Genomic DNA, 72089 nt, shown 5'->3' with positions numbered 1-72089 from the left:
ACTCGGGAGAAATTGCTTTACAAATTTTGCGGTGCTTTTTCTCCTTTAGTCCTTGTGGAAATGAGAAAAAAAATCGCTAAACCTACATTTTCTTTGAAGAAATGTTGATTTTAATTTTCACGGCCTACTTCCAATAATTTCTGTAAAAAACCTGTGCGGTGAAAATGCTCACTACACCCCTAGATAATTTCCTTGAGGTGTCTAGTTTCCCAGATGGGGTCACTTTTGGGGGATTTTGACTGTTTTGGCACCGCAAGAGCCCTTCAAACCTGACATGGTGCCTAAAATATATTCTAACAAAAATAAGGCCCCAAAATCCACTAGGTGCTCCTTTGCTTCTGAGGCCGGTGTTTCAGTCCAGTAGCACGCTACGGCCACATGTGGGATATTTCCTAAAACTGCAAAAACTGGGCAACAAATATTGAGTTGCATTTCTCTGGTAAAACCTTCTGTGTTATAAAAAAAATTGTATTAAAAATGTATTTCTGCCGAAAAATATGAAATTTGTAAATTTCACCTCTACTTTGCTTTAATTCCTGTGAAATGTTTAAAGGGTTAAGACATTTTCTAAATGCTGTTTTGAATACTTTGAGGGGTGAAGTTTTTAAAATGGGGTGACTTTTTTGGGGTTTCTAATATATAAGGCCCTCAAAACCACTTCACAACTGAACTGGCCCCTGTAAAAATAGCCTTTTGAAATTTTCTTGAAAATGTGAGAAATTGCTGCTAAAGTTCTAAGCCTTGTGAGGTCATAGAAAAATAAAAGGATGTTCAAAAAACGATGCCAATCTAAAGTAGACATATGGGGGATGTTAATTAGCAACAATTTTGTGTATTATAACTGCCTGTCTTACAAGCAGATACATTTAAATTGAGAAAAATGCTAATTTTTGCAATTTTTCGCTAAATTTTGGTGTTTTTCACAATTAAATACTGAACATATCGAGCAAATTTTGCCAGTAACATAAAGTCCAATGTGTCACGAGAAAACAATCTCAGAATCGCTTGGATAGGTGAAAGCATTCCGAAGTTATTACCACATAAAGTGACACATGTCAGATTTGAAAAATGAGGCTCTGTCAGGAAGGTCAAAAGTGGCTAAAGAGGGAAGGGGTTAAGATATGTATGACTAGGGTCTAAAAATGTGTCCATATTTAGCCGTAACTCGTAAGAGAAGCTTAAACACATCAGATAGTGATATTACATGGACAGCTACACTTAGATTTTTTTTATAAGGGGTATCATAAATACCATAAATACTTGATATATCTCAGCAAGTTGACATTACATTTAAGCCAAACCTAATAATGGCCCAAAGCATTTTACAGCTTATATACAGTTTACATTTCAATTTGAGTAACTATTTATATGCATTACATTACTGATCTTGCACGGATCACAAGTTACTTCCTGTATACTCCAGAGCTTTATTTACAATTCTGCTAGTTGTTATTGGAAACAGTTATCAAGAGTGTAGTCTGATAACAGCTAGGTGTAGCTTTTATAAGGATTTAGGTTTAGTCTGTTACCCCTTATGGTACAGAGCCTGGTGTAAGTATCACAACTCCCAGAATACAAGTCACCAGGGCCAGCTCTTAGTAGGCACTGAATAAGCAAGGAGTTCAGCTCTGACATTTGCATATATGTGAATGCAGCTGAGTTACAGCCTGTATTACAGTCCAGAGCTGTATTCACTATTCTGCTAATTGCTTTGATCCATTTATACAGTGAGACAGTTCATTTTTCAGACTACTATACGATGCCCGGTGTAAAAACTATACTTCCCAGAACTCAAATGACCATGGCAAGCTCTGTGCAAAAGATAATGAACTCGCAGGGGATATTGCAAGATTTCAGCTGTGAAGCCTGTAGAATTGTGAATGTAGCTCCGGGGTATAATATAGTCTTTGCATTATTTATCTTGTACTGATCCTAATTTAATGTATATACAAAGTTACTCAACTTTTTATGTGGATTCATTCTATAAGTGAGAAATGATATATACAATGACCATGCAGAGTAAACTTGCCAAATGGAAGTCCGAGATACTACAATGACATAGTACAGTAGGTAGAAGTGCGGATTATCTCTAGTTTTGTACCCCCATAAAAGCAGTTCTCAGAGGTTCCTACCAATATCGTCACTTGGTGACTTAGCAACACAAACCATCTCAGCAGGCATCTCTTATGTGTATGTTTAAGCTATGAGTGATGTCATCAGAGGAAACGTGGGAGTTTGGGTTGTCAGAGTGTTGGTGTCTGCCAGATTTTCTAATGTTTACCCTGTATTTGACAGTGGGTAGGGTGCGGACAGTGGGCCTCCTGGTTGCTTTAGAACTGAGGCACCACCAAAGAGAGCAGGAGAGTTTGGTAATTGATGGTTTTTATACTTTTCATCGTCCTTTATGTCATATTGTTTAAAGAACCAAATCCATAAGGAAGATATATTGTACCTTCTGTGTGTCTCAGCTACATAACTTCTTCTACCGTTGTTTTATTCCATATACCTTTGAAGTCATCTACTGAATCTTTTAGGGATTTATTTCATAAAGGAAACCTCCACATTTCTGTAAGAAGTTTTCCAATGTATACATCTGGATGGGGTTGTTTAAAACCTCAAAATGTGTGGTAGTACTCCAGTTAACCCCTTTATCTTCACTTCTACGCTCTGCTACATCACACTCACAGAAGTCTAGGTAGAAGAGATATGGCTTTGTTTCTTAGTGGGGTCTTCGCACTATACAACTGGTAGCCACTGGTGATTATCTTCCGTTGACAAACAAAATACAGGGAAACTTCTCGAAAAGACCACCTCTCTGAAAAGACCACCTTTTATCCAGACCAGATTCCCTGTCAGAGATTTCAGTTCTATAATATATTATGCATACTAGCCATCTTCTTTGAGAGGACCACCCCTCTAGAAGATCATTTTTCAATGGAATTTTAGGTGGTCAACTCATAGGGGTGTCAATGTAAAATTGAATGGATTTTTGGGGATTCTGTAAGGTAAACATACCCGCCCGGGATGTTCATGCCGGGTTATTGCTCAGAAAGTTCCATCTTCGGTTCCCCAACAAGCCAGGTCCACCTAGGAAGGGTCCAGTGGCCCCTCATAAAATGGGGGGTACTGTAATGGATTTGCCTGACACATCTTCTTTGTCGACGCCCGTGGTTAATCAGCCTGCATCTGTGCCTAGGTCTGTTAGAGTGGAAATATATAAACCCAGCACACACAACAAAAGTTGGTAAAGTTGAGGTAGTAAGCGACTTGGTAAGACGTTTCGGCCGAACCTCGGCCTTTGTCACTGTCGCTGTTCGTAGAAATCACTGGTAATATTGTGGGATTCTCGTCCCTACCTTACTAGCACCACACTAATAGATTGAGGAGTGCATCCCAATATCTATTTTTGATTAGGTCTGTTAGAGTGACTCGATCTGCTACCACTCAGGTTGGGAGGCTGAGGAGTGGGAGAACCTATCACAGCCTGGCAAGACGGAGCTAGCTCCTGCCCTCTGTCTATTTATACCTTAATTTCCTGCTCCTCCTTTGCCTGTGATTCTGTCTGGATTCCTGGCTCTGCTGCTCCTGCTAATACTATTGACCTCTGCTTCATTTTGACCCTGGCTTTACTGACTACTCTACTGCTCTGCGTTTGGTGCCTCGTACACTCCTGGTTTGACTCGGCTCGTTCACTACTCTTGTTGCTCACGGTGTTGCCGTGGGCAACTGCCCCATTTCCCTTAGCTTCTATGTCCCTTGTCTGTTGGTCTGTCGTGCACTTATAGAGCATAGGGACCGTCACCCAGTTGTACGCCGTCGCCTAGGACGGGCCGTGCAAGTAGGCAGGGACTGAGTGGCGGGTAGATTAGGGCTCACCTGTCTGTCTCCCTACCCCGTCATTACAGTAGGTTAGAGAAAAACCTAACGAGTGACCAGCAGCTCTTCATTGTGAGGCCCCTGTCACGTCTAAGCTGGCTATACTTCTGTGATTGTGACATGGTGAGGAATATTATGGTTTACTATTGTTACACATTTTTTTCCCTTCTGACCAAATTTAGAGTCTAAAAATGATCAGGAACAAATTTTAAAAAATTAAAAAATTTACTTGGAGTTTCGGAACAATTAGTGGTTATGTTGTTTTGGTCCAACTTGATCCCTGAGTAGTAATTTCAGGGAACATGGATCTTAGACATGTATATTGTGTCCATAGCAGACTATACTGAAATACTGTTCATATAAACACTGACCCTTCCAGGAGCTGCGGTCCCTGAGATGAGCTTTGAGGAACCAAATTGTATATAAGATTATTGAAGATATGGTCGTTGTGTGTTATGATTATAGTAGACATTATGATGGATTTAAAGGATGCCATAACTTTACGGTGGGCCCTCATAATAATTTATTCTAGTGGGCCCAAAGTTCCTCAGTCCAAAATTGATGCAATTTTGGAATCCAAAAATTTCACATATGGGCTAGGTATAGGTATTTCCCTGAATGCCAGCAGATGCACACATAAATATATATAGATACATAATAATGGCTTATAAATTACTTCTAGTGCATATTTCCCTTTAAATCGCCTGTAATAGAAAGTGGAGAGGTTCCCTCCAGTCTAGCACATGGGACAGCAGTTTGTTTCCAGCTTACATATGAGGGATTTAACTGCCCCGGCTAACAAAGTCTCCATTCACTTCACTTGCTGAGCAGCTTTAGGAGCCTGTGGGGTTTTCTGCAAATCTTTCCAAGTTTTCCATTTATGATGAGATGACCAGTGTGAAGTCAGTCCTAACATCTGGGCAACACTGACTAATTATCCGGCACTCTTGTGCAGAGACGTTATAATCAGCCAAATCGGCAAAACTGCTTTTCCATCACATTACACATCTGCCGTTAATTCTTCAACAACTTTGTACAGATGAAAGAAAGATTTGTGACGTAACAATGACTGCAATGTCCTTCACGATCATAAAATCCACCATCAAAAATGGCTGCCAACGTCAATGCTTCCATGACTCAATCGTTTCAGCAACCATTAGTGGTTTCTAAGAGGAAATAAGAAATACAATGTATTCTGTTCCTTGGTTAAGTAACACAGAGTTTATTTGTAAGCAGAGAAATCTCCAGAAAGTTGTCATCTGAAGACCATGTAATACTAGGGTGGCCTGGCCTGGTTCCCACACTGTCCCTTGGGCCTTCACAATAACATAAGAACTTCCTGTTTTGTAAAGTCAGAGGTCACCGTCATGTGTTAAGCTTGGCAGACACCATCTGGAACACTTCAACGAATACCAGTTGTGTATTTAACCCTTTATTATAAGTATAATTTACATCCAAATGAAAACCATCTTAGGCCTAGAGTGTGTGTATGTCTTAAATCAGGCCCATAGGTTAAAGGATTTGTTAAAAAAAAAAAAAAAAAAATACCCTTTATAAGATGACCTAGTGGTTTTTATGACCCTTTAGCTGAAATGTGAGCATTTTTCAAGCTAGTGTTACAAAATAAGAAAATTCTGTTAAATTGGTGCAATTATGGTTTCGGACATCATTATAAATTGTAGGATCTTTCACATGGAAGTAATGAGTCCCTTTGTAATTGTGATACTCCCTAAATAAATATATTTAGGACATTCTAAATCCATGATGTCTAGCGGTTTAATGCCTTAATCTTTGGTGTTGAATGATTTGTTACATAGTTACATAGTTTGTACGGTTGAAAAAAGACACATGTCCATCAAGTTCAACCAAGGGATGGGAAAGGGGAAGTGGGATGGGAAAGGGGAAGTAAAAAATTTCTACACATAGGAGCTAATATTTTTTTGTTCTAGGAAATTATCTAACCCTTTTTTAAAGCCATCTACTGTCCCTGCTGTGACGGCTCCTGCGGTGACTATTCCATAGATTCACAGTTCTCACAGTAAAGAAGGCTTATCGCCTCTGCAGGTTGAACCTTTTTTTCTCCAGACGGAGGGAGTGCCCCCTTGTTTTTTGAGGGGGTTTTACATTGAACAGGATTTCACCATATTTTTTGTATGTGCCATTAATATATTTATATAAATTAATCATGTCCCCCCTTAGTCGTCTTTTTTCAAGGCTAAATAGGTTTAATTATTTTAATCTTTCCTCATAACTTAGATTCTCCATGCCCCTAATTAGCTTCGTTGCTCTTCTTTGTATTTTTTCCAACTCCAGGGCATCCTTTCTATGAACTGGAGCCCAGAACTGAACTGCATATTCTAGATGAGGCCTCACTAATGCTTTGTAAAGTGGTAATATTACATCTCTGTCCTGCGAGTCCATGCCTCTTTTAACGCACGACGATATCTTGCTGGCCTTTGAAGCAGCTTATTGACATTGCATGCTGTTATTTAGTTTATGATTTACAAGTACACCCAGATCCTTCTCAACAAGTGACTCCCCCAGTGTAGCTCCCCCTAGGACATTTGATGCATGCAGGATGTTCGTACCCAGATGCATAACTTTTCATTTATCTACATTAAACTTCATTTGCCAAGTGGACGCCCAAGCACTCAGTTTGTTTAAATCCGCTTGCAATTCATGAACATCTTCCATAGTCTGAACTATATTACATCGCTTGGTGTCATCTGCAAAAATAGAAATAATGCTATTAATCCCATCCTCTATATCATTAATAAATAAGTTGAATAATAGTGGTCCCAGCACGAAATCCTGGGGTCACCACTTATAACCGGGGACCAACTCTCTGGATACGGTCCTTGAGCCAATTCTCAATCCAATTACAAACTATACTTTCTAAACCTATAGTCCTTAATTTACCCATTAGACGTCTATGAGGGACAGTGTCAAATGCCTTTGCAAAGTCCAAAAACACTATATCCACAGCGGCCCCTCTGTCTAGGCTTCTGCTCACCTCTTCATAAAAACAAATCAGGTTAGTTTGACAGCTTCTGTCCTTAGTAAATCCGTGCTGGCTGTCACTTATAATACTATTTATTGTCACATAATTCTGTATATAGTCCCTCAATAGCCCCTCAAACATTTTCCCCACAATTGATGTTAAGCTTACTGGTCTTTAGTGGTTCATTCTCTGGTGTTTAGCGGTTTGATGGCTCAGATCCTGATGCCCACTTGTGTAATGCCATAAACAACCATGCTATTTCCTTGTTTGGTGGCTCAACCTTTTGTGCTCAATAGTTTGGGGAACTAAACCAGTGGACACCAGGAACTAAGCCACCGGAACACTGAAAATCAAAGGCTGGTGGCCAAGTTCCTGGTGTCAAGTGGTTTAGTTCCCCAAACTATTGAGCATAAAAGGCTGAGCCATCAAACAATGAAATAGCATGATTGTTTAGGGCATTACACAAGTGGGCATCAGGATCTGAGCCATCAAACCACTAAACACCATAGAATGAACCACCAAACCATTGAACACCAAGGATTAAGCTTAAGCCTTAGCCACCGGAACACTGTATATCAAAGGCTGGTGGCCAAGGCTTAATCTTTGGTGTCCAGTGACTTAATTGCCCAATCCCAGGTACTCATGGGTGTAGTTAGCCAGTCTATGATAACCAATATTTTGGTAGCCCAATTCCTGTAGTCCATTGTATAAGTGCCCCTGTTCTTGGTGTATAATGGATTAATGCCTAAGTCCTAGATGTTCTGCATTTTGGTGGTGCAGTTGTAGAATGCCGAGTTCCTAGTGTTCTGGAATGAAATGCCCCTGTCCTTGTACACACTAAAGACTAATAGGTTATTTGTAAAACACACAAACCAAAAGAATGAAGAACCATTCCAGCAAGTGACCTGCTTCTCTGGCAGCTGCAGCCAGGCTCTTCCAATGCTGGCCTTGTGGGCCCTATTGTGGATGCCCACTGTTGTCAACGATGTCCGAACCTGCATCCAATTAAAGTTCCTCAAGTCCTCTGATTGGCCAGTCTAATCCTGCCCCCTAATTTAGAGAAGTTGAACTCGTTAATTGTTCCTCTATACTTTGACCCTTTTGACAACCTCACTTTGTTCTGGGGTATAATATAAGTACAGATCCAGACAGGGTCAGACTGCACTACCTTGAGCCTAATAGAGAAGATGAGACTCACCATCCAGCTACATAGAACATGTGCCTGTCCCTTCAATTGCATTGTCAACTCTGTTAGACCTCATTGACCCATTATCATGTCAGGGCCTGAGCCTATCGGAGGATCCTCCTGTCAACTGTAGGCCAGACCAACGCTGGCAATGTTGCAGGACATGCTAGACCTTGTAGACCAGTAACAGCTAAAAAGTCTGTATAACGCAAAGTTATACAATTCTTCTCTTTTGGACCCTGTAGGACCATCTGTGCTTTTTGGCTTTCTTGTAACACAGCTTGAATACCCCAGAGTAAATCCGCTACTACCTTTATACGATGCAGTAAATGTAATAAAATGCAAGAGCCATCACATATATTAAGGAGGAATGTAACTGACAGGTTAGGTTAGATGTACTTGGGTTGAAATACAGCAAGTCTTTTCTTTGTGCGTCTTCCAATTTTGGCCTGGGAATAATAGGGAATGGTAACAGATGTAGTAAATGTAGAAAATACTTGTGTGTGTAATCACGCTTTGTGCATGAAGAGCCGGACAATATGTCTCTCTGTAAAACAAACACACACAAAGAAAGTGTCCTTTGGGGGTGGGGATGAGGAGGTTGAAATAAAGTCCATATGCTGTTTTACTCTGCAATTTGTCTAATGAGACCAGTTCTGGGGCCAAGAAAGGTTCACGCTCACATCCACCAGTTATCTTGAAGCTGGTTGGGGGGGGGGGGGGGCTTAACCAAGACAAGTTATGCTGAGTTAACCATTTTCCATCCAGGAGAACTGGCCTAGTGCCAAGAACATCTGCAGTCAGAGCACAGTGACAGGAAAGTCAGAAAATACGGGCAGCTGGAAACTTGTGGAACAAATCCAGAGAGCTTTAGCTGTCAAATTGTCATAAAATAGAAATAAAAAGATGTAATGCCAAAAAACTCTACCTCTTCTATTAAATATAGATCTTCATCATCTTACATTTTTCGGAGCATGTTACAAGAAATGTGCATAGGTCTAATCCCCCCCATGAAGCTTCCAATGCAGTTTTCCCACAGACTATGAAGAATTTCTGGAGTGGTCTACCGAATCTCCTCGTTCTTTACCTCTAGAACCCCCTCAAGTTGGTCTGAACTTATCCGGTAAGATTCCAAAGTTGCAGTCCCTAGAGTAGTCACCGATTGGCGGCAGATGTGTTGTAGGAATAGCTGACACATAGTCAGGAACGCAGTCAGACGGCGGTAATGGGGAAGCAGTAGAAGGTACAACAAAACAAAGCAGAAGACAAGGACATAACCAGGAGACGGGCCAGGTATCGATACCAGGGGGTCGAACGAGAAGTACCAGGTGAAAGGTCTGAAGAAGCAGAACAAGACAAAATCCAGATGCAAGGTCAGAGTCAGTATAATACAAGTAATTAGAAATACAGAAAATATCTTATCCGCAGGCAAGGATACTGACGCTTGAGTGATGTCATCAGAGCAAGCTAGTTGTCAAGGAGACCCGAACATAGAGTCAGGGCTGCAAGCAGGATAGCGGCTCTGGATCAGGATGAAATGAGTAACAGATTTACCAACTCTTTACATCCTGGTTATGTTTGAACCTCAACTTCAAGTTAGATCTTCAGTTTAAACATTCGGCAAATCGACTATGTACCACCATGATATATATAAGCCTGTAAAAACTCCTTAATTTAATGTTCCCACTTGCACTACTATAGATCTCTTCTACAGTGGAGCCATACTATAAAGGGAGTGTTTTGGCGCGCCTCATGGTCAGTGTGTCTAGTATCATTGGAGAGCTTAGGCTGTGTTCACATCAGCTTTGGTTTCCGTTCATTGGTTCCGTTAGGCCTTTCTGTCAGAGGAACCCATGAACGGAAAGCCAAATGGAAACCAAAGCTTCCGTTTGCATTACCATTGATTTCAATGGTAATGCTTCCGTTGCAAAACAGCTGCAACGGAACCCATGAACGGAAACCAACGCTGATGTGAACAGGTCTGTCAGGTGAATTAATGCAGAGGACTGATAGCGTGGCAGAGAACCGGAGGATGTATGTGACGAGTATACCGAGGATGGACCTTCACTCCTGCTGCAAGTGTGACCAAGAACTAGAGACTAACCGCCAAACTAAGTGCCCTTCAGAGACTATAACCGCCAAGCTGTGCGCTTCAGAGACTATAACCGCCAAGCTGTGCCCTTCAGAGACTGTAACCTTCATGCTATGTGACCTTCAGAGACTATAACCGCCAAGCTGTGCCCTTCAGAGACTGTAACCGTCATGCTAAGTGACCTTCAGAGACTGTAATGGCCAAGCTGTGTGCCAACCCTGTAGGCGCTATGATAAATGCCACTTTGCAACTCTAACGCATTATGCCACAGCCGGAGTAAAAGTCTTGTTTCATTGAACTGTACTGTGTCTGCCTCTATTACTATGTCCTCCTGGGATGGGGTCTTGTGTCAGTGTCAAGGGCTACACTCACAGAAAACTGACCCTCTTGCACGCAATCAATTAAATGAGCATTTAGTAGCACTGAGGTCTATTGGTGGGCCGCAATATCTTCTCCATGTAGACATAGTGTTTATGTTGGACATATTTGCGTATTGGAATTATTACTAGAAAGCAAACTTATAGGCATAGCATATGCTATCTCATGGAAATAGCTTTTGGATAAACCTCTACAGTGCGTTGTAAATAAGCTCACAAATAGCAAAAGACCACTCAATATCAGTCTGGTGCCTGTATAGCAGTAGGGACAAATCAGAGTCCCTGAGGAACCGTTAGCTTGGCAACCGTAGCAGTCCCGATTGGGTCTATACACCAGGGAGGAGTATAGGTTACATAAAAGGACTGCAGCACTATATGTGGGTACAGTAACGTATGCATGTTATACAGCAGTATCTCACTAAGAGATATAATCACATAGGGAAGAAAGTTGTTGTTTTTTAAAGAGGCTCTGTCACCACATTATAAGTGCCCTATCTCCTACATAAGGAGATGGGCGCTATAATGTAGGTGACAGCAGTGCTTTTTATTTAAAAAAACGATCTATTTTTACCACTTTATTAGCGGTTTTAGATTTATGCTAATGAGTTGCTTAATGCCCAACTGGGCGTATTTTTACTTTAGACCAAGTGGGCGTTGTACAGGGGAGTGTATGACGCTGACCAATCAGCGTCATGCACTCCTCTCCATTAATTTACTCAGCGCATAGGGATCCTGCTAGATCCTTATGTGCTGTCTTATACTAACACATTAACAATACTGAAGTGTTTAGACAGTGAATAGACATTCCACAGGATGTCTGTTCACAATCCCTGCACTTCGTTACTCTGTCTGTGGTAGTTACAGCAGAGGAAGCGTGATCTCGCGAGATCTCGCTGTAAATGACAGGTTACAACGAGATCACGCTTTCTCTGCTGTAACTACCATAGAAACAGTAACGATGTGCAGAGATTGTGAATAGACATCCCGTGGAACGTCTATTCACTGTCTAAACACTTCAGTATTGATAATGTGTTAGTATAAGACAGCACATAAGGATCTAGCAGGATCCCTATGCGCTGAGAAAATGAATAGAGAGGAGTGCATGACGCTGATTGGTCAGCGTCATACACTCCTCTGTACAACGCCCACTTGGGCTAAAGTAAAAATACGCCCACTTGGGCATTAAGCAACTCATTAGCATAAATTTAAAATCGCTAATAAAGTGGTGAAAACAGATCGTTTTATTAAATAAAAAGCATAACGGTCATTTACATTATAGCGCCCATCTCCTTATGTAGGAGATACGGCACTTATAATGTGGTGACAGAACCTCTTTAAGTGGCGGGTCCAGGTATTTTTTAGCTCTGTCCCAGGGCCCAAGATCCTCAATCTAGACCTCTGCTTAAAATGTTCTTCACCATCAAAAACATCAAATTCAGGACCACAATTCAATTCAGAAAAAATGGCACCAAATTGAGAATTCTCAAAGAAGTGTCTTCACTCAAAGAAAATGAAATATTAACCCTTATAGGCTACACAAAATCGTCATCTATTAGAGGTGTCACTTTTTCACAACTTATTTTGGGCTAAAGGAACACTACTGAGTAAAACATATAAACAGTGTTATGCTTAGTGCAGGGCCTGAGGGGGTGGAGCATGACACAACAAAGTCCCTACCATAGGCATAACATAGTGTATTCGTTTGATTGCAATTCTAGGTACAAATCGAATGGGTCTATCGAATACCCTCTATTGCCCATGGGAAGTACCAATGACCTCTAAATAACCAAAAAATAAATCCTCCTCCAAAAGTGAGACTGAGCCAGAATACAATTTCTTCACATGTGTTTTGTATTTAAACTTCCAAGTACACAGTGCCCTAGATTTATCAAAGGGAAAACAAATGGACGATTTTGGATCACGGTCGTTACATGTGACAGCATCATTTAGCTCATATCTTGCCTGACATGTGAGCAAATTTTTCAGTCATACATTAGTTGTGTGAATGGAGTCAGAATTTCCATTTTGCTTCAGTCTGTTGGAAGTTTTAATGTTAATGACAAGTAACGTGATTAGTAGTAAATCTACAGGGGTTCCATTGGTTTTAATATAAATAGGACCCAAATAAAACATGTAGTGCTAGGTATATGTACTATATTGAAATTTGGTCAAAGAGAACAGATTTTGGGGACCTCAGAGGGTGGAGGTTGTCAATTCCATGTCACTCATCAGTACAGCCAGGTGGCTCTATGGACAAGATATTTAAGAGGTCCATAGATAGTTATCAACATATCTGATCCATAGACCTACTCAAATGCGTGGCATGTATAAATGTAGCAGAGCTTAATCTGTGCACTGTCTTAAAATAATGTAGTAGGTTTACCTGCAGACCTATGGAAAACCACACCAGGCAAATCCTATCACAATACAGTTTAAGATTGAGATACCTTGGGTCTACCAGAAGTGAAGGTTCTGAGGTCCCACCATCCATCTAGCTTGTGCACGTCTCCTTTAAATTTAATGCTAAATTCTGCTGTTATTATTGGGCTCACATACATATTATTAATTAGGACTAATAAGTTATCTGTGAAACAAACCCAAAAAGTCATAAACCCAAGAAGAACGTGACCCACTCTCATGTCAGCCATAGATGGGGTTGTCCACTCCTAGACCTCATGTGCACTGTTGTGGCTGAGCCTTATTACCCTATTGGAGGCTGGGACCACTGGAGGTTTCATGGGTCTTCTTATGGGCTAGTCTGACGGTTTATTGGCGAAATGAATCTCCCCTGCTTAAAAAGTAAAACTCAGTAGCTGGAGTTGAAGTTGGTTCTGCTACATCTGCAGTTTCGAAAGCCTCATGTTATACTCTTCCCACTTGTATAAAAATTGGCAATTTTTTTTTAACACATCATGTCTTGATATCTCAAATACCCAAAAGGGACTTAAATTGTAAGATGTAAGAACTGCTGATTGAAGAGACTACGAAGCGTCATTGGAAATCGAGATCCAACTCTTTGACCCTCCCGGAAAACCTCATCACTCATCAGCCAAATTCCTCCTGCTCGAGAGGTTTGTCATTAGAACTGAAGTCATGGAAAGCAGCAGAACTGTACATCAATAGATCAGGGACAGGAGGAGAGTTGTCTGTCTTGGTAAACCCTCCCTCTGCTCCTCCTGGGAATATATCTCAGGGCTTCCTGCCACCAGCCATGTCTTACTTAATTGGCTGCGGTTTTAGACCGTTTAAACTCCTGGGTGGATTCACCTGCTGTAAATATGATCAGGATTTTCCATAAACAGATCACACAGTATTGTAACAACTGCAAAATGCATCCCAGGTGTCAGGACCCAGTTATATTATTATCTCCGACCATTCTTGGAAGAGGATTCAAAGAGACAGCACCAAGTGTTCGTCTGAAGATATTTTATTATCTACGGGGGAATGGGGCATTTAAAACCGCATCAAAAAACACATTCCTTCTGAAATACTGCACCACATTGTGTTATTCGGGTGGAATTTCCACTGCTTTCGGTAGAAGCAGCGGTAGAAAAAAAAACAAAAAACATTCATATTTTCCCTGGCCGTTGTCATGGTGACACGTCCCACCTTTACCATCCATCCCGGCCTCCCTGTACGACGCTGCAGGAGGCTGGACTGGAGGACGAAGCAGGTAGTTCTGGGTACGTATATGTTGTTGTTTTCTCTGAGTTGCGATTTTTGCCGCGGAGTCGCAGTAGCAAAGCTTGGCTATTTGTTGCAGGTTTTACATGTCTATTGAATTTAATAGGGAAAACCCGCAACAGAAAAGCAAGGAAAATGCAGCATAAATTGACATGCTGCGGATCTAAATTCTGTATCGCCAGTTAATTTATTCATGTTTTTGCTGCATTTTTTTTCCGCAGTGTGGGCATGAGATTTTCAAAATCTCATCCACTTTGCTGCTACTGTAAATGCTGTCGAATTTCTGCACAGAATTCCCTTGCGGAAATTCCGCAGCGTTTACGCTACAGGGGAACCCGGCCATAGACCTTATTGATGAAATGTTCTGTGTGTAAAATAATAACAATAAACATTACAATGAAATTAAAAGTAGACTTGCACATTCTGTATAGATGGAGGGTGGGCCCCTAGAATCATGTCCTCTGGTTGAGGTTAAGGAACCCCCAGTCCAACACTGGTCTGATGTATGGGATATATAACTTCCGGTGAGCATTTTTATTATATTGTTGAATGACACCATTTGAGTACAAGTGCTTGAAACAACCTGGAGAATCATTAAAAATGTAACTGATAGAAGATAAATAAATATAGATTATTAGTCCCTAAATCTCCCGAGAACAATGAGCCTATACACCCTACAATCCAGTATTTATATACACCCTACAATCCGGTATTTATATACACCCTACAATCCAGTATTTATATACACCCTACAATCCAGTATTTATATACACCCTACAATCCGGTATTTATATACACCCTACAATCCAGTATTTATATACACCCTACAATCCGGTATTTATATACACCCTACAATCCGGTATTTATATACACCCTACAATCCAGTATTTATATACACCCTACAATCCAGTATTTATATACACCCTACAATCCAGTATTTATATACACCCTACAATCCAGTATTTATATACACCCTACAATCCGGTATTTATATACACCCTACAATCCGGTATTTATATACACCCTACAATCCAGTATTTATATACACCCTACAATCCAGTATTTATATACACCCTACAATCCGGTATTTATATACACCCTACAATCCAGTATTTATATACACCCTACAATCCAGTATTTATATACACCCTACAATCCAGTATTTATATACACCCTACAATCCAGTATTTATATACACCCTACAATCCAGTATTTATATACACCCTACAATCCAGTATTTATATACACCCTACAATCCGGTATTTATATACACCCTACAATCCGGTATTTATATACACCCTACAATCCGGTATTTATATACACCCTACAATCCGGTATTTATATACACCCTACAATCCGGTATTTATATACACCCTACAATCCGGTATTTATATACACCCTACAATCCGGTATTTATATACACCCTACAATCCAGTATTTATATACACCCTACAATCCAGTATTTATATACACCCTACAATCCAGTATTTATATACACCCTACAATCCAGTATTTATATACACCCTACATCTCAATCAATTCCACCTCAACTTAACAGTATGTATATTTTATTCATTCCCTCTTCTTGTTCCGAACAAAAAGTAGTTGCTTAGCAACCTACTCACTTGCTCCTCTGGTGACTACCAGTGTAATCCATAATGTTGCCTGAGCTATGACACTGTATAATTTTGGCTGTGTGCAGCCATATGGATTGTATAACAACCATCTATGGTTTGTAATACCATGAATTATCAGTATAGGCGAATTTAGAGAAAAAATTGGCAATATTCTTGCTGTATACATTTTTGTTTCAGGCAACAGACGTATAATTGCTCAATAAAAAGAAAAACAAGACAAACGTTTATAGCTCCCCAGTGCTTGTGGTGCAGTCAGATTGCATGAGAAACACTTAGCAGACGAGGGGATGATTCAAACATTGGGTTAGACCGGAAATATCCGAGTCTTCTGGATGTATCTCTCATTGTTCTTTTTTATTGTCAAAATTAATGAGGGGCCTGGTCATCCTCAGACTGCTATGTATTTTGGCGCATTAAATCCTATAAACTCATTCCTAATAGTGAGCAACAGCCATTACCGCACCTTCTCTCTAGTATTTTTAGGGTAGAGGAGAACATTGATTAGCCAGAGAACGCTACTCTCCAGGATGTCATTGACCTCTATGAAGAACACATATATGGCACATGACAAATACAATATACTGGACATCCAAAGAACCTGCTCTCCCGGTGGGAAATAGAGCAATATGATGTGGAGTTGATATCATTTTGGATGTCCAGTGCTTTTGTCATCACCTGGTTTCCCATATTGGTCATGTTCTCCTGGAGAACATGATTTCCTGTCCTGTCAACCAATGCGTCTGAGTAAAGAATGGTGATACTACTACTATACACTAAGGGATAGCCTTATAGCAGGGCCGAAGGGAGGTTTAGGTTGGGTCTCAGTGGATTATTGGCCAGAGGCTGTAGAATATCTGAGGGTGTATATGTAGCAAGATACATGGTGCAAACCATGAGGGCACAAAAATGTTTGGGCCTCGACTAACGTTTTAGCTTCCAAGTGGGACTCTAGAAGCGGTTGAAGTCTCCAAGGCTCGGTACGATGTTACTCCATTGGGCAAATATTACTGTTCCATGAGCAAGCTGTCATAATAAAACCATTGATGAACAGAGAGATGTGACAATCTCTGCCTGCTCACACGTATTTCCCCCTACAATTGGTCCTGCATTGGGAATTGCGGTGGTGGTGGGTCATGGAGGTTGAGGGAAATGAAAATTATGTATTATAAAAATTAGAAAAAACACTAGGGATTGGTGTGGTCAGTAGGGTAATAATCAATGGTTGCCTATCCGACGGATAACATGCTGAACTTCAGGGACAGAGGGTAAGGCCAGCGTTCTAAAACTCCTGCCTTAGGCGCCTTTAGAGCTTGTCCCGCCCCTGCTTAAGCAAGCATTTCTAATGCATATGATACAATTTTGTGTTCTATGTTTCCCTTGGCCTGAATATCATTATTGTATTTCAAGCCCCGGAGCTCATTTTGCTGTAAGAGGGATCTATATGTAATATTTTAGTGTGGCTTTTCATATGTAAATGTCTTGTTTTTCAGCTATGAATTGGTACGGTCGTCGCCTTTGCATTTATTTTAAAAGTGTTGTTAATCACATTTTTTTTTTAACGGTTTAGATGAAGCCTATTGTCTCTTTTTCCAGAATATAATTTATTTATTTTTTTACAATTTGCTGTTATTAGTGAAGAGAGGGCCGGGTCATAATGAAATATAATATAATGGAAAATAGAAGGTCACCGGCTGAGAAAAATGCAGTGGAATAAGTGGGGTTCCCAGTCTACAGTAACCTATTTGGCTAGAATTGTGTCCTTCATTTCAATCTCATCATGGATCTCCTAGGCCCCATGCAAACGACCATATTTTTCATCCATCCGTAAATACGGTCCGTATTGCTTCCATATTTACAGATCCACTTAAAAACAGGGAGGAATCTAGGGTAATCCCCTGGCGTCGCATAGCAATGCTTCCAGAATTATGGACGGCTAGGGATGCACATCTCTAGCTGTCCATAATTACGGAAGCACCCACAGACTTCTATGGAGAGTCTATGCCATAGTTATGGACAAAAAAAGGACATGTTCTATCATTTCTACGACACGGACACCCATCGCAAAAATACAGAAAGGTGTCCGTAGTCCAGAGAAATTATAGAAATGAATGGGTCTGTAATTACAATTCATAATTACGGATGAAAAATACGGTCGTGTGCATGGGGCCTTAGGGTTCTTTTACACCGTCCGTAACAACGAGCACCGATCAACGAGACAGCTCATTGATCGGCGCTCATTCGCTCCTTTCACAAGCAGCTATGAGCAGTAACGAATGGGGGCGAGTAATAGTTACCTTACTACGATCACTCTTCTCCATGCGTTACCATCATGTTGGCAGAACATCTCTCTGTTTACACAGGGAGATGTGCTGCCAACAACGATAATATTTTCTGCTCCGAAACGATACGATCAGTTGATGAACGAGCTCGTACATCAGCTGATCGTTGCCCTGTTTACACAGGGCAATGATCAGGAACTAGAGTTCATATGTATGCTCGTTTGCACAATTATCGGCCCGTGTATAAGAGCCCTATCTTGTAAAATGTTACTATATTCACACACTAGAGAAAACACAATAGTCTGACACTTCCCAGTTCGTAGAGTCAACTTTTGATCCAAAGATTGACATTAATCAGATTGTAATCCCATTATCACTAGAGGGCGCATTATGCTAACAGGAAGACCGTTAGAGTGTGCTGCTAGAGACTAGATAGGCAAGATATACTCTCTCTCAGTTAAAGGGCCTTTCACACGGAGCTATGGATGGGGACGAGCGGTCATTACTCCGATCGCTAGTCCCCATACATTATTAATTATGTTGGCAGTGCGTCTCCTTATTTACACAAGGGGATGTGCTGCCGACAACGATAATATTTAACTTTTTTAAAACGATACGACCAGCAGATGATCGTTTATCTGCTGATCGTTCCCCTGTTTACACAAGACAATTATCGTCAATGAGCGCTATATGAATGCTCGTCTGCACGATAAGCGCCCAGTGTAAAACCCCCTTTAATCTGTATTTTTGTAAGTTTATTTTTTTTTAATTCCAAATTCCCTCCCATCATGTGTCAAGATAGAGAACAGATTTAAAATTATATTTAAGATAGGGTTTTTTTTTTCCTGTACCTAACGTCACCCCTGCTGGCAATTCACTTCGTACGATCTGCCTAAAAAAGTGTGGAAAGACCCTGACAACTGCTCTAATTACACATTCACCTATTTTTTACTACACCAGCCCTAACCAATATATATTAATGCCCCCTATGGATAAGAATTATGGGTCTGAATGCGTAGGACATTTTTCTATCTAAGGGAATATATACAGTATATTCAACATATCCTTTAATTATACAGCAATTCGAACCATTAGTAGAGGCGAGAAGATCATTCTTAGGCCGGATTTACATGAGCGTGTGCGTTTTGCACGCGCAAAAAACTTGGGGTTTTGCACGCGCAAAAGGCACTTAACAGCTCCGTGTGTCAGCTGCGAATGATGCGTGGCTGCGTGATTATGACATTATGACACTCTGTATGTTTGTAAACAGAAAAGCACGTGGTGCTTTTGTTTTCATTCATACTTTTTACTGCTGTTGCGCGAATCACGCTCGTCACACGGAAGTGCTTCCGTGTGCTGCGCGTGATTTTCACGCACACATTGACTTCAACGGGTGCGTGATGCGCGAACAACGCACAAATATCGGACATGTCGTGAGTTTTACGCAGCGGACACACGCTGCGTGAAACTCACGGACAGTCTGCACGGCCCCATAGAGTAACATAGGTCCGTGCGAGGCGCGTGAAAATCATGCGCGTTGCACGGACGTATATCACGTTTGTCTAAATAAGCCCTTAGACTGTAACAGCAGCATTTGGTCTAGAATAGAGATATAAAGTATAAAGATATATTATGAAATCAATCAGCACAGAATGTTGGACCTAAAAATAACGTAACAAAAGTTTTATAAATTGGTATTTGTCTTTAAGAAGAATCGGATGTACCGTACATTTAACATTGTATGACCTAAGTATGGATGAAACTGTCCTGTCATCATTATGTTACACCAGTATGTCAGCTAATAATAAAGAGCTGGTTAGTAATAAAATCATTACATTGCTTTGAGCTAAAGCCTGGGAACGTTCCATGGTAAGATTATTTTCTTAATGAAGCACATCATATGCTTGGCTGTGAACTTTCAATGCTTGAGAACCACTATTTACAGGCATATACTATGTGAGGGTTAGAGACGGAAACTATATTTATCTATTTTGCACATAATGAAGCAAGCAACAGAGCCATTAAAAAAGTTGTATGAAAGAAAAACAATATACTTTCCTTCGTCCACAAACAGTGCCACTCTTGTCCACAGGCTGTGTCTGGTATTGCAGCTTGGGCCCATTCAAGAGAAGTACATGGAGTATGTCCCTTGGTTTCGAGCATAAGGCCCCTAAAAAAAAGTTTGTCATCTCTTCCTATGTCCCAACCGTTTCCGGTCTTTGCCAATAAAAATTCAAGAAAGACATGTAAGGCAAGAGATGCTATAATGTTAACATAGCCTTAAATGTGTCAATGAGTTTTTCTTACTACTCTGTGGGTGGTCCTGAAGAACAGGAGAATAGTCTAAACTCTCCACAACTGTTGACTGTTTTTTTGAAGGTGGACATTCACTTTAAGTTTCTGTAATGTAGGGACAATAGCAATCCTGAAACCAGACAGTATCTAGGTACTAAATTCTGCGCTGATTCATTTCATAATATATTTTTATAGGGTTTAGAGTGCCATTTTTCTGATACCGAGCTTCAAATTCTCTACTCCCCTTCTCACAGCTATAGAATTCAATTATACAATTCTAGCTGCCTGCATCCACCACTAGGGGGAGCTACTGCATACAGATTTATAAAGTTTCCATTGAAATAATAGATCTATATTCAGTACACGCTCTTAAGCTTTCCCAAGCATTTGTCTGTTTGAAAGCAAACAGGATTTGGAGTTATGTATATAAAAAAAAAGAAAAGAATAAACTATGAAATTAGAGTGTTCTCCACAGTCACTTCTATAATTATGGCCTTGTTACCATTTGCAGCTTTCACCTTTGAAGAAAGTACCATTTGAGCTAAATAGCAGTTGCAGCACAATTCTTCTCCTGTCCCATACTTTAAGAAGTTGTCTATGGACGTCAAAGAGGAAAGGGGGTCCCCCACTTGTGTCCCTCAAAAAGCCAGAGCGGAGAGCCACTTACAAAGAACGGCTCTTACTCTGGCGGATCCGGCCCATTCATTTAATACTACAAACATACCTCCCAACCGTCCCGGATTCCTGGCAGTGTCCCGGCGGCCGGTGGTATGTTCCACTGTCAGATACGCAGACGCGGACGCAGATACAGTTAAGCCTGATACTGAATCAGGGAACCATCAGCTCCCTGGTTCAGAATTAGTTCAGAGAGGATGAGCAGATCGAGCTCCTCCGCTCGCCGAGGACCCCCCGGGCACAGTGCTACAATAAGCGCTGTGTTCGGGGAAGCCCTTGATGTCTCTGTCCATATATGTTAGTGGCTACTGATTGAGAAAAATCTCCATTGCCGATGATCTGGCCGGGGCTTTTGCTCCTAGAGGAAACCCCTGAGGTCACTGACCATATATGGACATTGACGTCAGGTGCTCCTCCTGGAGCGGAATCCCCTGCCAGAGTCGTCAACGGGGATTCCGCTCAAGGAGTGGCCACTGATGTCACTGTCCATATATGGACAGTGACATCAGGGCTTCCCTCTAGGAGCAGAATCCCCAGCCTATGCTCTGGCTGGGGATTCCGCTCCTAGACGGAGTCCCAATGGCACTATATACAGGAATGGGGGGGGGCGCTATCTTGAAGGGGATGTGGCACTATCAACATGAACACTGTGGCTCTATTTCCACGGCACTGGCACTTTATGTGGGCACTGGCACTAGGGGCAGCTTTGGGGGCATTATACTGTATAAGGGCAGCTATAGGGGCATTGAGCTGTATGGGGGAAGCTATAGGGCATTATACTGTATGGGGGCATCTGTTTGGGGCAGCTATGGTGGCAGTATGCTGCACGGAGGAATTTGTTTTGTGCATTATACTGCATTGGGGCATCTGTGTGGGGATTCTACTGTATGGGGCATTCTACTGTATGGAGTATTATACTGTATAGGGTAACTATGGGGGCAGCTATGGGGCATTATGCTGTATGGGGGAATTAGTTTGGGCCTTAAACTGCATTGGGGCATCTGTGTGGGGATTATACTGCATGGGAGAATCTGTGTGGGCATTATACAGTATGGGGGCATTTGTGTTGGCTATATACTGTATGGGGGCATCTGTGTTGGCTTTATACTGTATGGGTGCATCTATGGAGGCATTATACTGTAAGGTGGCAGCTATTTGGCATTATAATGTGTGGGATGCACTCTGGAAGCATGATATGGTGTGGGCTGAACCGTGTGTGTATGGGCGGGCAGGGCCGCACCGTCCATGAGGCGAGATGAACATTCGCCTCTTATGGCAGCCTGCTGCAACTCTGAGGGGGCGGCGGTGCCACTGAAACCAGCCGCCACCACCCCCTTTTGCACTAATCGTACCTGCGTCTATGGAACGCAGGTACAATTACATCCATAAGCGCTGAATGGATGAATGAATCTGAGCCGTCATATTTATTCTGCCTCTAATCAGTGCTGTAGTCACTGTATGATCTGCAGCGAGATGATGGGTGGTATGTTTGTTTGTTTTTTGTGAAACAGCATCTTGCAGCATATCCCTACCATTCTTCGGACCATGCTGGGAGCTGTAGTTTTATGCCGTACAAACCTATATGGCAGGGGTTGCACTAAATTGAGCTAAATTTGTGTTGGTGTTGTATTTATGTACTAAGCTTGGTTCTGATGCTGTATATATGTACTGAGATTGGTTCTGGTGTTGTATTTATGTACTGAGCTTGTTCCTGGCACCAGGGGCGTAGCTAAAGGCTCATGGGCCCGGGTCCAAGTGTCAGGTCCGTATTTCACACCGAATAACCACCTCTGTAAATTGAAAGCTGAAGGCATGCCTGGAGAGAAGTACACCACACAGATGTTTGGTACAGCCTTCCCTCTCTCAGTCAGGAGGAACACTGAAAAACTTTTTATTCAGAACAAAGAAACACAGAAAGAGACACATGCCCCTCCCTCGAGATATGGGACTTGCTTAAGTCCAATTGGCTCCTCTGCTGTAAGTTTTCCTATACATTCTTCTGCACACTCCTCTTTGCATTCCCGGGGGCGGTGTCTTCCATAGGCGTGTTATGCAGGCTCTTTGTGCTCCATGAATCCAATCTCTTTGTGTAATATACTGAATATATATATATATGTAAGGATAATATTTTTCAAACAATATACATGGTAATGATCCCTGACACAAGAATACAGCTTGGGCCCCCCTATCCCTCCCCAACACCACCATCATCAGACTCCTGCGCGCGCCTATTGCCAGATGTTTTGCCCAACAGCCCCCATAGTATAATGCCCCCCACACAGTATAATGCCCCACATAGCTGCCCCATACAGTATAATGCCCCCCATACAGTATAATGCCCCCCATATGAGCTTCACATACAGTATAATGCCCCTCCATATCAGCCCCCCATACAGTATAATGCCTCCATATCAGCTCCCCATACAGTATAACGCCCCCATATCAGCTCCCCTTACAGTATAATGCTCCCCATATGAGCTCCCCATACAGTATAATGCCACCCATATCAGCCCCCCCATACAGTATAATTCCCCCATATCAGCCCCCATGCAGTATAATGCTCCCCCATCTAACAGCCCCTATGCCATATCAGCCCCCCATACAGTATAATGTCCCCATATGTGCATAATAGAAAAGTAGCATAATTACTTACCTATCCCAGTTCCTTCGCCTCCTCCAGTGTGTGCTATGAGTGACTTGGCGCAGACAGGCGCAATGATGTCGCTACATCCCGCCTGCCTGCATCGAGCCACTCAGTGCACAGTGAATGCTGGAGCAAGGAGACGTCAGCTCCTTGCTCCAGCTTTGAATGGAACCGGGACCTCGGTGAGTGACTCACAAGCCCCCAGGGAAACGCGACTCACAGTTTGTAATGTATTGTGTTGTATTGTGCAGTTTGCAGTGGAGAGAGGAGGGGGGGCTGTAATTTAACGCCCCCCCCCCTCTCCACCGCAAACAGCACAATACAACACATTACAAGACAACACAATACATTACATTACAAGACAACACATTACAACACAGACTCTGCAGCTCACCTGGAGTCCTCCCCACCGACTCATCCACTGCACTGGCTAGAAGACGTGTCACGTGACAACACGTCACATGGTACACTAAGTGTACCATGTGACCGTAACCAGGAAGGGCCGGCTTCACGGCACAGAAAATTTATTTAGTAACAAGCATGCTGTATGGCAACGGGGGCATGTGGGCCCCCCAGGCTTAGGGGCCCGGTCGCAACTGCGACCGCTGTGACCCCTATAGCTACGCCACTGCCTGGCACTGTATTTATGTACTGAGCTTGGTTCTGGTGCTGTATATATGTTCTGAGGTTGGTTCTGGGACTGTATATATGTACTGATGTTTGTTCTGGTGTTGTATATATGTACTAAGCTTGGTTCTGGTGCTGTATATATGTACTGAGCTTGGTTCTGGGGATGTATATATGTACTGAGCTTTGTTCTGGGGATGTATATATGTACTGAGCTTGGTTCTGGGGATGTATATATGTACTGAGCTTGGTTCTGGAACTGTAATTATATCAAATATATTTATAATAACAAAATTGCAGGGCAGATAGAATTGTTTTCAATTCATTGTATATTTAATGTGAACCTGTCAGGTAAATTTAACCCCTTGAACCGCCACCATGTGGTAATACATCACCTGACAATATTTCCAAACATTCCACTGTATGTTTTTTTCAGATGCAGCAAAATCTATAAAATCAACTTTTAAAATGACTTACACATTATATGCTAATTACTCATTAAGGGCTCACAGGGCGCTGACGATATCCTGAAGAGTCACACAGTCCTGCTTCCAAACCCACCTTTCCATGTTTGATTGACATCCCTGACTGTTATACATCACTACCAGTCTCCTCCAACTTTCTCAGATGCGCCATTGCCTTGGGCATGCACTGTGCAGCGAGGTGTATTCTGCCAGGCTGCGCCGCGCATGCCAGTACAAGGCAACGGCACATCCGCAAGAGTTGGAGGAGGCTGCCAGGGATGTAGAACAGCCAGGGGGATGTCAATCAAAATCTGGGGGGCAGCAGTTTAATTTTCGCCTCAGGCAGCAGAAAAGCTAGACTCGGCCCTGTGGGCGGGGATTGGGTGGGATTAGAGGTGTGGTTTAAAAGAAAAAATTTGCCGTGCTACAAGGGCCGCATCGGTTATCCCTCTTTGTGATACTTCAACGTTAGGAGGCATGCTACAAATAATAAAGCGGTGTCAGATTGTGTCATTAGACAGAAATTCATCCGACAATACATCTTTATTAGTATCTGTATAGTTAATGTTGTTGGGCATGAGCACCAGCACTCATCCCTTTTAATACATTTCCACATCTTGGTATTGATGGTAGTGTAACTGTTTGGTTGCCCGCACTCAGTATAACTCAGTCCTCTATTAACCCTTCTTTATACATATTAGGTTATGCTGGGGTGGAAGCTCCTCTGGTTTAATTGGCATCCATTTCTTTAGTACTCCTCATCCTCGTATTCCTCATGTTGAGGTCGCAGGATGACGCTGAAATAGGTTTTAATGCAGGACAAAGCAGTCGGTGGGATGAGTCGCCGGTTGATATAGTTGTTTTCCAGATGTACGGAGACAAGGTTGGAGTCTTCAGATATTCTAGTATCACATATTGAATTTATAGGCACATATCTATGGATTGTGAAAAGAAGGTTATATTTACTTTTATTTTTAAATTTCCATGATATTTTAAAATATTAATTCTTCTGGTTAAAATACAGCACTAAAGTATTTATTCTATAATAATTAAATATACTTAATAGTATAAAATAACCTATAAGCAGAAAGCCAATTAGGACATTGAGTTAACAGGGTTTTCCAGGTTTAGAAAATCTTAGCTAAATACTTCCAAAAACAGCGCCACACCAATCCACAGGTTGTGTGTAGTATAACAGCTTCGTTCCATTCACTTCAGTTGAGCGGAACTGCAATACCAGACAACTCATGGACAGGTGTGGACCGGTTTATGAAAAAAAGCAGCCATGCTTTTCTAATACTGGCCAACCCCTTTAATTGAGGGCAGTCTTTCATTTTGGACCGAATAAGCCAGCGCAATGAGTGGCTAAAAAGAGCGTCCATCTAATGCTCTGGAAAACACAACATATTTGTACATTACACAGTCTATTGGTATAAATGATAACTGTGTAATGCTTCCTTTCACCTTCGGTGGCACTATAGGGAGATTCAACATTTGCTGGGGGTTTCCACCACAGATCACAGCTGATCGTTGGGGGTACCCAAAATCATGAAATACTGTGATCAACTTATTGTCAGGGGACTCTACTAAAAGGGATACTACCCCTTTAAAGGGCTTCTATGCAAAATGATTCTCTATAGGCAGCGTTGGTTAATGTGCAACATTTTACTAGTAAAAAAATCTCTTCTATATTATACGCACTTCTCCACGTAGCAGAGCACTTAGTTGACGATGTAGTGTAGACCTGTAACGGTATTTGTTAATGCATTGTATGCTCTTTATGGCTTTGTTCTGTGGTGTTTAGCCCTGGGCTACTATCAGTTTGTTGAGTTGTTTGTTTTTTGATAGGACACAGATCTCGCATTTGATACAACTGTATCTACAGGGGACCAACCCAGAAGAACATAACATAAAACTCTGTGTACTGGCTAAAATCACTCAGGCAGCCTAGAACAAAAGATTTAGTAAAACTTGCATGACGTCATGTATAAGCGGCGCGCCAAAGAAATCTGAAGGAGGTATAAACACTGGATAAAACAGCAAAGTCTCTACTAAAGCGGATTTCCAGGAATACACATTGATGGCCTTTCTTTAAAGGAGTTGTCGCACAAAGGACATTTATCATCACTCCACAGGATAGGTGATAAATGTGTTATTTCTGGCTGTCCATCTGATCACTAGAATGGGGACCCCTCTCCGTTCTTTTAAATGGAGCGTTGGTCACACATAAGCGTGCTGCGGTCCATTCAATGTCTTTAGGGCTGACGGAGACCGCCGAGTACAGCGTTGGTTTGCTTACTTCATGGGACAACCTTTTTATTTTAGGCCATGCATTTCTAATGGATGAAATCCAACCCCCAGGACCCCCACCAATTAGCAGAATGGAGTGGAATAATCTCTTTAATCTTAAAGAGGCTCTGTCACCACATTATAAGTGGCCTATCTTGTACATGATGTTATCGGCGCTGTAATGTAGATTACAGAAGTGTTTTTATTTAGAAAAACAATCGTTTTTGACGGCGTTATGACCTATATTAGCTTTATGCTAATGAGTTTCTCAATGGATAACTGGACATGTTTTACTATATGGCCAAGTGGGCTTTGTGCAGAGAAGTGTATGACGCTGACCAATCAGTGATCAATCAGCGTCATACACTTCTCTCCATTCATTTACACAGCACTAGCGATATAGCTATATCGCTATGTGCAGCCACATAAACACACTATAACATTACTGCAGTGTCCTGATAATGAATATACATTACCTCCAGCCAAGACGTGATGTGTATTCAGAATCCTGACACTTCTGTAGCATCTCTGTGATATTTACAGCAAGGCAAACGTAATCTCGTTTGAAATGACAGGTTACATTGTAATCTCGCGAGATTACGCTTGCCTTGCTGTAAATATCACACAAGGACCCTGACCGCCGGACGTTTATATACAGCCAGCAGTTGGGAACCGGTTAATCTTGTAAGACTACAAGTTCTAAAGCTGCTTCTCTAGCATATCTTCTAGATGGTGTTTGGTAAACCTTTCCTGGTAAAGATATTATTCTTATTATGGTCCAAAAATGCTTCATAAATCATGTGTTTAATGCATTGCACATGAGGTTGTTGCCTCCTGTATATTATCTTTCACTGCACCCACTTGGCCTCCATAGCTAGTGAAGGTCACAGTTGGACGTGCTGTAGCTACTCTTGCTTTTGACTAATTTTAACACTAAAACAAGAAGAGTAAGCCGTGGAAAAAAAGCTGCTAGTATCCTACAAACACCATTGAGGAACACTAGAGTAAGTATCTCCCCAACATACAATAACCGATGAAAGGTAATATATTGTATTTAACTGTAAAGTGGTCAAATTAAAATAGACTTTAGGTTCAGTGTACCTTTGGGCCTAATCTCACCCTTGGGTCAAATTTTATCCCTTTCCACTTCTGCACAATGGATTGAACAGAGCTCTGAGGGATGTTCACGACTAACGTTCTCAAATACGTTCCTATTCCTTCTCCTCTCAAAAATTAGATCTTTGGCTACTTAGTTCTCAAAAAAAATTTGTCCTAGAGCCTAAATTGTGCTACAGAATCTCACAGATAGATGAGTACTATATCACTAAACATTTCCCAACATGTGGCATACTCACTTCTCCACATGTGAATAAACTAGTTGTATGAGCGGCTTTGGTCATGTTGACCGTTCGGAAGCCATCTTTCATGTTTCTACCATCAAGATTGTCTCAAGTTGACAATTAGATTTCTATGTAAAAAAAAACAACATAAGGAAAATAAAATACATAACCAAATGTATCTCACCTTATTTTATTAAAGCTGAGGCGGAGAGCCTGCAAGGACTTCAAATTCAGGATTCCACGTGGGATGCTTTGAAAGTTATTGTTATCCAACAAAAGTTCATTAAGGGATTTGTAGAGACCAAAAAACGATACGGCATGAACACCGTCATCTCTTAAATGATTGTGTGAAAGATGAAGAAATTCCAGCCCAGGTTTCATGTGAGCAAATACATATCCGGGAATAAGCTCGATCTGGTTGTGATGTAGGATGAGCTGTTTTACGCCCCGGGGCAAAAATGATGGAACATGTACCAAACGATTATGAGACAGATCGAGAGATTCCACGTTCCTGGGGAGACAAAAATGGAAATTTAGCTTTGATATTAGGGTCAAATGGGGCTCCACAGGACCCAGTTGTCACTGAATATATACTAGTTTTTGCATTTAACATTGAGGCCCGAGTTCCGACCATCTAATATCAACACCAACATTGACAGACATTTTATTTTTAAATTCTTCTCCCATGGGGGTCTTAGATGGTGGTGGAACCTGGTTAGTTCCAGTGATCGATTTCCTAATAACTAATAAAGTCTACCTAAAGCTTCCAAGGCATTTGATCAAATACCACATAGTGCTTAAAACCCCAAAAGGTAAAAACTATGATTGGGTATAGCAGTAGTTCCCATACAATGTCGATTGGCGATAGGATTTCTCTACAGAAATTTTAAATTCTAGTCTTCAAGTACTACCATCGAGTCAGCAAGTCCTCCAGAGTGAGAGCTACTATCGCTAATAATAAAGGGGACCCCCCTTCTATGTCCATATGTCCTAATAGGTCATATTCACAGGGTTGTCATAATGGGTCAAGCCGTTAATGTCACTCTATGAGAAATCCTCAAAACTTGACCTGTTGGTACTTGAAGGCTGAAGTGAAGAAAACTGCTATACTACATGGATGACAGTCCCTTTGTAGAATATTAAGTTATAATAGGGTCAATAGGGCCTACTTACTGACCAGGCTCAAAGAAAAAGGATGGCTTAAGAAACCCATGTTTGGTTCTATTATGACTACTTGTAGTATCAATTGTGGATAACCAAAAGGGCTTAGTGGCCAGTTGCCACTAGGCCAAACATGGTAAAAAAAATAATTAAAAAAAGGTCAGGGGTGGTTTGAAGTGAAAAATATGTAGTATGACCCATTATTTGTATGCCACGCTGTGCCGCTAATAAACTAATTTGGAGAAAACCCCAAATTCTCATACTCACATGAGGTGAATCCAAGCCCGAGGGGCAATGCGGTCTTCCTGAAGCCTGTTGTTACTCAGCACGATAATACTCAGGTTGAGGGTTTTGTTGAGTATTCCTTCTGATACAACTTCAATGCGGTTATTGTCTAAATGCAGTTCCTGTGCCAGATAAAATGGTAAATCTGAATATTTGATCTATGAAAAGACATCTGCCAAGTATTAACAGGGCTGTGTTTCCAGTGAACTGCTGGTAGTATTTAATAGCTACATCTCTTTTGATTAAAGTCAGACTCAGAGAAAAAGTACAAATGAGATACACAAATCCACTTAGGATCAGTCTCGTGTGGATAGAAGCGATGCAGCTGGGTGGTTTTGCTGTCTGTGTTTCCTTTAGAATGAGGATCTCTTGATAATATAACAATCAGTGCGCTATTGTCCAGATTCATTGGCAAAGCTTAGGATGGCCTTTTATTTCACACATGCGGCCTTTATTCTAACACTCCCCACATACAGGAAAAAGACCTGTATTAACAAGAAGGGCATGTACGTACCATAGAGGCTGCCAGTGCATCTGGTATGGGTCCCCTCGAGATAGGGACCCAGCCATGGTTGGCCGCATCGCTTAATTTAATGGGTGGTAATAACCTGTGCAAGGAGCACCTCTCAACATGGAGAGGAAATTGGGGCAAAGAAGCCCCACTTCCTCCTGTTCAATGCGGTTCCAGGTAGTAGCATCAACCCGTACCAGATGTGGGCCCCATGTCAAATATTTGCTGTCTCCTATGGAACCCTCTGTCTCCGAGCTTCAATCTTGGGGAACGTGACTGCAAAAGGTTCACTGGTTGGTTAAAAAGAAAGTCTCATCTGTAAATGTAGGATCTATCATTAGGGATTTATAAATGTATCCCATCCATCTGGAAGGGAATTATGTAACCTTTGTATTCACCAATTTTCAACACATATTTTAGGATCAGAGGAGTAGCTAGAGGGGGTGCAGAAGTAGCAGTCACACCTTGGCCCTGGTGTCTGGGGGCCTAAGTGCCCCTCTGCCACATAAGAGACCAGTTTTATAGATGACACATGGTAGGATCTTGTTACAGATTTTATATTTGGGTCCAGAAGCTTTGTTATGCCTCTGGTATAAAATACAATTTTGATAGAATACTATAAAAGTCCCTTTAATCTTGGCTTTCTGGTGAGACATCATGGGAGACGTAGACGTAGCATTTTTGAGTCAAAAAGGATGCTTGTTTTCCTACTGTCCAAAGAAAACAGTAGAACGATTTTTTGGATGTGGAATACAATTCTTGTGGTTTGTAGACTCCGGCATGACTGTTTGCATTTGTGCACACTCATGTACTCTACGTCCACACATAGTTACAGGAAAAGACACGCCAGTTGGCATAGAAGATAATGACTAACCAGGATCATGTGTTAATTACTTTGGACATGACTAAGGATCCATTGTTGGCCACGAAAAGTCACTCTATAAAGAGTTCAGGCTGCAGGAGAACTATATTGATTGTAGGGGTGTCAATTATTGTCCTCCCGGAGCCATGGTGGGTATAGACAACTGGTATAGACAACTTCTTCTGAGATTGTTGAATCTCCAGGCGATTATAATTTGTGGAACCTTCCACATTGCTCAGTATTGCCTATACAATTTACTCCCTTTAGGACAGGCATGTTTGAACCGATTGTGAGGGGGTTATCCTGAAACTTATCTCCAAACAACTTTTGGTCTAAGTAAAATTGTCCATCAATATTAAGTCGAGAGTTGTATTGAAGTATGTTATTTAGTATGGATGAACCTTATATAGACGAGTAAATAGGAAGAAGGAAAAAACAGCTGGCACTGCTGAACCAGAATCACTTGTATGAACGGAGTGTAACAAATGGTTTTCTTATCTTTGCTGATTATAGCAGCCAAGTTGCCCGGAGGTGCTCATCGATCAGTACAGCACAATATAGCTTGAAGAAAACGAGATAGAAGATATGGAGGCACTCACCGGATTGTCAACAAACTTCTTTATTTCTGGATCTCGGTCAGGATGTGGAATTAGTCTACGGCCGTTTCACGTGCGTACACGCTTCCTCAAGGCCTTGGCGTCACTTCCTCTACCTGCCTTTTTATCCACATGTCAGTACAAAATGTTGTGCAACAAAATACTAAAAGACAGGGAATACACAATATATAATACGGTGAAATAGTATATCATATTTGCATCAAGCTAGAATAACAATATGTTACTATTTGTTCATTACGTTTAAAAACAACAAGGTTATGTTATAAAGCCACTCAGGTCGTTTCGGTCATTGAGGCCGAGAGGTCCTAGTGCCCCTGTCTGTGAGATAATTTCTGCCTCTTTTTGCAATAGAACTCGGTGCCTGTCTCCTCCAGACATTAGTGGTTTAATGTGAACTATACCCACAAAACGCATGCATCTAGCATTGCCTTTATGTTCTTCCTGCATATGCTGTATTAATCTAGGACAACCCTCACTTGTAACTAGTGATCTGATATGTTCACGAAATCTAATATACATTGGTCGGATAGTTTTGCCTACATAAAATCTACCACAGTTGCAGACAATGGCATATACAACATATTGGGTTCTACATGTTATCAGCTCATTAATTTCAAACACACAGCCCCCTAAATTAAGGTTCCTAGTACGAATAATGGAGTTGCAATAATTGCATTGTCCACATTTATGATTACCTTTCGGTCCTATGGCTGTTAACCAATTCTCATTTCCCTTCTCTTTTTGGGAAAAACGACCTCTAACTAGTATATCTTTCAAGTTTTTACATCTACGGAAAGATATTATTGGTTTCGTAACTGCAACCTCCATTAATAGAGGATAATTTTCCACAAGATGCCAATTTTTTCTAATGCTCGTACGGATAACATCGCTCATTGGACTATGACCAAAGGATAAAACAAACCTTTTATCCTCTTTTGCATTAAATTTTTTCTTTCTCTTTTTATTGTGTTGTAATAGAGATAACTGTTTATTATTGTTAGCTTTATTTAAAGCTTCCTCTACCAATCTAGAAGGGTAGCCACGAATTTCTAACCTTTTTCTCATTTCATCTGCCTGCTCAAGGAATATCACATCACTGCTATTAGTTCTTCTTAAACGTAAAAATTGAGCATATGGTAAAGATTGAGTTACATGTTTTGGATGGTAACTATCATATCGTAAAAGTGTATTAGTAGCTGTGGGTTTTCGATATCCTTTTGTCTGTATTTCACCCTTTTCTATCGTCACATATACGTCTAAGAATTCGATTTCCTGATCACCAAACTTATGTGTGAAACTCATATTCATAGTATTCTTATTTAAATATTGAACAAATTCTAAAAATTGTTCCTGAGTACCAGACCACACTATAAAGATATCATCTATATAGCGCACATATAACTGTAAATGTATAGCATAAGGATTGGAAAGATTATAAATCATTTTTTCCTCAAAATCTGCCAAAAATAAATTGGCGAAGGTTGGGGCCACTGGTGTACCCATCGCCGTTCCTGACTTTTGGCGGTACCAAGTGTCATCAAATTGAAAAGAATTATGACCCAACACATACAGTAACGCTTCACAAATGAAGCTAATTTAAAATCCTGCTGCCAACCGAAACCCATCAGAATGGATTTTAAATTAGCTAGTATTGACGTCGAAAGCCTATACACCCGCATCCCACAGGATGCGGGTGTACAGGCAATTAGACGTCAATTACAGCATACAAAAGGTGATCCCACATTTATTGACTTCATTTGTGAAGTGTTACTGTATGTGTTGGGTCATAATTCTTTTCAATTTGATGACACTTGGTACCGTCAAAAGTCAGGAACGGTGATGGGTACACCAGTGGCCCCAACCTTCGCCAATTTATTTTTGGCAGATTTTGAGGAAAAAATTATTTATAATCTTTCCAATCCTTATGCTATACATTTACAGTTATATGTGCGCTATATAGATGATATCTTTATAGTGTGGTCTGGTACTCAGGAACAATTTTTAGAATTTGTTCAATATTTAAATAAGAATACTATGAATATGAGTTTCACACATAAGTTTGGTGATCAGGAAATCGAATTCTTAGACGTATATGTGACGATAGAAAAGGGTGAAATACAGACAAAAGGATATCGAAAACCCACAGCTACTAATACACTTTTACGATATGATAGTTACCATCCAAAACATGTAACTCAATCTTTACCATATGCTCAATTTTTACATTTAAGAAGAACTAATAGCAGTGATGTGATATTCCTTGAGCAGGCAGATGAAATGAGAAAAAGGTTAGAAATTCGTGGCTACCCTTCTAGATTGGTAGAGGAAGCTTTAAATTAAGCTAACAATAATAAACAGTTATCTCTATTACAACACAATAAAAAGAGAAAGAAAAAATTTAATGCAAAAGAGGATAAAAGGTTTGTTTTATCCTTTCGTCTTAGTCCAATGAGCGATGTTATCCGTACGAGCATTAGAAAAAATTGGCATCTTGTGGAAAATTATCCTCTATTAATGGAAGTTGCAGTTAGGAAACCAATAATATCTTTCCGTAGATGTAAAAACTTGAAGGATATACTAGTTAGAGGTCGTTTTTCCCAAAAAGAGAAGGGAAATGATAATTGGTTAACAGCCATAGGACCGAAAGGTAATCATAAATGTGGACAATGCAATTATTGCAACTCCATTATTCGTACTAGGAACCTTAATTTAGGGGGCTGTGTGTTTGAAATTAATGAGCTGATAACATGTAGAACCCAATATGTTGTATATGCCATTGTCTGCAACTGTGGTAGATTTTATGTAGGCAAAACTATCCGACCAATGTATATTAGATTTCGTGAACATATCAGATAACTAGTTACAAGTGAGGGTTGTCCTAGATTAATACAGCATATGCAGGAAGAACATAAAGGCAATGCTAGATGCATGCGTTTTGTGGGTATAGTTCACATTAAACCACTAATGTCTGGAGGAGACAGGCACCGAGTTCTATTGCAAAAAGAGGCAGAAATTATCTCACAGACAGGGGCACTAGGACCTCTCGGCCTCAATGACCGAAACGACCTGAGTGCCTTTATAACATAACCTTGTTGTTTTTAAACGTAATGAACAAATAGTAACATATTGTTATTCTAGCTTGATGCAAATATGATATACTATTTCACCGTATTATATATTGTGTATTTCCCTGTCTTTTAGTATTTTGTTGCACAACATTTTGTACTGACATGTGGATAAAAAGGCAGGTAGAGGAAGTGACGCCAAGGCCTTGAGGAAGCGTGTACGCACGTGAAACGGCCGTAGACTAATTCCACATCCTGACCGAGATCCAGAAATAAAGAAGTTTGTTGACAATCCGGTGAGTGCCTCCATATCTTCTATCTCGTCTTATATAGACGAGCCTCACCTTGAGATCTCATAGACCACATTTTAACAGTGTATATATAGACAGTCCGAACACTAAACATACCCTATAATATTAAAATAACAATCACAAACCACATATGCAAAGTCAGAAGATAATATCTGGTGAAAGAAACAAATAAAATGTCACGCCACTACACAAGTATAGAAAAATAAGGTAAGAATACATTTTGGAAGCAGCATTTGGCCGGCATTGTTGCCACTGCTGTTCCCCTGGTGAGTCTGTGGAGAATTTACAGGGAAAAAAACAAGGGCTGTACAGGGATGTAACAGAGCGATTAGGGATTTCTTGTAATTGACCCTTTTCAGGACGATTGCTCTATTTCCCTTTTCAAGAGGCAGTAAACATAATTTCCTCTGATCCCATTTTGTCTCAAATTGCAGCGAATACTGAGAAACATAAATAAATCTTCTCTGTGTCCCAGGAGATCAGCCATTTCTCCCTCCTCCCACTCTTGTGTCTAGCTGCAAGACAACTGGCTGCAGCAGGAGCCTCCCCTCTCTACCCTGTCTGCAGAAGGACACAGATTGTTACACCATGCCCACTGTGCTAAGGCCCCACCCCTCCGTCATTCACCAGCCAAAAGTGGAACAGATTATGAAAGAAAATTAACCCCCATTTGTTCTCTTCTGCATGTTCCTAAAACAAAGAGGGAGCAAGTTTATCTCCTATTTACTTTATTATTCATTTCTAGGTTTAGTGTTCCTTTACGGATGCACATTAAAAACAGTGGAGGGTGAACTGGGGTCAAACCTTATTCTGCTGCACATTTTATGTTGATGTCCCAAGATATTATTTATATACTGAGCAGTTTTCATTTACAGAAACCCCCTCTTATGTGATATGACTCTGTATTATGTTTGCAATATTTTTTTATTTTTATTTCTGTCACATTTTAGTTTAGCTTGCCATTTTAAAGTTTAACATAATTTGATTTTAGTTCCAAAATGTATTTATTTATTGATACCGGCCAGAGCCTTATTTTTTCTGATACAAATTCATAGATAAATATAAAACATAATATTCTGCTGCAACTAGGAGCGAATGAGCTTACTGTATACGGTTTTATTATTGAGTTCAATGTATAAACAGTATGCAGTAAGCCCCCTCTAGTGGTAGCTGCAGGTAGATAAAATGTGACTTTTGAATGGCTGCCTTGACCCAGTCCATCTTGAATAAATAGACATACATTGGGTCACATTTTTTTTTCCGATATTGGAGAGTTTTATAGACCCTCTGCCTGCCCACATCCAGAAAAAAGTCAAAGACCATTTTAAATATACAACATGGTACCAGGAACATAAAGTACAGGGTGACCTCCCTGATATAAACCATTGCGTATGCAATGCGGTGCCAATTTTCTAAGCGTAACCTTGGACTTATGGACTATCCCCCTCCTTCCCCTTTCTCTTTGTTTATAAAGCGGTTGGCCGAATGCATTACTGTAACGCAATGGGACAGTGTTGCCTGATGCGTTGGGTCACTGTTCCTAGTTGCTGTCTGGACGTCCAATCACCTGTGCCACCATCTTTCGGTTTCAGGGCCTTGTAATGACAGGTTTCCATTTCTTTACCCTTACAAGTCAAGGTCCACACCGAACTTTTTTGCCCACATTATGGCAAACTACACCATTTTGACTGGTGGATCGGTGATCGAAAGTGCAACCTTTACATCAAACTTGTATGCGTGTTGATTTATTGATGGCTTGCTAAAAAAATTGGGGAAAAACTCAGTTAAAAAAATAATAATTATTATGTCTATGCAGAGGATTTGGCGCTTTGTATCAGAAAACAAAGCTCCGACCACTATAAAGATATATTACGACATTTCAATCTACTTAAAAAAACATTAAAGGCTAACCAAGTGATAAAAATATTTGATGGAAAACAAAATTTGAAAAGAATTCGAGCACAAAACATGAAAAATATCCTTCTATATATAGCACCATTTAAGTCTAATTTATAAGAACAATGGTGGACAATCCCACTAACATCCCACTATCAAAGTCACTGTCACTCATTCCAGAGATGTGGTTTGATCCTCATCCTTTTTTTAGTACAGTTTAAGAATTCATAAGCTAAAAGTATATACATGATAAAAAGACATTGTGTGAGTCACTGATCGAGATCCTACACAAAGCCATTATTTCACTGCAAGGCATAACGAGTATGTTTATTAGCAGCATATGAATGACATTCCCCACATTTATCCAGACTGTGAATATGTACTTGGTATGGGTATCATTTAAAAAAGGTAATGTCATTAAAGAGAAGTAGTGGGCGGCAGATACAATGGCGTAAGCTTTTAAATGTACTGGTCTTCGGGGATCTGCAATGTAAAAAGGCTCCGGTATAGAGAAATGGGCACAAGGTGGGAGCCGGTCAGGATTAAAGAAAAAATGGAACACCCTTTCTTTAGTGTAAACTCTTTACATATAGCATTTTTCATGAACGTCTGCCATACAATAAAGATATTGCAATGTGAAATTAACAAGACAATTGCCGGGTCCGCATTCCATGGCAGGACTTCGCTAGATCCATCCAAGGTCTTTAAAGGGGATGTCTGTTTTTTAATAAAAGTCAAATACTCTGGTAGGGAATACGGAATTAATAGAGTGGGGTCCATTATTCAGGACCCCCCCTCTATTAAACAGAGAAGAGAGAGGCTATAGAGCGTGTCTCGCTCAGGAGGACCCAGCAAGTCTATGTATAACACAGATTGTTTATGGATTTCAATGGATACTGTGTAATTCTTAATTTCACATGTGGTGGAGCTGAAGTCAAGTTTACTAGCAGATTACAGCTGATCACTGGGGGTTCAATCAGCTGCTTGGACCCCCCCAGCAATCAGATCTCAAAGGGTTTTTCCCATCAGAGATATTTGACATATCCACAGGATATGTCAGAAAAGTCAGCTAGATGCGGGTCCCACCTCTGGGACCTGCACATATCTCTAGAATGGGGCCCCCTAAACCCTGTTCTACTGATCTGGGTTGTGGCTGAAGTGTGTGATTTCCGACCATGACTTAAGGAAACAGCGTAGCTCGCTGAGCTAAGCTGTTTCCATAAGTCCCATTGAACTGAAGGGTAGTTACAGAAACAGCGTAGCTCGCCTGCTATGCTGCTTCCGTAACTGCCATTCACTACTATGGGAGTTACGGAAACAGCTTAGCTCAGCGAGCTATGCTGTTTCCATAATTCATGGTCGGAAATCACACGCTTCAACCACAACACAGATCAGTAGAACGGGGTTTAGGGGGCCCCGTTCTAGAGATCGGTGCAGGTTCCAGAGGTGGGAACCGCATCCATCTGACATTTATGACATATCCTGTGGATTTGTCCTAAATGTCTCTGATGGGAAAACCCCTTTAACTCTGTGGGTTTTAGTAGTAAGTGTTATTTTCCCCCTGTAGTGGAACCAATGAGAAAACTAAAGTGGGTTGGCCTGCCACGGTGCGATTTTTGTATTCTGATGACCTATCCACAGGATAGATCATCAGTATATGATCAGTGGGGGTCCAACATCTGGGTCCGCACCTATCAGCTTTTCCGGTGCCCGCAGGCAGCTAGAAGTTATGCAGTGGTTGGTGCCAGAAGCAGAAGGCTCCATACACTGTATAGCGGCCATGCTGGGTTACTGCAGCATGGCCGCTATACTGTGACCGGAACCATCTGGTTATGGCACCGACCACTGCATAACATCCGGTGCCCGGAGGCAGCTGGAACAGCTAATCAATGCGGGGTCCGGGTGTCGGACCCCCACCGACCATCTACTGATAACCTATCCTATGGATAGGACACAGTATGAAAAAACACCCCATGCCTGGACAACCCCTTTAAGCATTGGGCTTTCCATGTAATGCCCGACATGCTGGGTCCTCCAGAAACTCTCCACTCTAATAAGATCTCTCAATTCATTCAGAATGTCCCACATGGGTATTTGAAAATGGGGTTTCTAAACCAGACAACCGCTTTCAGCTTTATGACAAAAAAAAGTATAATTTAAGTTTTATACTAGAAGACAAGAAGTTTGCTCTTTTTGAAAAAAATATTGTTGACTATACGATTGCCGATTATTGACTTTGTCTTACGAGGAGGCTGAAAAAAATATCCTTACAATTCTTACTCTATGGTCTATGCCGGGGCGTGGCTATAGGGGTTGCCAAGGTAGGAGTCGCAACGCGGTCCTGGTGCCTCTTTGCGACATAAGATACCAGTATCAAAAGTGGTACATGAGGAGGGATCCTGGTACAGTTTTTTCATTAAAGGGCCCAGGAGCTTCAAGTTACACCAATGGGTCTATGTAATAGGGTGACCCATGTCCTCGGGTCCCAGGGGGAATCGGCCTTATTGCCATATTATAACAAACAAAAAAGTCCCAGAACCAGGTTGAGAATAAGACCGTTGTGAATAAATCATCCGTCCAGACAAATTCATAGCTCATATACTCAGTCAAAACCTATTTTCACACCAGTTATTTGACTTCTTGGCAGCTTGAGATTCAACAAGAGATGTTCCAAGTCAGCCTGAGCTACTCTGAAGAAAATCCATGCCCAGTCATTGGTATGATCTTAGGGAAAAGAAAAAGTGAAGGCCAAAGAAGGAAATAGCCACGTAGTTTACCCCATTTTGGCTTGGTCCCTTGACAAACATTGAGCAGCCAGGTGGAGCGTTTGCTCAGGCTGAGGTTAGGGGGAGAAATGAGGAGGCAACTTGCACTTTCCAAATTATATTGCTTCAAAGTCTCTATAAAAACATGAAATTCCGTGAAAGAGCCCCCTGTGCTGAAAACCAAAGAGTAAATGCAGATGTCGGGTACTGAATAATTATTGTCCCACTGCTGGGTGTGCGGGAAGTTAACAAAAAAAAATTAAATATAAAAATTTAAAAAATAAAAAAACACACCAAAAAGTTGTACGATAAATTTATTTTAATACGGTATCTGATAATCCAGAAAGTCTGATAATCCGACACTTCCAGCATAGAGCTGCAATAAAACGTAGAATTTGATAAAACCAGAACCATAAAAAATAAGCAAACAGATCGAACTAAAACTCCTTGGATTAGAAAACCGTTATTTTGTGTGGTCTTTTTGAAGGCTTTCTACCCTTATATACATTTTATACACTTTCCTAGGACGGTCTGATAATTCAGAATATCTACCAGGTCCATTAATATTGAGTTAAAATAATTTTAATGTATATAGACTTGCATAATTTCTAAAAATCTGCATATGACATGTAAAAACAGGGTTACACATTGTGTGTTTTTTCTGAACTAACAATATTTCGCAATAATTTATCATCAGGATTCAAGATTGACCCTCAATTTGTTTTGAAGAACAATGGGGGGGGGGGATGTATCAAAACAGGTGAAAAGGAAATGTGGAGTATTTGTACATGGCAACCAATCAGTTTGCTCCTTTCATTTTCCAAAGGGCCTCTGAAAAATAAGAGGTGTAATCTGATTGGTTGCCATGGGCAACTACTCCACTTTTCCTTTTCACCAGTTTTTTAACCTCCCCAAAAATATTAGTACAGTGATCCCACACTTTACTATATTAAAAGGGTATTCCACGGGATATGCATGTACGCAGCTCTCTCCATTCACTTCTATGGGCGTTAGGCCCCATGCACACGACTGTAAAAATTCTCCATAATTGCGGACCGCAATACGGTCCGCATTTACGGAGCCATTCGCTTCTATTGGCCGCAGACACCTTTCCGTATCGCTACGGATTGGTGTCCGTGCCGTAGAAGTGTACTGCAAAGGATATAACATGTCCTATTTTTTGCATTTTACAGGCCATGCTCCCATACTTTGTATGGGAGAACAGGCCAAAAATGCGGGCTGCGGCCATCGGTGGCAGTCCGTGCCCTCGCCTATCAGCGGGCTGTGATTACGGGCACGGCTGTGTGCATGAGGCCTCACAGAAACAGTTGAGTAAGTGCGCTATCACCCATAGAAGTTAATGGAGAGAGGCCCATATGCGCAGCCACCTATGCATTCACTCTCCACCTCGATGCGGCATCCGGAGGCGCATTAGGCCAGTCGTGGTATGGGTTCAAGAGATGGGGTCCCATATATTTTCCAGGGGGTGAATGGGGTATAAAATATCTCATTCACAGGCATTTTTTACTGTACAGACACAATCTATACAGTGTTTGTGTAATTCTCTGGAAATAAGCTTTCCGTACCTGAATAGTGGCTGGGAGCCCTGATGGTATAGCACGGAAGTGATTGCGGTCGAAACGTAGATAAATCAGCTTCTTTAAGGGCTTAAAAGTCAAAGGGGAGACATTTCCATCATGAAACCCATTACCCTCCATTTCAAGAGTAAGCAAATTACCTAGACCTAGAGGAAGAACAAACATATTATCACACCTTTGAGGGTTGTTCTAAAAAAAAATAAAAGTATTACATAATTTTCTTAAATTTTTGTCATTTTTCTATTTCGAATACTTTTCCTGTAATTAAGGTTTACAAGTGGTTGATCGGTCTGTATGACGCATTAAAGGGTCCTAATGCTGTGACCCTGATTACTAGAACGAAGTAGTTTTCTAGTTGGCACTTAAGAGACGAATCGGCATAGCAGAGCACAGCCGACAGGAAACTAAGTGACAACTCTTTCCTATCGCCATTGACACTTTGATCAATGGGGGTCCGACCACTGCGTAGTATATGCTAGCAATATGCCACCAATGTCTATCCTGAGGCAAGCCTTTAAGTTCCTGGGGTCAGCAAAATACCAAGACCCTACACAAAGTCAAAGGAATGGAGGGTCCTATTGGTGAAATGTGCGATCCCACGTAATTCTTTTTATGGATATCAGGGAACCAGGCTTCTTAGAGAGTGTAAAAAAAAATTATTCTACTTTTGTTTCTGACCATTGCGGCAACTTTATGTTGTGTTGAAACCATGTTTAACCTATGTATTAGGCGGCCCCACACATGTCCTGGTCCGGTCTCAGAAGTGGTGCCAGATGACGTGAAGCATATGTTAGGACAATACTAATATGTGCCGAACTCTGCAATATATGCTGTAATGTATGTTGCTTACAAAGCATATTTCATCCCAAACAATCTGCACAATGTAAGAGGAACAATAAACTCTATCCTGGAGCATCTTCAAAAAGTCTGGAACGTTAGAAGGACACAGTGTCACATGAACACATGATAAATTACCATATCATCTAACAAATGTGTTGCAAAGCAATATTGCACAATCACGGCAGGGACTTAGGGAGATAATGGCTCCGGAATGCTTCAAAAACAACAAACTATTCTAAAAAATGTGAGGTTTTATTTTTACTCGTGATTGTAAATAGGGAAAATAGGAAATATTTCCAATTAAAATTTTATGAAATGTTTACTCCACCCAAAACTAGAAGGTCAGGGTTAAAGTGCAGTTACTGGTGGCGATAAGAAAACATGGAGTGCACTACTAAATCGGACGTGTACCACAAACCAGGACCCTGTTCAATTTTCTCCCTTTGGGTTAAAAAAAAAAAAAAAAAAAAAAAGGACCCTATGGAGTCCCACATAGCCGTACATCTAATGTAGGAAGCTTATTACAAAATCAAAATGGGGCACCTCCTACAATTTTGGTGGAAGTGCAGTAACTTTTTGGTGGAGTACAGTCAAGGCCAATACAATGACAAAAGCAAAAGGCAGTAATGGTAAAAACCACCTCTCATTCATTTGGACCGAACCTGTGCATAATCCCTATGGATATACCCAATATGATGTATCACGACAAGAAAAAAGTTTATAACACACTGCTCCTCCTCTTTAATCCACAGTCCCCAAAAGCATTGAATTTACCAGAGTACATTAGCATGTTTGAGAACTACATGACCTGTGTTGAATAAATCTTTACATAAACCCATTGAATCCCACTAATTAGATTTGGCATCATGGATAGACTGGCCTAGCGGAGGACCAGAGAATCCTATTGTGGGCCCACCTTGACTTAGTACTGTAGCCCACCTGCAAGAGTGCCCATCCGGTCCAGTAAAACATTTTTAGATGTTGAGCTTTGACTATAAACATTCATAAAAGGTGTCTACCCCATGTAGATAAGCAAAATTGGTGTTATCAGCCTTTAATAGGGTAGAACCCCACAACCATGTCCTTTGGCGGGCCTGATGTAACCCTATGAGACACGATTTGCCATTTAAATCTTAATAATACTGTCAGTGACAGACCCGTCCACAATACTTCTCAATTATCTACCCCAAACAACTTCAGAAAGACAGAGGTCTCATATACAAATGTACCACAAGTATGAGATCATTGAGGGCAGGCAAACCAAGGGCGGTACTTCAACATTGTAACAGAGCCACCATGTACCAAAAGATAAATGTAAAAAGCCCAAAATTTTTTAAAAAAAAGTTATTCTGATCAACATTTTTTTTCCTTACCCCGGAAACTGTGTCGGTTTAGTTCCAGAAGTTTATTATCGTTGACTTTCAGTTCCTGGAGAGACGGTGGGAGCTGTGGCAGTGCAGTCAGGTGGTTACCATCCAAATTAAGCCGCTTCAATTTGGTTAAATTCTGAAATACAGTAATTTCGTTTCAAATTTGTCACGAAAGAAAATTGAAAACCCACCAGTGAAGATTCAGAAGGCACTTATGTCTACTACAGAGGCAATGAGACGTCGCTAGAAAAGTGTGATAAACCACATTTAAGAGGTCTCCACCTAAATTTATATTTTCTACGGCATTAAAAAAGATAGCGAAAATCATGGTTTGAGTAAAGCTTACAGGAAATTCTGCCTTGATCTGAGGGCCTAAGTGATCTAAGAAAGACTGGTTGCTTGGGACACTTTACCTAACAACTCCATTGAAGACTGGTTTCTTGGCAGTGTACTCATAGCAACCAGACGGTTAGACATGACAACTGTTCAGTCCAATGATTCCAAATAAATGTAGGCGAAAAATAAAGGTCCACCTTGGAGACAATTTACGTTTATATTGGACTGTAGGGAGTCTTTACCTTTGTGACTCCTTAAGTTCCCACCTATCAATTCACCGCAAACTCACTCAGATAAGCTTTGGCAGGTGTGCAAGTTGGCCAGTAAGTCCATATTGCAAATACCACTGAATGCCAACCACTAATTGGGCATCCAGTGATACTTATACGAAGTGTTTCAGTGCCCATCAAAGTACCAGTTTCCTTATATAATCTTTTACTTGTCCTACAGCAAGTCTTTTGTTGCATTTGGAGCAATTTGGTATCTAAACAGAAAGCTTGGTTATATGGGTGTGCCATGCTTTTTACACACTTATGCCCTTACATTAGAGGCTATGAAAGCTCTACATGCATTAAGTTCTATTTTTGCAGCACATCTAGGGCTTGAACGTTGGTCTGCTACAGCACGAGAAAGAGGACCGGAGGCAGAAAATGTAAATTCAAGATTTTACATTTCTTACCTTGAAGACATCGTATGATAGGCCTGAGTCATCTAGTTTATTCTTGCTTAGGTCCAACCACTCTAAGTTTGGGAGACCTGTAAAAGCCCTAGCGGGAAGTTTGGTAATCTCATTCTCTGTAAGAAAAAACATGAAAAGAAAAAAAATTCTGTATTAGACCCCATGCACACGACTGTAGTTTTCATCAATAATTACGGATGAAATTGCGGACCCATTCATTTCTATTGGCTACTGACACCTTTCTGTATATTTACGAATATGTGTCTGTGCCACGGAAATTATCCGCAAAATATAGGACATGTCCTATTCTTGTTGGCAATTGCGGCACAGACTCGCTATAGTCTATGGGCGCTTCCGCAATTGCAGATGGCTACAGATGTGTATCTGTAGCCATCATATCCGTGTTTGCAGACAGTAAAAACCCTTACGGTCGCGTGCATGAGGCCCTATATAGTTTAAACCATAGACTGACTGCATTCAAGGCTGGTCACAGGGCTGTGCGACCAGGAGCATCACCTGTCATTACTAAAGTGAGCGCCACTGGCCTTGATGACCTGGCACCCAAGTCTTGCACCCCTGATCACACACTTGGTACCCAGAATGCAGCTACATTGCCTAGTATATTAATTTGACAGTTTTATTCAAGCAACAAGGAGAACACACAAACTCCATAGAGATGTTGTCCCTGGCCAGATTCGAACTCAGGTTCCCCACCTAAGACACTTATTAAAAACACGTAGGGTCAATCATTACATCTGCAGATCTCTTTGTTTGGTATTCTTTATGGATATTTTTCACTGACTGCTGTATTCATTTTTCCTGTGCGGATAAGTTTTAATGAAGGTCCAATTGAGGATCATTGACTTCTCGAAGGGTCACCACTACATCTGGGATCTTTTGTAGGACCACCGCAACATCTCAGCAGATATTTTACCTTTTTAACTCAACAAGTTAACTGCAGAAGTCACTGTCCCTCTAGATCAGGAAGACATTGTGGTCCTTTGCGGTTGAACAATTGAGGAAGTGCTCCTGAAACCATCAATGAGCAGATTATGTAATTTTCTATGGATTATGTTTTCTGTATTGAAGGATCATATTTGGTGTTTAACTGTATTTTAGCCAAAAATCACAATGAATTAGGTCGTTAATAAGGAAAAAGATTGGTATATAAACATAACTAAGGTCGGATTGGCCTACCAGAATACTAGAGGATCCTCTGGTGGGCCCAAAAAGGTCCAACAGAAGACAAACCCATGCCCTATGTGCGCAATGAGAACAACAAATCCAAGTCTGACACTGGCCATCATGGTCTTCATTCCATATGAAAGCAAGTAAATAAAAATACTTAAATATAGAGAAATCGGATAAGGAATCCATGGTTCATAATGTGGGACTATAATACATATATTGATATACCTCCTGCATAGCGTTTTATTGATCTATACTGCCCGTGCCTATGGCACTGCCTTGTGCATGAGCTCTAAACCCATTATTATAAGAAGTCAGTTAAACTACCAGTATGTTTTTGGGAGAAAAGCCACACAGACATGGTGAAAACATAGTAACTCCATGTAGATGTTGAACTTGGTTGGATTGAACACTAAGCCACCAAAAAAAACTTGAACCTTTTTGTGTAAATACGATCATTCGTATCTAAAGGCACTTTTACACGTGCCAATGATCAGGCAAACAACCGTTCATATAAACACTCGTACCCGATCATTGCCGCTCGTTTATCGGCTGATCAGCCAAATTATGCGGCCAATAAAATGGTCTCTAGTCAGAAGCACATCTCCCTGTGTAAACGTGCTGCCGACATGATGAAAATGTATGGGAACGAACGATCGTGGCATCGATCGCTCGTCCAAATACATAACCGATCATTGCTCCTTATGAAAGAAGCAAACGAGCGCCGATCAACGAGCTATCTTGTTGATCGGCGGATGTTTTCACAGCCCATATCAGGTATATCGGGTATTTAAACCCTAAGTGCTAGTGACATAGCTATAGGTGGTGCAGAAGCAATAGTCACAACCAGGCCCTGGTGCCTGAGAGGACCTAAGAGCCCATCTCCCACAAAAAGACAGAAGTATTATAAATGGCACATGGTAGGTGAAAGGCTGTGTTACAGATTTTACATAGTGAATCCTCTGCTAAGTTAGTATCTAACAGGAAATACATTTTTTCGGCACGCGGTTTCTTTCAGTTGAGAGCTTTTAACATGGTAACAGGATGGGCCATAGTAAGATTTACTGTAATGTACTGAAAGGGTACAATTTCCTTTGGGCCGGAGGAAGATACAGGAGTACATACTGTTGGATGCAGATGAAAGTAAACCTCGGAGATGAATAGATAGACAATCCCCTGAACTTAAATAGTACATGAGAATTATTAGGACAAATAAAAACTTTTTGGCTTCTCTAATAAAAGACTTTAAAACCATTAAAAAAAAATTCACTGAATGCAAAATACACAGGTTTTGCCTATTAAAAGGCTTCATGAAAAACGAAAAAAGTTCCACTGAAGTATGAAAATCCTGTAAAAGGAAAGGTCATATAAAAAGTAACAATGTGTTTGCATTTTTGATGCTGTGAGCGACCACAAAAAAATGCAATAAAGTAAAAAAGGTTTAAAAAAATTAAAAAAATTCCTGAACTCATCTGCAGGTCTGTGAAATGAAACGTTTTCATAAATATCTGGGATGCAGGTGGCACCCATATGGGTGAGTGACACACCAAAGCAACAACTGGTTTCAATCAAATTCTTGTTGATTCGGGGATAGTAGTAAAATGGACGGAATCATTTAATGTTTCCATGCGTGCTACGCCATTTATGAATAGTTTCACAACAAATCCACTACTCAGTAGCGTGTATACAAACGTTAATATACTTTTTGGTGTTTTGTCATACCAGATCTATATCGGTGTCCTTAGAGGCCCATATATTAAAGGGATTCTCCGGGACGAACATTAATGGGCTATCCTTAGGATAGGCTATCATTGTTTGATCGGTGGACGTCTGACTTCAGGGACTCTCGCCGATCAGCACAATGAAGGGGTTTGCGATGTCCCTGTTTTTGTTTACATAGACAGAGCGGATCATCCATAAGAGCAGTTGTGCTTGGTAATGCGACTCGTCTCATTGAATTGAACAGACGAACCACTGCGCCTATGTAAATAACACGGGTGGACATACCATATGTGCAACCTGTGTAGCTGAAGAGTTAAATGGAGCCCACTGTCACCCTAAAAGCAGCTTCCAACTTCTGGATTGTTAAAGAGACACAAGGGAGGTGCTCTATGACAAACTATTGAGACCAAGTGGTCTATATACTCATCTAGCACAGGGCCCCCTACCATCTGTGTCCACTCCTAGTAAGAAACGAAAAAGAAGCAGCAGTCCCAGGAGCAATACTGCCCCTTCAGAGTGCTGACTGGGGGTTGGACCGCCACTGATCAAACATTAGTGGCTATCCCAAGGGCAGACCATGTTATAGCCCCAAAGAACCCCTGTAATTAATTACATATGTGGAAATTTCCACTATATCATGTTACTAATAGAATTGCTTACTTGAGCCAAAAAAAAATGTTTTGGTGGTCTCCAACCTATGGCTCTCCAGCTGTTGCAAAACTACAACTCCCACCATGCCTTGACAGCCTCAAAGCATTTGAGTGATCTGCTGATGTTGTCAGAGCAGGACTGGGCTTTTCTATACGGTTTGTTCTGCTGGATTGGTGTGTCTATAGTGTTTTTACGTGGAGTTGGAAGCCTATTTTTTATTTATTTTTTAAAGTTGGGCTTCTCCCAACCAATATTCTATGGTGAGCTAAACCTATTTAGAAGATAGTAAAACATTGATACCCCTCCAGGATTTTCTTCTCTAAGTCTGTACGCTGTTCATGGAAGGAAGTCTGCACTTATTGTCCATTTTTACATTCAGTTGTTGAGTTATGAAGAATGCAATGCAACCTTGTGCGCACAGCTAACAGGACCTCCACAAGACCCTCTTATCTTGCTTGTTCTCATTTCCCTTCCACCCACCTTCTTTCTGAAGAACATAGAAATTAGAAGCTTCAGTACCTCTCAGTGCGGGATATAAGGGGAATGGTACCCTAATCTCCAAATACATCTTCCCCAATCATACCAAATATCCTTATACCACATACACGTGAGGACATTTTGCTGCAATAAGAACCATTTCCACCACCTAGTCGGGCTGCGCAGAAGTGACTGCAAGCTCACTGACCATTGGTTCGCAATCTCCTCTTCCTTCACGTCAGGGGAAGCGTTCTCCACTCCATGCCCATGGTGACCATGTCAGTGTCATGGCGCACAGCACTCACAGGATGCAGTCACCATGGCAACATCGACGCTAAGCACCGTTACTGCATCTGACACCCGCTCCACGCTGCCACCTTCCCCCTACCCTGCTCGCAGCACCGAGAGACGGCCACAGAAGGAAAGAGAAACATCAGACAAGCCACAGAGGACGCTAGACGAGTGTGCAGGACAACACAACATCACACATGGACAGGCACAGAAGGGGGTGAGATCACACATCCAACAATGGGGTCACAGTACACTTAACGGGGCAGTACCACCCCCTGACATATCACCAAAAATTGGTCAGATCCGCTAAATTATTGCCACTTGTGTGGCGACCTTTAGGAGTCGGTAAGTGAGATAAGGAGAGAAGATGGGGGTCTCCATTCTGGAGATGATGGGAAGGTCTTTAGGAAACGCCCTCTAATTAGCAAACACAAATCTTTTACTTGATGGACAAATTATAGCTCAACGACTAATTACTTATTACCAAAATCATATGCTTTGCATGTTGGGATATTCAAATACTAGACTTCCAGGGCTGCAATGAGTGGATGAGTAAGACTTCTTGAGTAGGGGAGTATTATTTGGGCACTATATGGTGGTATTAGTTGTACACGACGGTACCGCTAGGACAGTGTGGTAGTATTATGTGGCTACTGGATGGTAGTATCACTTGGGAACTGTATGGCAAGAGGAGAGCTACATATTCCTTAACCTGAGCGTGTTGCAAAGGTGAACCTTCTACATAAAATTGATGTATATATGATAGTCAGTGTGATGACTTTTTTGCAGCTAAAATGCATCTAAAATACAAAATGAAGCAACTCTACAAACATTGGATTAAAAAAATATCTATATTCTACCATTTTGTGTATACAGCTTCTACACAGACGTAGGTGTCTCCATGGTTACAGACTACAAACAAACCCTGTGTAGTCGGATCCTGCAATCATGTGTTACTCCCCCCCCCCCCTCTTCTACTGATAGCTTAGCAAGAAGACGGGCATAGGTAATGGAGTAATACATGACGGCAGGATCAGACTACACACAGTTTGTTTGCAATCTGTAACCATGGAAACACATAGTTCAACATAGCAGCTGTATACACAATTTATTTATTTTTTTACGTATTATTAGAAATGCACTACAGCAAGAAAACATTGGTTGCAAAGTGCACATACCCTTTAACAATATTGTAGCATACCAAAACAGGCTTTGACGTGGTGGAGGGTAATTGGTGATTCTAGATCCTCTCGTTGCCTATTTCATTTGTCATATTAAATAATACATTTTAGTTACAGGAAAAAGTTGACAAGCTTCATCCAACCGCCAGATGTACATCTGGAATACACCATGTGGTCTGGAAAAAATGTCTCCGTTTTGATCTGCTTTTGACCGCGGCAGATATATCTAAGCCCGCTCTGCTCCAGTGCAGTCACGACTGGTGCTCTACACCTTGTGAAGGTACTTCAAGTACATAAATGCTGCGTCATGTGATGTGCGTTTAGTTTATTGCTTAGCGGATTACATTGTATTTATCTGGGTTGGGAAGTGACTGCTTTAGTTAAAGCCATTTTTTACGCGGTCAGATTATTAAATGAGGCCAGATGTGAGGAGGGAGATCTCATGGAAAGCTTCTCCCTCACTTCTACCTCGTGACTATACAGAGACATAAATATTAGCAACGCCGCCTTAAAATGACAGCAATAGTGCAGACAGCACGGCTCCATTATTGCACATGTAGCAGCTCAGCGTTGATTTTATGTCTAACCAAGCTGCGGAAGAACGGTTCCACCCAACATGTATTCCAATACCGCAACTGATGCTGCCAGCCTGTGCCAAGCATGCCAGCTGTTTCTCTAGTGCCAGGTCCTTTAAACACTTTTTTCACAGTCAATTATGACAGAATATCATTTACATGTATATAAACCTATATAGCTATAATTTAAAGTTATTTCAAAGTCAAAGTGCAAGCAGAACAGAGTATTTCAGCATAACACTTAAGAGTTTGCATCAAATGGAAAAAGATGAGGCCGACTTCCTACAAATCTGAGCATGTGGAGGTTACTAACTGAGAACATACTGAGGGTATGTTCACACGACCTATTTTCGTCCATTTTTCGTTCTGACGGAGCGTTATTCGCGGCGAAAAAGAAGTGCAGGACACTTCTTGGGACGTTTTTGGAGCCGTTTTCCATAGACTCTATTGAAAAAAGCTCCAAAAACGGCCGTGAAAACGCTGCGAAAAACGCGAGTGGCACAAAAAACGTCTGAAAATCAGGAGCAGTTTTCTCTTCGTTTGTGTGTGAACATACCTTAAAGCATCAATGAACACACCTGAAGTTAAAACGCCATCTTTGAATAACATCGACTATATAGCAAATAAATGTAGAATCTAGCATCTTTGTAATATATTCTCATTGCTTTGTTCGTTTTTGTTTTTTTTTACTCCGGCTCCTATCTGGTTACCATTTAAACCATACCAAAAAGAACTGGAGCATGTAGCCAAAAGTATATAAGAATATAACAATTTTATTACACAAATACGACAAACACTATTAAAAAAAAACATATAAAGACAAGACTCTAGTAAAGACAATGTGATATTATAGAGCGAAACATGGAAATTGCTGGATAACATGTAAAAATAGAAAGGCTGTACTGAGTAACCGCAAAATCTATTTCAGACCCAAAGGGGTTCCATACCGATTACCTCTAATACCCTGTAAACATTTTCGACTAGTGAAAGGGGAAACAAGAGAAAGTGTCAGTGCATGCAAATATCAGACAAAAGGCAGCCTTACCCAAAACAGCAAAAAAATGGTATGAAACGACGTTCGCTCTACCACAGAGACCCCAACGCGCGTTTCGCTGTGAGTGCTTCCTCAGGGGGTATGTGTCTTATGGGGGCTGTGTGCCACTACCTGAGAGGGGGGTGGGCTGTGTGCCACTACCTGAGAGGGGGGTGGGCTGTGTGCCACTACCTGAGAGGGGGGTGGGCTGTGTGCCACTACCTGAGAGGGGGGTGGGCTGTGTGCCACTACCTGAGAGGGGGGTGGGCTGTGTGCCACTACCTGAGAGGGGGGTGGGCTGTGTGCCACTACCTGAGAGGGGGGTTGGCTGTGTGCCACTACCTGAGAGGGGGGTGGGCTGTGTGCCTCTACCTGAGAGGGGGGTGGGCTGTGTGCCACTACCTGAGAGGGGGGGGTTGTGTGCAACTACCTGAGAGGGGGTGCTGTGTGCCACTACCTGAGGGCACTAAATTTATGGGGGTACAAACTGGGGGCCTAACTTCTCTATGGGGGCACAAAGTGAAGTTTTCTGCCATTTTACTGCCATCGTGAGTTCCCCGCAAAGGGGCCTACTAAGGACTCATGCACACGAACATATTTTTTCCTTCCCGTAAATACGGGTCCTTGGTCACACATATTCGACCCGTATTGCACCGCTATTTACGGCCCCGTGCCCGTAAATACGGGTCCGGTGTCACCAGTATTCCACCCGTATTTACGGGCACGTTTTCTCTGCAAAATTGCACTGCACTAATAGGCAGCCCCTTCTCTCTATCAGTGCAGGATAGAGAGAAGGGACAGCACTTTCCGTAGTAAAAGAAATTCATACTTACCCGGCCGTTGTCTTGGTGACGCGTCCCTCTTTCGACATCCAGCCTGACCTCCCTGGATGACGCGGCAGTCCATGAGACCGCTGCAGCCTGTGATTGGCTGCAGCGGTCACATGGGCTGAAACGTCATCCTGGGAGACCGGACTGGAGGAAGAAGCAGGGAGTTCTGGGTAAGTATGAACGTCTTTTTTTTTTTTACAGGTTGATCTATATTGTGATCGGTAGTTTCTGTCCAGGGTGCTGAAAGAGTTACTGCCGATCGTTTAACTCTTTCAGCCCCCTGGACAGTGACTATTTACTGACGTCGCCTAGCAACGCTCCCGTAATTACGGGTGCACACACGTAGTCACCCGTAATTACGGGAGCCCCATAGATTTCTATGGGCCTGCCCGTGCCGTAATTACGGCCTGAAATAGGACATGTTCTATATTTTTCAACAGCACGGGCACCTTCCCGTAAGCATATGGGGAGGTACCCGTGGCCAATAGAAGTCTATGGGCCTGTAAAAACGTGCCGTAATTACGGGCGTTTTTACGTTTGTGTGCATGGGGCCTAAGTCTGTGTCGCCCAAGGGCCCACATAAACCTGAAGGCGGACCGGCTACTGGCCTCAGCCAGTTTTATTTTCTGGTTGTAATAGGAGTAAACAAAAACCAGCAAAAGAAAAACCTGTGCCTCTCCGGCTCTAACTACGTCCAGTTTCACGGTAAAGTGATTATAGTGTAGGAGTGTGTACAATAATCATTTTTCTAAATCACGTGTATTACCGTTTCTGCTTCTATCTAGGCCACAGACTGACTACAGTCCGTGCTGCCGGCGGAGCATACCTCTGCAGTAGAAGACAGAGCGTACTGCTCGTCTCTATGGCTCCCGTATACAGAATGGCCGCCAGTGCTGTAGAATCCGAATACCTGGCACCATAAACAACGCAGTCCATACAACCTCATATGCAGGTCGATGCTCCTATCACCTGCTCCTTTTCCCAGACTGAGAGAGACCAGTCTAACTAACCTGCAGTCTATTAAAGGGCTGTCACACCTGACCCCTAATTACAATAGACAACCCAAGACCAGGACTGTGAGGATGGAGTGGGAGCCCATCCTTCTCTCCCCACCCAAATAAACAGGCCCTATTACCAGATTTTTAAACCAAACCTAATACAGAGAAAATTTGTTTTTCCCGCTGAACTTACTCAGTTTGATTTAGATAGAAGAAACCATAAATCTTGGGGAAATATAATAGACGCCATTTAGAACTGCACTGCACGGCCGTATTTCCCGGACTGACTGCAGTTGATGAAGCTGGGCTCCTAGCATCATAGTCATCTATGATGCTAGGTGTCCCTGCCTCCCCACATAAATACTGTCCTGTACTGTAATCCTGTTTTCAGCAATATTTATCATAGACCAAACACGGTTGTGTGCATGAGTCCTAGGACACACACACAATTACACTTATTATTCTTAATACAATATTTCAGTCTGGGATACCTAGAGAGACTGTATTTTTCGTGTGAGGAGGACCCACCAGTGCACTCGCACCCCAGCCATTGAAAAGTTTTCAGTGAGCTACAAGTCTTTGTATCGATTTAAGTACTCAATTCCCCCGCAGCACCACCGCAGGAGAGATGAAGCATTACACAGATCTCATTTAAATAAATTTGCTGAGTAATGCACAGTCATGCTAAGCTCTCCATGGAGACTCTGTTATTTTTTCTCCAGAACAGTGGTCTCCTGACCCCATCCCGCCTGGTGAGGTGGCCGCCACATGCTGGAGCAGAATCAATGAAAAGGTGGCCACTGTGCTCCGCTGTTTCCATAACTCCTATAGAAGTGAATGTAAGTTACAAGCTTGACCGTTTCCGTTTTTCCCAGCCATCTCCCCATTGATTCTTTGTCTGGTTTAGATGGGACAGGCTTGGGGACCCCCCATTTTGGAGATAAATGTGGGTCCCACCCCTGGCACCTGCACCTATCAGACATTTATGGCCTATCCTGTGAATAGCCAATGTCTAAGATAAGAATACCCCTTTAATATTACTCCATTGAGTTTGATTTCTCACCTCAACCTTTTTAAAACCATAATACCTCTGTAGCTCAAGCCTAAAAGATTATTGTAAAGCTTAATTTGATCTACTGTAAAAGCCCCCGATCTATCTACTAGTAGTAAAACTGTTGGTATTTCTCTTACCGGCCAAGTAGAGAGTCTTCAATCCTGAATCAGTCATGAGAGGCAGGTAGGTCATCTTTGTATTGGCACAGGCAATGGTGAATTCAGACAAAAGACAGCCACTAGGTAAGGAGGGGATGTGATGTAGTGTTGGATGAATGAATAATGGCACACTGGGCATGGTTGGGGTTGATAACTCTATGTCTACACGTTTGTTATTAGTTTCCATGTGTGGAGTCTTTGGTTTCTTTGTGCTTGGGATTTGTGATTCCACTTTTTTTATTGCTTTGTTTCTTGTTTTCTCTGCCAACAAAAAAAGAAAAAGAATTACAATTATAACACCTATTATAGTCTACCATAAATAAATAAATATATATATATCAGAATTTTTTATATTTTGCATCGCTGTAGGGGGCACTATAGAAATCTTGCAATATTGATACATACAAATGTTTATTGTGGGAAAACGACTTTACAGGGTTAGTTTAGGGACTAGAAGAAAGTTCAGCTTTTTTCTAAAAACAGCACCACTCTAGGCTGTGTCTGGTATTGCAGCTTATAACCATCTTCGTAAATTGGGCTGAGCTACAATACTAGCCACAGCTCATGGACAAGAGTGGCGCAGTTTCTGGAAGAAATAGCAGACTTTTGTTCTAAGGCCTTACTCAGACGAACATTTTACGTCCGTGTTTCTGTCTGTTGAAATAGCTGACAGCACACGAACCCATGCAAATCCATGGGACTATTCACACATGCGTGAATAGCCCCATTGAATACATGCAGCGTGTGTCCGTTGCGAGAAATTCAATGCATGTTCTATTTTAGTAAATTTTTGCGGACCACAACGCCCATTGTAGTCTATGGGTGCGTGAAAAAAATGGAGCGCACATGGGCGACATCTGTGTCCTGTCTGTGTATTACCCACCAGTTGCTAAAAAATGATGAAAAAAAACCAAACACTGATGCCACACGGAACTGAAATACGCTCTTTTTGCGGGTGCAAAACGGACACGTTCGTCTGAATAAGGGCTAACCCTGCCAATACACATTAGATAATAGACTAAACTGATCAACGCTCAGAGGAAAATGTGTTTGTATTTATGGGTTAAACATGCTTAACATATAAAAGGTAGGAATATTGCATAAATAGTAATTCCATAATATAACATTATCATCATCATCGGAATTGCCTGCTGGGTCATCTCCGGAATAGAACATCTCCAAAACTCAGATCATATTAGGAAATTGCTATTTACACCATTCCGTAATACATTGGTTGTCAACCCAAGGTTTCCCAGCTGTTGCAAAACTACAACTCCAAGCATACTTGGAGTTGTAGTTTTGCAACAGCTTGAGAGCTACAGGTTGAGGACCAATGTATTACAATATGAAGCTTCATAGAAATACGACCATTGGCAACCACCCTTGGTTGGTATTCATATCTAACCCTGTGTTGGCTGTTTCTTCTGATGGTTCTTTAAACCTTCGGCATCTGCATTTTTCTCCCCGTTTGCCTCTTTTTTTGGCTTAACAAGAGTCACTTCTTTCTTCTGGATGTTGGTTTCTTGTTTTCTATTATTAATTTCCTTTTTTGCGGGAGATTTCCACAGGGCAACATCAACCAGTCTGTTTATTGCTGGTATTTTCTTTGATTTCGGTGGCTTTATAGCCGTAGTGTTAATATTCCTTGTTGTGTTGAGTCCCAGGGCTGGTTTGGATGTTATCCTTGCAGTTTCCCCTTTGACCTTCATCTGCTTTATGTCCTTTTTAACGTCCTTGTTTTTTTGCGCTGTTAGTTTTCCTTGGTTAACCGTTGATGCTGACGTAAGTGGAACTTGTGTCGTTTCTGTAGGATAAAAACATTGCATGGTACAACGTCTAGATTACAGTCATATGTGAGCATTTAGGGACAACGACTCCTGTAATAATATTCATAGGTTTAAGGAGAACATGTCCTTTTAATAAGGACTCTTACAAACATTTTAATAATTTTTAGCGGGTACAGTGGCACCCATTGAACAAACTCATCAAGTGCCAATTAGAATGGAGTCGAACACATAGGCTTATCCTTTTTGTGAGATGTTTCATTCTTTCAGCTCTGTGTCAGTTTCCCTAGACTGTATTACGGGCGCATTTTAACATCCAAATATTGGCCTCCACACCGGGAACCTCCACGGTTCGAGTGAACCAAACCAGGATCACCATAGTGTTCTATGGTAACCTAATCTCCATTAGGTTTAGCAGAATTACATGTGGTCTAGATGCTGCTGCCATAATACAGATGCTAAAATGCAGCTGTGGGTCCGAGTTTGCCTTTTCTGGCCCCGACTGGCACTACAAAAGTAGTAATTTCTTCATTTTCACCCATTAAGTCAGCATAGATAGGACATCATACAGAAAGACAGTCGCCTGGGTCTGGGATGTTCCTGTCCACATGCAGGAGGCCTCCAAACAGAAGTTCATATGACCTACTGAAAGGTGACACACCAGGTTTACGCTTCTCTCCCAAATGTCTGGAGGGTATTGGGACTTCTTTCAGTAAAATGTGAATCTGGTGCCTTTGTTGTGTGGGGAGGAACATCCTAAGTCCACCAAGGACTGCGTACACAGAACAGGAGTAATGTGCAGATTTAGTCACAGAAACATTACTGAACAGGTGAAGCGAAACAGTCAGAGGTTGGGGGAGGGAACAAGAAGCGCCAGGTCACCATGTCTCAGTATGGTGACGTGTGATGGCACATACGGGCAGGTGGCCCTGTCTCAGTATGGTGACGTGTGATGGCACATACGGGCAGGTGGCCTTGTCTCAGTATAGTGACGTGTGATGGCACATACGGGCAGGTGGCCCTGTCTCAGTATGGTGACGTATGATGGCACATACTAGTGGGTGGCCCTGCCTTTATGTGGTGTTATGGAGTCCTCAGTGCTCTATGTACATGACTGTTTAAAGATGTATTATGATACTTTTGGTATTAGTATCCTATACAACTTCTTATATGCCTTCAAGTAAATTAAAATAAAATAAAGAATCCTCGTTAAAGTGCTAGACAACTTTCGATTGATGGGTACATACCTGTCTTCACACAGACTGGGCAGCATTCACCTGGAGGTACTTGTAATTTGCCAGCAGGACAAGTCATCTCTTCTTCACAGTCAAGAGGCTCGCACACCTTCTTTCCTTGGTCACAAACACATATGGTACATTGTTGAGGAGACCAGGCCGCTCCATTGTACATGATCATCCCATTCACCAAGCATTGTCCTTTTCCTGGTAGACAATTGACCCATAAGAATTTAGGTAAGGAACATAAATGGAAGACACATATATATTTATATGTAGTGACTTAGCATATTACAGTTTCTGCTTATGTTTTTAGTGTTCTCCTTAGCAAGTGGATCCTTCGAAGAAAGAACCTTACTCAGCAGCATGATGAGAAGCAAACCCTTCCGCTGCTCCACCTGCTTGACCAAAAACGTTACTAAAAACAGAAATAAAATTGTGCCATCTTCCATCAGATGCCGCGGATTGCTTTTAAAGGAAGAATAATTCAGTTATACGGCCCCATATGGAGGCACACTGTGTGCCCACAGCCCCATAGCACGGAGCCGCATGGGCTTCCATGTAGGCTCTGAAACCTGAAGAAAAGGAAACCTTTATCCTTCTCTCTCAGTGAACCATTCCTGCTTTTCCTACAATAAAATGAATAGGACTCATTCTATAGAGGCAACCAATGCAGTCCTATGGGGCCCCTGGAGAAGGGGGCTCATTCCAGGTTGGTTTCATCCTAACTTTAATGTTGGCATGTTGTCTGCAATCATATTCGTAAACAAGAAAGTGGAAAACGTATTCTAGTTATGAAATCAGGATGGAGGGTGATCAGGATCACCTACAGGTGGTTAGCAGTATTAGGCTATGTTCACACGGAGTATTTTGGGGGAGGAATATCTGCCTCAAAGTTCCAAACGGAATTTTGAGGCAGATATTCCTCCCCCAAAATACTCCGTGTGAACAGCAATTATCGCGCCGTTTTTCGCCCGCGGCCATTGAGCGCCGCGGGCATAAAACACGCTTTCTCCTGCCTCCCATTGAAGTCAATGGGAGGTCGGAGGCGGAAGCGCCCGAAGATAGGGCATGTCGCTTCTTTTTCCCGCGAGGCAGTTTTACTGCTCGCGGGAAAAAGACGCCGACGCCTCCCATTGAAATCAATGGGAGGCGTTCTCGGGCCGTTTCTGCCGAGTTTTGCGACGCGGTTTCCGCGTCAAAAAACTCGGCAAAAGACCCCGTGTGAACATTGCCTTATGGTGTCAAGCAGCAGCTGAAAGGCACCTTATTTTTATCTTGACATGTATGCTGCTGATGGGAATCATGGGTTTAAAACATGGTGTGTGTCGCCTACAAGGCAAGAAGATTAATATACTGTATATCAATGCTTTATATATAGGTCAAAATAGGCAAAATAAATTTCGTAATTTCTTGGAATTATAGGCTGATGCTTAAACTCTAGCACCACGTACACTGTAACGTTATTACCGCATTTCATCTCCAGTTTATTATGGTTACTATACTTGACACTGACATATTCCAATGCATGTCATCATACCCCCCACCCCATCCTTTCTTTTCTCCCTTGAATTAATGACATTATTTTTCCCGAGAACCAGCGCAACCTCTTCCTGCTGCTCCCATAGCAATAAAAATGTCACCTATCAAACATCAGCATGTACGTATATACAGCAATGCTTCAACAAAGGTAACACTTATATTGCCCCCTCTACATGTTTGCATTTCACATTAACCATGGGAATGCTGATCCGTACGATTATAGATATTGCACTTGTTCTATTTAATGGATATGATCGCCGATCATCAAATGATTGACGTTATTAGGAGAAGATCATATTTAATCTGAAGAATGAAGGATCAGGAGTCGGATTAAAGGCAACAGTTTGTGCCAACTCCTTGGCATAATAAAGAAGAGCTTCTGAAAACCGTATTATAAGAGGAAGCGGGGAGCGGAATAATTATCACTTACTGCCGCATTGCTGGGACTTGTTATTATTAACACTTTCCTTGTGAGCAGTACAAGCTCGGGGGAAATCGTAAAGATATTGGAATTTTCCATAGACTCCTAGGAAGGATTCAAATGAAGTTTTAAAGAACGTTTGGACTTGTGACTTGCTGAGCCGCCTGTAACAACTAGTCCATTATAGGATACCAACCAAAGAACGTACACACTGTAGCCAGGAACATGAGACCAAAGGGTTAAGTACAGGCTAACTGGTCAAGCATATGCTTAAATTTGGACCTATAAGACTATATTAGGTGATTACATAAATGGCAATTCCCCAATACATTATTAAAAGGGGTTATTTGATCATGTCCCTGTGGGTTATTATTGGAAAGCACCAACTGTTACACAAGCAATTCCGTAACGGAGCGATTGTCTCATATATCCCCATTCTTTATTTATCTGCTTTTCAGAAATGAGAAGAATCAGGGAGATTCCGAGAAGCGATCTATTGTGTGCATGCCCCACCCATTTATATAGGGCACGCCCAAACCCTATAGGCATTTAAATCACAAGTAGTGTATATTACCCCCTTCATCACACCCCAAAATGAATACAGACCCCTGAAACAAATAGAGACTCCAGACCAGGCCTTCTAAACAAAAACAGACGCCAGAGAAGACCACCCGAGGAAATACACACCCACCAAATAGAGACTCTAGAACCCCCAAACAAATAACGGCCTCATTCAAGACCCCATAAATAAATACAGACCCAGAAACCCTGAAGAGCCAATGATCAGCTGAACAAGCGTTCATACAAACGCTCGTTCCATTACGTAAACAGGGCAGAGATCAGTTGATGAACGAGCAAGCGCTCGCTCATCGACTGATCGCATCATTTAGGCGGAAAAAGAAAATGGATGTGAGTCGGCAGCTAGTCTTCCTGTGTAAACGGAGATGCGCTGGCAACATGATGCAAATGCATGGGGACGAACAATCATAGTAATAATCATTGGTCGCCATATTTTATAATAGTTGCTCCTTGTGAACGGAGCTAAGGAGCGATGATCAACGAGCTGTATTGTCGATCAGCACTCGTTAAATTTGGTTAAGCACGGGCGATATCTACCATTATAAAACCACCTACTGACCCCCTAAACAAATGCAAATCTCCTAAACTAATACAGACCCGAGACTAGACCACCTAAATTATTACAGACCCCTATTCCTGCAGCTCGCAGTCCTCATCACTCCCAGGTGCAGCCACTGTTGCAGGCACCCTGAAGCGCTGCCCGGAAGTTGGAAGGATTGCAAGGACAAGTAGAGGCGAGTATTTAGTGAGAACGCGGTGCCTTGGAAATTTGCCTGCTCTTCCAGGAGACCATAAGGTGAGTTACCTGCTCTTCCAGGAGCACATGAGGTCTCCCCTTTTTTCAGGGTGCCTCCTGGACATTCCAGGAAAGTTGGCAAGTATGTTAATATCTATTGGATTTTTGTCACATCATGGGCCCTGGTGCAAGAATTCAGCTTGGGCCTCCCTACCTCTCCCTGACACCACCAGACCCCTATGCACGCCTATGCCCAGCCGCCTTGCCTGACAGTCCCCATGGATGCCCCCACAGTATAATGCCCATACACAGTAGAATGCCCCCATAGCTGACCCCACACAGTTTAATCCCGTTACACAGTATAATGCCCCCCATATCTGACCCCACACAGTATAATACCCACCATAGATGACCACCACAGTATAATGCTCCCCATAACTACCCCCACAATATAATGCCCCCATAACTGACCCACACACTATAATGCCCACCATATCTGCCCCCACAGTATAATGCATCCCTCATAGCTGCCCCCACAGTATAATGCCCCTCCATAGTTGCCCCCATATTATATTGCCACCAATAGCTGCCCCCACAGTATAATGCTCCCCATAGATTCCCCATACAGTATAATACTCTCCATAGCTGCCCCCCCACAGTATAATGTCCCTCCATAGCTGCCCCCATATTATATTGCCACCAATAGCTGCCCCCACAGTATAATGCTCCCCATAGATTCCCCATACAGTATAATACTCTCCATAGCTGCCCCCCCCCACAGTATAATGCACCCCCATAGCTGCCCCACAGTATAATGCCCACCATAGCTGCCCCACAGTATAATGCCCCTCCATAGCTGCCCCCATATTATACTGCCACGCATAGCTGCCCCCATATTGTATTGCCACGCATAGCTGCCCCACAGTATAATGCTCCCCATAACTGCCCCATACAGTATAATGCTCTCCATAGCTGCCCCCACAGTATAATGCCCCCATAGCTACCCCATACAGTATAATGCTCCCATAGCTTCCCCCACAGTATAATGCCCCCACAGTATAATGCCCTCCATAGCTACGCCATACAGTATAATGCTCTGCATAGCTGCCCCCACAGTATAATGCCCCTCCATAGCTGCCCCCATATTATATTGCCACGCGTAGCTGCCCCCACAGTATAATGCTCCCCATAGCTGCCCCATACAGTATAATGCCCCCCATAGCTGTCCCCACATTATAATGCCCCCCATAGCTACCCCATACAGTATAATGCTCCCATAGCTGCCCCCACAGTATAATGCCCCCATAGCTGCCCCCACAGTATAATGCTCCACAACTCTGCCCCTATAGTATAATGCCCCCATAGCTGCCCCACACAATATAATGCCCCCTGCTCCCTCAGCAGTCACTATATCAACCCCCCCTCCCATACCCAGCCCCCATATGTATGTACCTAATAGAAAAATAATAACATAATTACTTACCTATCCTCGTTCCCATGATGGGTGGAGATCCTTCTACTCTGCACTGTGCGTGACTCGGCGCAGACAGACGCGATGACGTCAAATTCAGACATTTTGGAGGATATGGAGAATTGTCTTTAGTCACTCAGTCTCCCACCTGCATACAAGTAAACAGAGACCCTCCCTGCTCTCTCCTCAACAGAAGGGGAAGACCACATCATAACTCACATGCAAAGCAGCGCAAACAATTGTTCTTGGGGTGTTCAGGGTCTTGTAGAAGAAAATATATATCATGCTACAGAATAACACCAGCTTGTACCTGGCTATGTTCACCGCCATTTTCTTCCTTTGCCTGCAAATCTATAAACTTTTATTTTTATTTTTTTACAGACCTGCCTCAGCGGCCCTTCTTAGGGAATTGCTATTTAGGCTATTTGTTGACATAAGAACAGTAGTGGCTTCATGAAAGGTTAACAATCTCGAATACAAATTCAATCATTTTTAGAACTACTGTCCCTAGTGGCTGAACATTCACGAAAGCTCATTCATTTAATAATGATGGAACTTGCTTAAATATCAATTCCCCAATACAGTGCGAATACCTGAATTATTTTTATTATTTTTATTAGCTTTAGAAAAAAAATCAAAAACTTCTGTAGGGTTGGCGCAGGATATTCCAATTTACATGCAGTTTACTTGTTATCCTTCACTAGACTACAGATTAATTTAGGACAGCCTGCTGACAAGTACAAGGCCAGCAACTCAAAGACATGTGATTTTAATTGGGATAGATAGATAGATAGATAGATAGATAGATAGATAGATAGATAGATAGATAGATAGATAGATAGATAGATAGATAGATAGATAGATAGATAGATAGATAGATAGATAGATAGATAGGATAGATTTTTTTTTATATTTTCACACAAGGACCTTACCTGCAACTAAGGGACTGCCCATCACTTCTGCATCTCCTTTCTTTTGCCTGGTGGTTCTGGGCTCAGGAACCTTCTTATTTGGTGAAGACCGATCTACAAGATTGGAGTTGCTTGCCCTTGGGGCATCTTGATGCAGGCCTATGCGAAGTTTCCCTCGAGACTTTTGGGCCCAGGCAGTGGACCCCAAAATACTGAAAACCAACAGAGTAAGAAGTAGATTCATGATGTCTAACTTGTCTTCTTAATTCTTTATGTTGGATGATGGAATCTGCTCCTCTGACCTGCAAAGTGACTGCAAGAAGTTCAATCCAAGCCTATTCCAAGAGGATATTCCCGGGAGAGCTGGACTTAAACACAAGGTGAACTCCTTTCTCCTTCCCCTTCACAGAATGTATTTTCTGTCCAAACAAAGCCCTCCATCACTTGTGATCCCCTTCTACTATGGTTTGCAGACAGCCCGGGATATTTTCTCTATGCCTTGAAAGCATTGGTTGAACTAGCCCATGGTTTTTTATGGAGCTTCTGAGAGATTGGATGTTTCTGAGTGTTTTGAATATAAAATGACTTTAGAGCATCTTGCAGCTAGGTCTGTGGCCTAGTCCCCATGAATAGGACCTCTGTTTGTTCACAAGAAACACGCAGCAGAGTTGGGGGGGTTGGAATTACACTCAGGTTCATACACAGCAACCTTTCTCTGCTATTTCCTGTGTAGAGTTGCTATGTAGACAGGGTGTTGGAGCTCCAGCATATGGAAACATGACACATTTCAAGTTTACCGATACTGCTTCAAGGCTGAGAAATTTATGCCTCGGGGGTCAAATGAATTTAGACAAGTTTCAAATTTCTGTAAGCCCTGATTAAATAAAACGGTGAATTTACGTATGTATTTATATATATTTATTCTGTTTCCCTCCAAATAAATTGTATTATTTTTTTTTACTCTGGACTGTCAGCAATGTGCAAGCACCTAAAGTGTGCACCTTATACAAGGCTTACTGAGATATAGGCACATTCACATGGACGCCGCTGTTGGTCGACCCCACCGGGAATGGAATGTGCTTGATACAAGGACTATTTGAGAAACTTGCTGTACAAATGTCATCGCATTGATCACAGATTCTTAGACAATTTTTGAGGGATTCTTAAGAAGCATTTCTCGGGCACGCCATAGTTTAAAGCCACTTTTTAGTGCTGCTAAGCTCCGAAGATTATCACCTTAAAGTGTCTTCAGCGGCAGATACCATAGAGGCAGAACAGGCAGCTGCTATGGGGCTTATGGAGAAAAGGGCACAGCTCAGGATGGCCACCTTCATGGTTCCTAATTGATAGCTAGAAATTAAAGGGGTTGTCTGATTTAGAAAGTGAATTTTAAAGCACCCTATTAAATATTTCTGAGTTAATGGAGGTGAGGCCTAATACAGGACGCTCATCTATTTACCAGAGCGGAAAAGTGTCTCACTGGAGGACTCTGCATGTCCATGCATTACACGGACAGTCTATTGATTTCAATGAGAACTGTGTAAGGGTATGTTCACACGAGGTCATTACGTCCGTAATTGACGGACGTATTTCGGCCGCAAGTACCGGACCAAACACAGTGCAGGGAGCCGGGCTCCTAGCATCATAGTTATGTACGATGCTAGGAGTCCCTGCCTCGCTGCAGGACAACTGTCCCGTACTGTAATCATGTTTTCAGTACGAGACAGTTGTCCGGCAGCGAGGCAGGGACTCCTAGCGTCGTACATAACTATGATGCTAGGAGCCCGGCTCCCTGCACTGTGTTCGGTCCGGTACTTGCGGCCGAAATACGTCCGTCAATTACGGACGTAATGACCTCGTGTGAACATACCCTAATGCTTCATTTCACCTGTGGTGGAGCTGCAGGGAAATTAAACACTTGCTGCTGGATTCCCCCACAAATTATAGCTGATCTCTGAGATATCCTGCAATCAGCTTTTTGCCAGGAACCCTTCTAACTTTAATGGATTGTCCAAAGTGGACAACCCATCTAACCATGGCGCCCCCTCATGTGCACTGTGGTGTTAGTAAATGAAGAAGAAGAAAGTCAGAGGGTGACGCTGCCATTTTCTCTTAGACGGGATTGGGGCAAACAAGCACCTTGCCTCTAAGGGTATGTTCACACGCAGAGTCAAAAACGTCTCAAAATACGGAGCTGTTTTCAAGAGAAAACAGCACCCTATTTTCAGACGTTTTTTGTGCCACTCGCTTTTTTCAATAGAGTCTATGGAAAACGGCTCCAAAAACATCCCAAGAAGTGTCCTGCACTTCTTTTTCGCGGCCGTTTTTTTTATGCGTAAAAAAACACCGCAAAATACGTTCCGTCAATTTTTCGGCCGTTTTTCAGGCGTTTACGGCCCGAAACACGGCCGAAAATAGGCGGCGTGAACATACCCTAATGCTTCATATATGTGTGGTGGTGTGAATTCCGTCCAAAGTAGGGCCCCATTGAGATGTTAGTTATGGAGACCTCTCTATTCCCTGTATGACTGTTTAACAGGAGTCCATATCTTTATGGTGGTGTACATATATGATGCAATGAATATTATTATGCAATTCATATATCTGTTTAGGTGCATCTAGGGACCCAGTGGCTTAACTTCCCATGTGACTGGATTAGTGTTGGACTTGTCGACTCTGAGGGCCCCATTTAAAAGGGGCTGTCTTCCACTGGATCTGAGGCCCATTATTATGTCAGTGCGTGGGCCCAAAGGACCCTTTAGTGGGTATTCAACACCATAAGTTCTGATGCTACTCTGTGATATTCACGTCACATAATACTAGAAATATCACTGTCGGCGAGATGCTACCACAGTGATGAAATGACTGTCCAATGACCCCCATCTGGTGCTCCCGTTAAGCTGATGGCTACCTCACAGTGGTTTTGTTAACATGGCTATTACAGTATCTGAGATATACGCAATTCCTGGTCTACTTCCATCCATGGCTCTAAATTGTATACCTAAATATGCTACAAAATGCCGGTTTCTGCTCGTATAACATCTGTTCTCTGACTAACATGAAAAAGATCTATTTTCAGTGAAACCAGGAAGCCATGTTTATAGCAACCAGTAGTTTTCAACAACAGATTTATAAATGTTCCTGTTTAGCACTGGTCATAAGTACTGGAAATAATGTCTACTCCCAGTACACAGCTCCCATGATGGTTGAGAACGTCCAGCGCAGCCTAGGGGCTATAAAATGAATTCTAGATTCCCAGCTGTGTCTGGGCTGCACATGTCCATATTGGCTCAGTTTTTCTCTTATTGTAGATAAGGAACCTGCTAGACCAGTGGTCTCCAACTCTGCGACCGTGACTCCACAAATATCCACAAAGAATAATTCAACTTTTAACATTTCAGTTTAAGTAAATTGTTCACTTTACCGTCTTTTTGACTACTTTTAAGTTCTTAAGATCCTTTTCTCTCGTATACACAGCTGCTTTCAAAATTCTGCTGGTTGCCCTTGGAAACAGACAGCAGTTTATCACCATTCTGCTGTCGGACCTAAAAGTTTAGCTCTGACTGTGTAAGGGCTAATGCACAAAGCCGCAATAAGGTGCCCATACAAGTCTGTAGGCCCTTACTAAACCTCTGTATGCTTCCAATTTCATAGGGACAAAGTTGTGGCCTGCTGCATCGGGTTCCATATGTACAGAGCTATTCTGAACTCCTTCTGGGGAAAAATATCTGCATACATACGGCCCCTTGCAGATCCTGCAAAGCAGCTACGTACCAGGAGCCCCAATTGCATAATATAGCATGCGATTTTAATAGAACGCTATGAGGTAAAAATCACATGCGATTTCATTTAAACCTATAGGATTACCTCAGATGCAATAACATGAAATATCGCACTGCAATCTAGACCAATTACATTAGTATGTCAGCGGTCTGTGTTTAGTCACCATGGAGCCCTTAGGCCTCATGCAAACAACTATATCAAAGATCTGTGTAAGAATCCATAATATGGCCTGGTATGGACAAATTACCTCAATTTAAACATTGATTCTAGCAGAGAAGATGGTGCCTCACAGAGGCGTCATACGGCGGCTCACAGATTGCCTAAGGTTCTACGGGGTTAACAGCTCTTTCACAAACATGTGAAATCCACAGAAAAAAACATATGTTCGACAAGAGATTTTTATGGAGAATGTCTAATTTTGTGTCTTTGCAACGTCAATAGAAAACCACCTAAAAAACAGCTCATGATGCAACTTTCTAACATACTTTGCGCTTCAAACTCCGTTTTCAAAATTTCTGCTTGCTGCCTATGTATGGAAATGTTATTGAAAACCTGCTCTGATCATGACCAAATCTAACAGCTGCAGAACCGATACATTATAACGGGCCATGCACCTGTTTCAGTGGGATGTGATTTAGACAGGTTTTTTCAGCCTCTGCATGTAAATAAGAATGTTCCATTCATTGACAGCCAGTAGAGATCTTGAATATGGTCAGACTTTAAAACTATTTAAAATTTCACAGCGGTAGTTCTTAGTTTCTGTCATACCCTTTCCAGATGTCAGACGGATTGTCTGTTTTCGTAGCACATCAATCAACTGACAATCAAAGCCAGAGCTCTCGTCATCTGAGCGGTCTCTTAATGCGTCTGTCTCAAACTAAATCCACAATATAAATTACACCAAGTTCTCCATTTTGGGTGTTTGTGAACACTTAATTTGCTTCGTAACTTATTTAACTTTACCGATTCCAGCAACGTTATAACACATGGATCGTTTGATTTGTCCTTTTGGAACAAACTCTCTTCACCAATTCCCCAGCCCCCCCCCCCCCTCCTCCATAGCCCCACTGTTTGTCTCTGCTATGTGCAAATGGTTCATAACGTAATAAAATAAAACAAATTACCATTACGAGAAAAACAAAATTCATATAATCTGCACTGAGCCATTTGGCACCTTAGAACTATACATGGTTAGTAGTAGCTGGGGTCACACACATGTATTTTCCCAGGATATTTCAGACTCCTTTAGTATTTTTTTAGGTTTCCATCAGGGTTCTGGGAAAAATAACGTAGTCTGCAGAACTATTGTTGCCGTCAAAAAATATCAGAAACCAGACGGACCTCATTGGGGTCTATGGGTCCCCCAAGATCCGTCAGTATGCTTTCAATAACGGATCCGGCATAGCTTTCATGGCTCTGCTATAAACTGAAGCCATAACACTAATGTGAACTGAGCCTGAGAAGGGAAAACTTCCTTGGAAGGCATTTTCTCACAACCAGAGGGGATATGAAATTTCTTGCCCCAAGTGGAATGAACGCAGACAGATCTACACATCCACCGGTGGAAGGACTGTTTGACAGCCGCACTCGTGCAGCAACAAGGAGCCCAGAGGTGGCCTTTGATAATGCCCGTGAGGATATGCAAAGTGAAACAAAGCTGCCAGCTCACCGATATCTCGTTGCCGTCAGTGGTTAGGTATACCGTGCCCGCTTTGGCATAGCGTGTAGCAACAGTGGAAGGAAAAAAGTATAGTCTAGTGATCCACTCGACAGTGTAAATGCTTTTTTTTTTCCTTCCACTTAGGACATACTCTAGGTATAAAAATATGCCAGTACGTTATAATTTAACTATTACCGATTTAGTGCTACAAAGGGACAAGAAAATACATATAATGTAATGACGGGGTAGGGAGACAGACAGGTGAGCTCTAATCTACCCGCCACTCAGTCCCTGCCTACTTGCAACGGCCCATCCTAGGCGACGGCGTACAACTGGGCGACGGTCCCTACGCTCAATAAGTGCACGACAGACAAACAGACAAGGGTACACAGAAGCTAAGGGAAATGGGGCAGTTGCCCACGGCAACACAGTGAGCAACAAGAGTAGTGAACGAGCCGAGTCAAACCAGGAGTGTACGAGGTACCAAACGCAGAGCAGGAGAGTATTGAACGAGCCGAGTCAAACCAGGAGTGTACGAGGTACAAATCGCAGAGCAGGAGCGTAGTCAGTAAAGCCAGGGTCAAAAATGAAGCAAGGTCAATAATGATAGCAGGAGCAGCAGAGCCAGGAAACAGAAAAGAATCACAGGCAAAGGAGGAGCAGGAAATGCAGGTATAAATAGACAGAGGGCGGGAGCTAGCTCCGTCTGGCCAGGCTGTGATAGGCTCTCCCACTCCTCAGCCTCCCAGCCTGACTGGTAGAAGATCGTGTCACTCTCTCAGACTTAGGAGCAGGTGCAGACTGATTACCCACAGGCGTCGACACAGGAGCTGTGTCTGGCAGATCCTTTACATATAATATATATTTTAAATAGACTTTATTAAATAAACATTAGTAAGTAACATACACTACCGTTCAAAAGTTTGGGGTCACCCAGACAATTTTGTGTTTTCCATGAAAACTCACACTTATATTTATCAAATGAGTTGCAAAATGACTAGAAAATATAGTCAAGACATTGACAAGGTTAGAAATAATGATTTTTATTTGAAATAATAATTTTCTCCTTCAAACTTTGCTTTCGTCTTGGAATGCTCCATTTGCAGCAATTACAGCGTTGCAGACCTTTGGCATTCTAGCTGTTAATTTGCTGAGGTAATCGGGAGAAATTTCACCCCATGCTTCCAGAAGGCCCTCCCACAAGTTGGATTGGCTTGATGGTCACTTCTTGCGTACCATACGGTCAAGCTGCTCCCACAACAGCTCTATGGGGTTGAGATCTGGTGACTGCTCTGGCCACTCCATTACAGATAGAATACCAGCTGCCGGCTTCTTCCCTAAATAGTTCTTGGAGGTGTGCTTTGGGTCATTGTCCTGTTGTAGGATGAAATTGGCTCCAATCAAGCGCTGTCCACAGGGTATGGCATGGCGTTGCAAAATGGAGTGATAGCCTTCCTTATTCAAAATCCCTTTTGCCTTGTACAAATCTCCCACTTTACCAGCACCAAAGCAACCCCAGACCATCACATTACCTCCACCATGCTTGACAGATGGCGTCAGGCACTCTTCCAGCATCTTTTCAGTTGTTCTGCGTCTCACAAATGTTCTTCTGTGTGATCCAAACACCTCAAACTTCGATTCGTCTGTCCATAACACTTTTTTCCAATCTTCCTCTGTCCAATGTCTGTGCTTTTGCCCATATTAATCTTTTCCTTTTATTAGCCAGTCTCAGATATGGCTTTTTCTTTGCCACTCTGCCCTGAAGGCCAGCATCCCGGAGTCGCCTCTTCACTGTAGACGTTGACACTGGCGTTTTGCGGGTAATATTTAATGAAGCTGCCAGTTGAGGACCTGTGAGGCGTCTATTTCTCAAACTAGAGACTCTAAAGTACTTGTCTTGTTGCTCAGTTGTGCAGCGGGGCCTCCCACTTCTCTTTCTACTCTGGTTAGAGCCTGTTTGTGCTGTCCTCTGAAGGGAGTAGTACACACCGTTGTAGGAAATCTTCAGTTTCTTGGCAATTTCTCGCATGGAATAGCCTTCATTTCTAAGAACAAGAATAGACTGTCGAGTTTCACATGAAAGCTCTCTTTTTCTAGCCATTTTGAGAGTTTAATCGAATCCACAAATGTAATGCTCCAGATTCTCAACTAGCTCAAAGGAAGGTCAGTTTTATAGCTCCTCTAAACAGCAAAACTGTTTACAGCAGTGCTAACATAATTGCACAAGGGTTTTCAAGTGTTTTCTAATCATCCATTAGCCTTCTAACACAGTTAGCAAACACAATGTACCATTAGAACACTAGATTGATGGTTGCTGGAAATGGGCCTCTATACACCTATGTAGATATTGCATTAAAAACAAGACGTTTGCAGCTAGAATAGTCATTTAGCACATTAACAATGTATAGAGTGTATTTCTGATTAATTTAATGTTATCTTCATTGAAAAAAACTGTGCTTTTCTTGCAAAAATAAGGAAATTTCTAAGTGACCCTAAACTTTTGAACGGTAGTGTACATATTTGGTGTTCCCATAGCTAATAATCCATACAATAAGATTAACACAATTTTGTAAAATGAACAGTAAAACCTGCGTAAAAGAAAATAATAACATAAATAAGGCATACAAAAATTATAAATTCTGCTCATAATGAATATTAATATAATTTAGGAAAGTACTTATATTTACAACTATGGCTATAGGCCTTTTTTTCTTTAAAGAGGGGGTCTGATTTATAAAAACTATTTCAAATAGTGTACAGGGGAGTTATGAGTTAATAGATGGGGTCCCCTGTTTAAGCCCCTCATCTATTAGCCAGAGCAGAGAGAAGTTATAAGAGCATCTCTTATTCTGGAGGACCCAGATTGTCCATGCATTAAAGGACCACATATTGATGTGAACTGTGTAATGCTTATTTTCCCCTGTGGTGGCGCTGCAGAGGAACTGCCAGGTTACCCCACAGATTAAGTCTGATCGCTTTGGATCCCAAAAGCAGGATACCCTGTGATCAGTTTATCATGGAGGGACACTTAACAAAAAAGGGATTGT

At 41.8% G+C, this 72089-nt stretch overlaps 1 protein-coding gene across 1 annotated transcript; it reads right to left on the bottom strand.

Moving 5' to 3' along the window:
- Positions 1-24692: 24692 nt before the first annotated feature.
- LOC142658611 (extracellular matrix protein 2-like) lies at positions 24693-64366 on the bottom strand. The gene is made up of 10 exons (XM_075834193.1): positions 63621-64366; positions 57952-58146; positions 56326-56724; positions 54900-55181; positions 44763-44878; positions 43751-43883; positions 41526-41683; positions 29895-30034; positions 28651-28977; positions 24693-25772 (listed from the first exon to the last, which is right to left on the bottom strand). Exons 1-10 carry the CDS (start codon positions 63841-63843, stop codon positions 25586-25588), a joined length of 2160 nt encoding a protein of 719 aa, XP_075690308.1. The 5' UTR covers positions 63844-64366; the 3' UTR covers positions 24693-25585.
- Positions 64367-72089: the final 7723 nt, after the last annotated feature.

Source organism: Rhinoderma darwinii, chromosome 8, assembly GCF_050947455.1.
Source record: "Rhinoderma darwinii isolate aRhiDar2 chromosome 8, aRhiDar2.hap1, whole genome shotgun sequence".
Taxonomy (NCBI): domain Eukaryota; kingdom Metazoa; phylum Chordata; class Amphibia; order Anura; family Rhinodermatidae; genus Rhinoderma; species Rhinoderma darwinii.
The sequence above is the reverse complement of the archived record's forward strand: the minus strand, read 5'-3'. Positions and strand labels throughout refer to the sequence as shown.

Coding starts and splice junctions, on each gene's coding strand:
- LOC142658611 (XM_075834193.1), bottom strand. CDS start 63,843: ATGAATCTACTTCTTACTCTGTTGGTTTTCAGTATTTTGGGGTCCACT. Junction 58,147..63,620: donor GGGCAGTCCCTTAGTTGCAG/GTAAGGTCCTTG, acceptor ATTGTCTACCAG/GAAAAGGACAATGCTTGGTG. Junction 56,725..57,951: donor CCCAGTCTGTGTGAAGACAG/GTATGTACCCAT, acceptor TTTATCCTACAG/AAACGACACAAGTTCCACTT.